We start from the raw sequence: 72,089 nt of genomic DNA on the forward strand, positions 1-72,089 counted from the left end.
CTCAGGCCACCCTCATGAAGTCTGTTTTTGATTGTTTGGTCAGAGACATTCACACCAGTGGCCAGCTGGAGGTGATTTTGTAGGGCTCTGGCAGTGCTCATCCTGTTCCTCCCTTCCCAAAGGAGCAGATACCTGCTGGTGGGTTAAGGATCTTCTACGGCCCTGTCCACCTCTCCTGGAGTAACTGCCTGTCTCCTGGAACCTCCTCCATGCCCTTGAGACTGTGCTGTGAGACACAGTAAATCTTCTGGCAATGGCACCTATTGATGTGCAACCTCTGTAGGGTTCAGGTATCGCTTCACACTACCAGTAGTGACACTGACCAAGAAACTCCAAGAAAACAATGTTACATTCTTTGTCACAGTTATTCATTATTAATACAAGCAGTCTAGCAACACAATGCTAAAATAATAGATTATAAGACATGATCTAAATGAAGAGATTAATGGAAAATCCCTAATATCTAGGATTGAATTATTTTGGAATCATTGTGTACTAAGTGTGTGAGAGAAGCGTTTTTCTCTCACTTCCGGCCACTTGGATTCTACTGCTCACAGTTACACTTACATGACTGTTCCTTTTCTGTTTGACTTCTCCTTGAAGTTTCAGCCCACCACCATATGCAGTATGTAAATTGATAAGTAAAGGTAAAGCCACAATTGGGAAACATGTTTAAATAGGAGGTTTGCTAGAACAGTAAAAACACAAAAGTCTCCATACACAGATGTAAAAACAACTACGGAATTCTATTCAAGCACAGTAATAAAAACTAAACATTTTTGAGCTATAGGGAGAGCCAGCAGTTATGGCAGATTTAAAAAGTGGGGCTCTGGCGTTTCCTTCAGGAACTGGCAAATAGTGACATCCAGTGTTCATATCATGTCATTGTGGAGGCCAAGGCTTTACAATTAAAAAAAAAAAACACACACACACAATGTTACAACTACATGTTGCATGTGTTGTATCCTAAAGAACAAGGAACCACAGAGCCACATTAAAGTCATTTATCCCACTAGTGAGCCACTGTTGATTACAGCACAATTGGTTACACTGGAAATTCGCCAGTGTTAAATGATTTATTCATTTATTGATATACCAAACCTGCTTGTTCCAATAGAGTGTCACCAGAGAACTGAAATTACTTTAGCACCTCCTATACTGTGAAAAAACAAACAGACAAATTCCTCTATCCATCAGTCAATTTACTGATCTTGCCGTTAGATCACAGGAAGCCAGAAATTATTTCAGTAGCATCAGCACAAAAGGAACTTGTCCTGAATGGAATGGCATTCATTCCATTGCAAGACACGGTGTTAAAGTATTAATCCATTTTTGCAACCCTAACTCCATTTCTGATTTGAGGGGAGTTGATCCTGTCAACAGGGGGCACAATACATTTGACAAATGAGAGGAGGCCATTCAGTCCATCATGGTAGTTTGTTTAGTAAAGAACCAACCTTGGATATGGTGCTAGTCCATTTTGAAGCAATGTTTTACACACACACACACACTTTTCCTGGGCCAATTAGTCTACAACCAACATCTCTGAATGTAGGTAATAAACTGAGGTGCCTAGAGGAAAAAGACGAAACTCCCCACTTTGAACTCAGGACAGTGAGATCATCAAGACATCAGCATCACTTTGACAGCCAGATAGTTTGCTTATCACATGTTAATTAAACAAGGAGATTCTTTTGTTTAAGCCCACACCTTGTTGCAGTAGATAGCACAGCTGCCTCCTCACTGAACCCTGCTCAGTCATTGTCTGCATTGAGTCTCCAGTTCTGAATTGCTTCTTAAATTACTCACAATCCGAATTCATAAGTTTGAGATTTTCTTTGGAATGCTAGATGGTTCTGGACATGCAAGTCCACAGACCTGATGCTAAAGGGACTGAATGACCTTTCAGAAAAAAAGCAAAAGCAATTTTTATTATGGAAAATTTGAGTTGCCAGGACAAAGAATAAGTAGTCTGATTACCTCCCTGCCTTATTATCTCTCTTTGTCCTACTGGAAATCGGCTACCAGAGGACTCGCAGCAGGCAGGTGTTGCCCAGCAACAAAGCACACATGGAAATGAAGGCATAAAAGTTATTATTAACACTGCTTAAATAGAAAATGCACACTCAATTCCTCCTGTAGTACACAATATCACTTAATATCATTATTTCATTCTGGGCATCACTAGGTGTCCTCTGATCATTAGGAATGACATAAACATACAGAAATGAAAAATGAAGTGGGCAGTCATGTTAAGTGTAGCATCTACTTACTGGGTCAGCTGATACAGCCTTAGCTACAAAGGAGTCATAGTTTGGTTGTTTCAAGATGTATCCACAAAAGACAAAAAAAATTATATTTAATATAACACTGAAACACAAATAAAAACTTATAGCCAGTATGTCATAGTTATTAAGCATTCATTAGGTTAGTATGTTATGAAATGCAGAATGAAGATATAATGGTAAGGAAAATAGAAGGAACTAAGTTAGAGAAACTACATTAGATTTAAGGTTAAAGTGGTTGTGAAGGGTGGCCATGTGTGATGAAGGAGGGTATGATTAGTCAGTTATTTTATGTTTAGCTGAAAGAGTTTAGCTAATGTAGCTTTTACTTCATGGGTGTCACCGAATACAATAAAAACAGACAGCTTAAATGTGCTGTGGTGGTTTTAGAGAGGTCTTTGATCCCGAGACTGAAAGCTCTGTGGCAGCCACATACAGTATGGGGGAAAAACCTTGTGGAGAGTTTAAAGAACACTGCATGCCACAGAGTCTGTTCATCTCGCATGTGTGCCAGACGTATATTAACCAAGAGACTTCCCTTAATGTACAATACTTCAAAAAGGCGCAGGGATTACTCCTCCCAGGAAGAACAAGAGGGATCACCTCTTCAGGTCTTGCAAAGATAAATATACAAGGAGGACACAATCACAGAATCACGCGTTCCTTCTGAGAACCAAAGGTGCAGGAACTGTATTAGACAGAATGTTCTAGTCACTCCAAGTCAAGAAATGTAGTAGCAACAACCAGACTGTAGACTGAGTCACAACTGAAAGTCGGTTGATGAAAATGTAGACATTAATACATCCAGTGCAGTATACCAAGAAAAGTAATGAGAGTAAACACATAGCTTCATTTATTGGTGTTTTGAAGGTACAAGCCCTAGCAATCACAATATGCATACGTCTCTTTTTACAGTTTTGCAGTGTGTTTTTGTGGAATAAGGCAATATGGTGGCATAGCAGTAAATGTTACCTCAGACATTCAGCTTGTGCACTGGAACCTCATATCAAATTGTTGTCTATGTGAAGTTAGCTGGTTCTTCCCATGTTTGGTCTACGTCCTCATCCCCAAAGACACACGTTTGGTTAACTAGTGTCTGTTAATGTAGGCTTCACATGAGATTGAATGTGTGCCTGAATGTGCCCTGCAATGCACTTTCATCCAGTCCAGGGCTGTTTCCTGTCATTCTCCAGATGTTGTAAGGACAAGCTCTGGCTTCCCACAGAATTGGATCAAGAAGGTTTGAGAAATGTTTTAACTTTGTGTTTCACTGCATTTTTATTGTTGTTTTCTATTTATTTAATTGTATTTGTAAATCTGTAGAAGGCTCTGAGCTTGTAATTGGGAAGAGCAATATTAAAGAAAAAGTTGAAACCAACTGAATACAATAACTGAGAGGGGTTGTGGGATATGCAATGCACACAGGTCTTCACTACAAATGGCTCAACTACACGTGTCTCTTGCTATTGCCTGTGGAAAAAAAAGATCCTTTTTAACTAATGCTACCGTAAAGGATTAATAACTTAAATATTAGATCAAGTAAATTTAATGTTCTGCTGACTGTACAGTTTTCAAACATAGTTTACATCAGTTACAGTATATCAGTGCATTTACATAAAAAGAAACAAATAAATAAAGAGGGACAACACTTTGGTGAGCTCCATTACCAAAGGCATGTTCTCTGTTATTAATACACATAAGGTACAGTATATACACGACGAAATATCTGAGCCCATTTTAAAACTTGTGTCATGGCAATGTTCAGTACATTACTGTGTCTTTAAATATGTGCTTTAAATATACAGAATATACAAAAGAGCAGCAATTTAAGCAATCTATCCAAAACTTTCACACAAAAGCACACTCTCACACAAATTGACATGTATAATTTGTGAAGCTTCTGTATGGTTCTTTTCAACAGGCTCCAGTGACACAATCTGTGGCTAATCACTTCACTCATTGATGTTTTAATCGTCAAAGGCCAAGTCCTCCATTCAAAGACTTAATATTCTCATCATTCAAGTCCATCCATCATGGCCAGCAAGTCATCACCTTTGCTAAGCATACTCTGGCTGGCCTGACCTTCTTCCTTAAATTCTCCCATTATACGAGCCAGCATATCATTTGTTTGTTGGTCCTAACAATAAAAATGAAACAGGCATTGGAAAAAATATAAGAGAAATCCTAATATCATCAGAAACAGTCAGTGCTTTAGTGTGTTTTTAAAAAAAATGCTTACCTGTGTAGCCTGAATATTGACAACTTGATATGAAAGTTCTGGGGGCCTGAGAACTGCTGCTTCTCTGAAAAAAAGAAAAAAATGTAATAAAGAATCTATGTTCTCACAAAACCAAATACTATGTTTCCTTAGATATGGACTTAAAAGAATATGCTTGTTAGCACAAAAAGGGATCTGGATTAGTACTGTAGTTAAACAGTCCTGATCTGGACCAAAATATTCCTACTTATAATACCAATTCATCAATCTCAGTTGGCAGTGTAAACATTCAATTTCCATTATGGCTCACAAACACCCAGAAGCATTCACAGAACTACTGTGTTTCTCCTAACTTGTCAAAGTATAAATGTGCTAATGAGTAAGCAAAGAAACAGAATTTGAGAATGGACTGAATCTACTTGATTTTTAAATTGAACATTTTTTATGAATTATTCAAACATCTGTAACCTCAGATTATTTACATTTTTTAATAATTATGTCTTCTTCATATTTTGAGATTGAGTGTCTGGAGAAACTACCAAAAGTGAGTATCTGTAGACAAATGTCTACACTTGAATCCAATTACACTTTCCACTGCAAAGTGAAAAACAAACAAAAAAAAATGTTAGTGTTCCTTCACTTCCACTTGATGAGAGCTTTCTTTCTGGGCTCCAAGGAGCAGGTAAGCATTGGAATCTGATTCTGGTGGGGAATATCTTAAAGCTGGAGTGTTGTAGTGCCTTGAAAGCATATTTAGCCTCGGGACGTTTTCATAGCCTGTGATTTTCATTTGTTAACACTGGGATATTTTATTTTTCAGGGAAGTGTTCTTCTTTGTAGATAAAGAGAATAGCAAAAGTATAAAAGTGTAAAAAACTCTTTTTTGTCATTATCATTTAGGTATGCATGTTCCTAGGTCAGTGCCTTGCTGAACCATGCGAGTAAGCCGTAACAGCCAGCTGTCTTTATGAATGTGTTTTTATTAACTTGACACATTTTTTTATGAAACCCACCACTATTCATAAAACTGCTTTAGTTGTGTTAAGGTACCTGGAGAAGTTTAAAGGCCAGCAATTTATGGTTTTCTGATGTATTTTCAATAGCATTAAGGTTATGACTCACTTGTGTCTATATAGTTAATTTGAAGTCACTGTAAAGTTGCTCCAACGGTATGCATTAGTTCACTGTCTTGTTGAAGCACAAAGTCTTTCCCTTGTTTCTTTATTCCACAGGAGGGGACCAGACTACTAGACAGAATTTATCTGCACTGCCCCAAATTAATGCTTGCATAAATCTAATAAAGAATCCCTACAACATAAAACCACCACTGCCATAATTTGCAATAAACATGGTGCTACCTGGCTGGTGTACAGTTTTTCATTTGCACCACACATATCACTTTGCATTCCATGTCAAGTTCCACTTTAGTCAGGTCAGAATGCAAGACTGTTAAACATGGAAATCACCTATAGTAAGTAACTTATTCAGAGTCATAACCTATTTTGCAGTAGCATCCTCAATTATTGCTCTTGCTGTCATGTCTCTGTGTTTAGAGAACAATGTGATGATACTTTGGTATTTTTTTACACATCTGTACAACAGATTGCACTAAATTTCAAGGGATGTTTACTACTTTTAAAATGGTTTTGCATTTTCCCTAAAACCAGTCCTCTTTTGCAATCAGGTCAGATGTTTTAGAATGACCTCCCCACTTCATTTTGAAACGTTGCTTCAAATGTCTTTCCAATAATGTGAGGTCTTACAGACAGACGAGAGAAAGGGAGGAAAGGTGTCTCAATAATTTAAGTGCAGATGGTCCACTAAATTCCTACAGAGGTTGAAATCATCAAACATTGTTTGCCTTGTTGAATTAATATATTGTATCTTAGGAACTTTAGGACACCAGTTCATCACAGGCCAAGTGTACAACGCATGATTCTTAAAGCTTTCAAAATAGCTGGCATAGCCTTCTCATCATCAGACTTTTTAAATGCAGTAAATTTGTAAGTACTAAAACATTACACCTTAAGAATGCCTTCTTGCGTTCAACCTGTGCAATTGTGTTTTATGGCAGATATCTATGGTAGGTGTATAATTTTGTTAGTTACTTAAGATATAATGTCAGATTTGTACAACACTACTTTGTTTAAATAAATTTGCTCCAACTTATTATTTGTTCAAATTCTTTGCCTTTGTATAATTAAGTCTATGCACTGTCAAACATGATGATATAGAACAAAAGGTAGAAAATGTACCTAATCTTTGCAAATGCAAATGTACAATGGTGTTTAATAACTAACAGTTCCTAACATTACAAAGAATCTAAGAGTTATTTTTTCAGTATGGTTAAATGACTCACTGCTCTTCTTCATCTGTAGCAAAAAGATTTACTCTGAATCCAGGGTCAACATCAACAGGTTTCTTTATGTCGAGACCTCCAAGCAGACGAGCCAATAGGTTTAATTCTTCTTTTGCCAGCGGGTTAGGTGATGCATTTTCCTAATTATTTGCAAATAACAAGTATTTCACATTGTCAGAAGGACAAAGTTATATTCAGAAATTACATCTTTAATATTAAAAGCAATAAAACATTTTAAATAAAACAAAGAAAAATTTTAAGTTAATATCCCCTAAAAGATATTATATATATATATATATATATATATTTTTTTTTTTTTTTTTTTTTTTTTTACCTTAGTGTGTGAAGCAGAATTCTTAGATGTCCCTGACATGTGTGTTTCAACTGGACGACTGACACTGTACCTGTACAAAGGTAAGCCAAAAAAGGAACAGACAAAGTGTTGTCATACCAGTGAAATGAAACATAGATTCTAGGTTAAAAGACAAATAACTGAAAAAGAAAAAAGCATTACAAAATAACAAGTACTGTATAGGAAACATAAAATAAATACTTACATGTTTGTTCCTAGTTTTATTACTCTGTCTCCATATAAATCAAAAGATCCTTCTCGAAGGGAGCTAGTGTAGTGTCCACCACTTGGAAACTCTGTTCTTTTCAATTCCTCTCCATTGCAGTTAAAAATTCTAATTATTAAAAACAGTTGAAAAAATTATTTCATCAGACCATATCAAATGTTGACATTTTTGGAATATTTACATTTTCTAGGCAGAAGGCTAATTGGATACAAAAATAATTCAATAAACAATAATAGCACAGATTTCGTTTTGACTGTATGATTTTCAGGTTTTCATGGTCCAGATCAATGTTTTTCTGTATCAACATAAGAACTCCATTTAAGTAGCAAACACAGGCAATTCAATGTCAACTTGAAAGTAAGAATTTACACCACATTACTCATTTACTGTAAATAAAAAACAAAGGTTCAATAAAACCATCAACATGTATTCTTATTAGTAAATTTGAAGCTGTCTTGCACGTTTTCCTTTGTAATGCTTATTCACTGACAAACTAACTGTAAGGTGTAATGAAGCAGTTCTTACATTCAACCCTGGGAACTCTGTCTCCAGTTTCTTTTTTATTCTAACAAACTCCTGCTTTAAACTGGACTACTACCATATTTAAGTATTATGCTTCTGTTTCTACTATTTTGGTGTCAGTCCCAAAGTTCTGCTTTTACAGGAATGTGCATTTGTGTGCTACACTGGGTGAATTTATTTTCTTTATCTTTCTATTTAACATGTTGCTAACTTACAGTATATGTCTTTATTTTCTGGTTACTAATGAGCACACTTAAGATAGCTTCTCCCCTTTAGAATTCAGTGTTATTCTGCAACTCTATCTGCTCCTCACTTTAATTGTCAATAAAAAGAAGAAAATCACAAAAGAATTTTTAAGTACAGTAATTAAAACCTTGTAAGAAACAGAAAACTCTTTAAACTCTGTATTAATGTGTTGTGCTTTTCTGAATAAAAATATGAGCATAAAAAGGCCAGTTAATAAAAAATGAAATCAATTTTAAGGAAGAATGACTCACTGACTATGAAAATGATTAAAAGCCTAAAACCACAGGGGGTTCTAAACAGAGCCTGTACTTCTTGACTTGCATCTTGTTGATGTACACCCTGTGCCTGCGTTCAAATCCAGGCCCAACTACTGGATATGGATAATTTAGTTTCCTCCCATATGCTACAGACATGATGGCTAGGTTGAATTGACATCTATAAATTGACCTAGCACGAGTAGTGTTGGGAGAGTGTGTGTGTGAGTGCACCCTACAATTAAATGGCACCCCATCTAGGGTTACATTGCACATTTTGTCACTGTCTAAACGGGTAGTCTCAGGATCCCTGTGATCCCTCAATAGAAAAAGTGTTTTCCATTATTTGACTGCTGGTTGATTTCCTTTTTTATTGAAAATTGTTGACACTGAGTGTTTGCAGGTCTTCAGCTACAACAAGCAAGCAAATAACGACTGGTTATGACACTGTTAGCTTCAATGACTACAACAAAAAATCTCCTATAATTCAATATCAGTCTTTCATATTGCAGTGGATAAATTTCAACCCACCCTTCCTTGGACAGCTACTTTAATTCAGAAATATTTCCAAGTATTCAGCATGAACTGCTTATTTTACATCCTGGTGTAGCATCTCTGTGGTCTGGATATTGACTAGGCCAATCCAAAATTTTAATTTTTTCTCTTCTAGCCATTTTTATGTAAACATGATTTTGTGCTTTGGACCATTTAAAGAGTTGATAAATTCTTCCTAAAAATTTGACGATAAAGACATTTTAAAGCTTTATGTTAACATTTCAAAAATATGATTTAATGTATATTTTCCCCAAACATACAGGAGATCTTGCAATTTTTATTATGCAAACAATGGAAAACCACAATACTGGTTTGTTTAGCTGAGGAAGTTACAGTGGTGTGAAAAACTATTTGCCCCCTTCCTGATTTCTTATTCTTTTGCATGTTTGTCACACAAAATGTTTCTGATCATCAAACACATTTAACCATTGGTCAAATATAACACAAGTAAACACAAAATGCAGTTTTTAAATGATGGTTTTTATTATTTAGGGAGAAAAAAAATCCAAACCTACATGGCCCTGTGTGAAAAAGTAATTGCCCCCTGAACCTAATAACTGGTTGGGCCACCCTTAGCAGCAATAACTGCAATCAAGCGTTTGCGATAACTTGCAATGAGTCTATTACAGCGCTCTGGAGGAATTTTGGCCCACTCATCTTTGCAAAATTGTTGTAATTCAGCTTTATTTGAGGGTTTTCTAGCATGAACCGCCTTTTTAAGGTCATGCCATAGCATCTCAATTGGATTCAGGTCAGGACTTTGACTAGGCCACTCCAAAGTCTTCATTTTGTTTTTCTTCAGCCATTCAGAGGTGGATTTGCTAGTGTGTTTTGGGTCATTGTCCTGTTGCAGCACCCAAGATCGCTTCAGCTTGAGTTGATGAACAGATGGCCGGACATTCTCCTTCAGGATTTTTTGGTAGACAGTAGAATTCATGGTTCCATCTATCACAGCAAGCCTTCCAGGTCCTGAAGCAGCAAAACAACCCCAGACCATCACACTACCACCACCATATTTTACTGTTGGTATGATGTTCTTTTTCTGAAATGCTGTGTTCCTTTTACGCCAGATGTAACGGGACATTTGCCTTCCAAAAAGTTCAACTTTTGTCTCATTAGTCCACAAGGTATTTTCCCAAAAGTCTTGGCAATCATTGAGATGTTTCTTAGCAAAATTGAGATGAGCCCTAATGTTCTTTTTGCTTAACAGTGGATTGTGTCTTGGAAATCTGCCATGCAGGCCGTTTTTGCCCAGTCTCTTTCTTATGGTGAGTCGTGAACACTGACCTTAATTGAGGCAAGTGAGGCCTGCAGTTCTTTAGACGTTGTCCTGGGGTCTTTTGTTAAAAAATAACCTAACTGTGGTGTATCACACCTGAGTTCAATTTCCGTAGCCACCCCCAGGCCTGATTACTGCCACACCTGTTTCAATCAAGAAATCACTTAAATAGGAGCTGCCTGACACAGAGAAGTAGACCAAAAGCACCTCAAAAGCTAGACATCATGCCAAGATCCAAAGAAATTCAGGAACAAATGAGAACAGAAGTAATTGAGATCTATCAGTCTGGTAAAGGTTATAAAGCCATTTCTAAAGCTTTGGGATTCCAGCGAACCACAGTGAGAGCCATTATCCACAAATGGCAAAAACATGGAACAGTGGTGAACCTTCCCAGGAGTGGCCGGCCAACCAAAATTACCCCAAGAGCGCAGAGACGACTCATCCGAGAGGTCACAAAAGACCCCAGGACAACGTCTAAAGAACTGCAGGCCTCACTTGCCTCAATTAAGGTCAGTGTTCACGACTCCACCATAAGAAAGAGACTGGGCAAAAACAGCCTGCATGGCAGATGTCCAAGACGCAAACCACTGTTAAGCAAAAAGAACATTAGGGCTCGTCTCAATTTTGCTAAGAAACATCTCAATGATTGCCAAGACTTTTGGGAAAATACCTTGTGGACTGATGAGACAAAAGTTGAACTTTTTGGAAGGCAAATGTCCCGTTACATCTGGCGTAAAAGGAACACAGCATTTCAGAAAAAGAACATCATACCAACAGTAAAATATGGTGGTGGTAGTGTGATGGTCTGGGGTTGTTTTGCTGCTTCAGGACCTGGAAGACTTGCTGTGATAGATGGAACCATGAATTCTACTGTCTACCAAAAAATCCTGAAGGAGAATGTCCGGCCATCTGTTCGTCAACTCAAGCTGAAGCGATCTTGGGTGCTGCAACAGGACAATGACCCAAAACACACCAGCAAATCCACCTCTGAATGGCTGAAGAAAAACAAAATGAAGACTTTGGAGTGGCCTAGTCAAAGTCCTGACCTGAATCCAATTGAGATGCTATGGCATGACCTTAAAAAGGCGGTTCATGCTAGAAAACCCTCAAATAAAGCTGAATTACAACAATTTTGCAAAGATGAGTGGGCCAAAATTCCTCCAGAGCGCTGTAAAAGACTCATTGCAAGTTATCGCAAACGCTTGATTGCAGTTATTGCTGCTAAGGATGGCCCAATCAGTTATTAGGTTCAGGGGGCAATTACTTTTTCACACAGGGCCATGTAGGTTTGGATTTTTTTTTTCTCCCTAAATAATAAAAACCACCATTTACAAACTGCATTTTGTGTTTACTTGTGTTATATTTGACTAATGGTTAAATGTGTTTGATGATCAGAAACATTTTGTGTGACAAACATGCAAAAGAATAAGAAATCAGGAAGGGGGCAAATAGTTTTTCACACCACTGTAATAGTTTTAAATGCAGGATTTTTTAAAGCAGTCTTAACCAAGTCTAAGAAGTATTGCTTTGTAACTGATTAAAAAATGATGCAAGTTCTTCTTTTTTAATATTTAGGAAATCAAAAAACATTTTTGAACTTCTTATTTCATTAACTTTCTAAATGTGCTCTGTCCAATTTTAAGGCTAAAAAAAAGCTGCAGACTATTCAAGCATTAATAAGCTCCTGGATGGGCTGCCAGTGTATGATAGGGCTCACTCACACATACGCAATTGCACTAGGCAAATTACCACCTAACTCAACTAAATGTCTTTGAGCTGTGTGGAAAATGGAGTCTATAGTACTTTGGACTATGTATGTTAATAAAAATTTTAAATAGGCTACACAATGATTTGGGTTTTATATAATAAAACAAATACCTTTTAAAAATACCTTTTCCATAAATGTATGAAACACTGTTTAAGAAAAATGTACAACAAAATGTGTGTGGACGCTTGGCCATCACACCTAATATGAACTTGTTGGACATCCTGTTCAAAAGCATGGGGATCAATATGGAGATGTTCCTCTTTGCGACTATAACAGCTCCCACTCTTCTAGGAAGGCTTTCCACAAGATGTTTGAGTTTGTCTGTGGGAATTTGTGCCTATTCAGCCAAAAGAATATTTATGAGGTCAGGTACTAATATTGGAAGAGAAGACCTGGCTTTCAATTTGTGTTTCAATTTATCCCAAAGATGTTCAATAGGTTTGAAGCCCTATGCAGGCTGCTTGAGTTCCTTCACAACAAACTCATCAGATTATATCTGTATAGACCTGGCTATGTGCACGGGGACCAGTCATGCTGAAACAGACAAGGCCCTTCCCAAAACTGTTGCTATGAGGTTGGAAGCGCTCCATAGTCTAAAATACGTTTATATGCCGTAGCATTAACAGTAACCTTCACTGGAAACAAAGGGCCTATCCCAAACCCTGAAAAACAGCCCCAGACCAATATCCTTCCTCCACCAAAATTTTTGGTAGGTATTATGCAGTCTGAAGGCTAGCATTCTCCTGGCATCTGCTAAACCCAGACATGTTGATCAGACTGCCAGATAGTAAAGCATGATTTGTCACTACAGGGAACATGTTTCAACTATTCCAAAATCCAATAGCAGCAGGCATTACACTACTCCAGCCAACTTGGCATTACGCATAGTGATCTTAGAATTGTGTGAATCAGCATGGCCATGGATACCCATTTCATGATGTTTTTGTTGCATAGTTCTTGTGCTGATGTTGCTTTCAAAGGTAGTTTGGAACTCTGTTGTGAGTGAGGCAACAAAGACAATTTTTATGCAGTATGTGCTTCAGCACTCCATGACCCTAATCTGTGAGTTTATGTGGTCTACTATTTTGTCACTGAGCTGTTCTTGCTCATTAATGCTTCTACTTCACAATAATATCACTTATAGTTGACAGGTTTAGATCTAGCTGACCAGAAATTTAATGTACTGACTTGTGATGAAAGTGTCATCCTATGACAGTGCATGGTTTAAAGTTACTGAGCTCTTTAGCATGACTCATTCTACTGCCAATGTTTGTCAGTGGAGATTGCATGGCTATGTGCATGATTTTCTGCATCTGTTAACAATGGGCGAGGCTGAAACACACAACTATTCAGAGGAGTGTCAACATACTTTTGGCCATATTTTGTAAATATGTCAGTTAATCACAAAAAATAAGACTTGCTTGTTTTCTGCTGAAAGGAAGGCACTCATGATTAATAATGTCAAAAGCTGATTAACTTTTTTAAGATACAAATACTTTTTTCAACAAACATCTAAAAAATGATGATCATCATCATCACCAGATTAACCTCTAACCCAGGTTAGCCAGTTACCCTTGTCACACACATGCAAGTAGGAGAACATTGTATGGACCAAGCAAAGTTAATTCCACGCCAGGCCAGGGGGTGCTGGGGTGCACTAAACCTTCTCCTGTTATCTCTACAGACCAGCCTCGGGTAAACCTGTCTGATTCAGAGCTGATGACGTCACTTCCAGTTCCGCTGCCCAGAAGAATGTCACTTCTGGTGCACAGACTGACGTCGGAAGAACATCACTTCTGGTCTGATCCCTTAAAGCCGCCATCTTTGCAAACCTTCAGCAGTTCTGTTTTGGACTCAGTATTGTGAACATCTCTGTGATATTCAAAACCCTTTTGCAGCCAGGAATATTATACGGATGGCTGCCCCAAACCTTTTTAAGTGTGTTAAGTCTGTTCATTTTAACACCTTTAAAAAGGCGCTATATATGTGCCCAACCCGACACTGACTGGCACATGTATGAAATAAATACATATTCTTCAGCTGGAGGGCACATCTTCCCCGTGTCCCCCGGCCACAACACAGTCCCAAAGCACCAATACAGCAATATCAAACAGCGCTCTCTCTCTGCACCACCACTCCTCCCAGGCAACTTTGTCCTCCTCCACCCGACTCTGGCCGTTGAGTGGTAGTTGCTGGCCCCTTTTATTGGGCACCCGGGTGTGGTGAAACTAGTGCCCAGAAGAGTCCAGCAGCTCCTGCTGCAGCACCTGCGGAACCCAACAGGGATGCACAGAACTCCAACCCCCATGAAGCCCTGGGGGAGTCCGAGGCACCGCTGCAACCTAGGGAGGCTGCCATCTAGCGTCCAGGGGGAGATACTGGGCCTCCCATCCTTGCTCCCCCGGAAGATATGCTGCAGGGGTGCCTACCACACACCCTATACCACGCACCCTTTTTCACTCTCCATGGTCCTGGGCATACTTTGGCACTTGACCCCAGATTCTTTTCTCTAGCACTTCCTCAGTCACCTACACTACCTGCTCCTAAAGAATGATTGCACAATATGATCCATAAACCAATTAAGCACCCTTTCCTTTGTATACTGGAATTAGCACTCTTTTTCCCAGTCTTCAGGAATCCTCTCTTGACACACAATCATGTTGCATAGGTGTTTCAAATATTCAACTCCAGAACCTTCTAATGCCTTCAACACTACTACTTTACCTATCTTCATCACTTTTGCAACCTCCTATTTAGAAAATTTACAGCCCAGTTATTCCGATTACATACAATAACCATCATTATTCTAACTGTCCACCTTATACAGCAACTTCTCCACACAGTTCTTCCCTAATCCCATTACTATTCATCATGATGTTCTCTTTAGCATTTTTATTGCCATCTGCTTTGCGATCCTGAACACATTTCTGTTTCTTTCCTGCCTCCATCAGCTCATTTTCACACTCTGATTTCTTAGGTTCTTACACTCACTCATTTGCTCTTGATACCAGTCTTTCGGCAAATTTAATTCACATACTCTCTTCCTTCAATGTCCAGACCTTCAGCCTCAGTAAATATTTCCTCTTACTTTTCCCCGTGCTTTCGGACATCAAAGCAGTGTTGTGAGGCACAACATTTTCCAGAAATATAATAAAAATAGTAAAAGAAAAATAATAGGATAATTAGCTAAGCTTGAAATATCACTCCTTCCAACCCTTACTACACAAAACACAAACAAAATCCAACTTTTATGTACTTTGCTCTGTACTTTCAGTACTCTGTACTACAACCATTATGCCGTTTTAACAGACCACAGTCTCATTTAGTTATCATGGCTTAAAACACATTTGACTGCTTTTACAATGATAAACACATCAAAGCATTGTCACATAAAAAACACATTATTGGGTTGACAATCATGAAAATTAATTTATTGTGAGTTTGATTCATTGTGAGTTATTTAAGGTTTGGCAAGATGACCACTGCTGTTTCACAACTCTTGTCTCCTAGGCTGTGCCCACACTAATATGTTTCCATTTAAAAACACAGACATTAGTCTCCATTTTCGCATTTCATCCACACTACCCTGGTGTTTTTATCCCCAAAAAAGGAGGACTTTTGAAAAAGCATTCCAGATTCGCATACTTCTAAAAACACAGGCTTAGATTTTTAATGTGGATGGGTGAAAATGTAGACTTTTAAATATTCTGACTCAGACTTAGTCTGAGACTGAGTTGATTGGATCCTGCTTATTACAACATCTTTCCCTGATTCATTGCCCATCATAGAATAATATCATATTCCAGCATAGGGGACAAAGAGGAATACCTGTATGCACCTAAATTGCATTTAGTACAGTTTTAATGCTGCATACATGAACCAATGGCAAATAATTTGCAGCTAAATACAATTTTCAGATTACAGTAAATCCTGTGGACGATTGCATTACCATCCACTTTTTGGGATTTTTCCGTTGATGCATGCATGCATGCCTGCCCAGTGTAGGTAAACATCAATGTCATATGCATTTTTGGTTGTTTTAGTGTTGATGGAGATACTTTCACAAAGAATGTGAAAACACCAACGTGGAAAGTGACACAGGACATAGCCCTAGATTCAAACCTTATACTAATAAATAAGTGAAGTTTGCATGTTGTCCTCACATTCTCAAGGACTTTCTTCAGGTATGCCATTCCTCTTGCACATTAGTTCCATACTAATGTGCGTGCATATATGTTTACTGGGGTGTATTGGACATCCCACCTAGGGTTGGTTCATGGCATATGACAGATGCTGTACCTCCCTGAAGCCCTGGAATGGAAAATGTGGGTTCTGAAAATGGATAGGTAATTGACTTAGTTTTAAAAAACAACAGGCACCATGATCAGGCAGTGGTTCAATGGACAGTCCCCGGGTAGGGTACATGCTGTGTAGGGTTTAGATTTCTCCGCATATTTGTGTGGGCTTCAACCATTTCCTTCTACACAAACATGGAGGTGACTGGCATCTCTAAACTACCCTCATATGGCAAAGCTGTGCTTAATACTGATGAGCTGGTAGTCCAACCTGGAAAGATTCCCACTATGTTCCAGTACCGCAGAGTTTAGTACTGGCTGCCAGTGATCTAAAGTGGATCTTACTGGCTAAGAAATTGAATCCATGGATTGAGTGACAATAAAAATGCTAAAGGAAAGGAATGTAAAAGTCTGTTATAAAATAAACATTTTTTTCTTTTTCAGAAATTGAGACTTATACAAATAAAGTGTATTGTCATATACTTAAATTCTAAAACACTTAGAGTGCGGAGTAAGTTATGAAATAACAAACACTTTGTGAATTTGAACTAGATAATAAGGGTAGGGAATAGATGGATAGATAATATGAATAAACTGAATGTTGCCTTTAAAACTCTCCACTTGCATTGAACCTACCTCAACAAAAAGTAACAGAATGCAAAAGAAAACTTACTTTCTTCAGATACAGGCAACATGGCCTCATGGTAGTATTCATCACTTTTGTCTCTAAAAACTACAATTAGGAGCCACTTTAAGGAAGAGAATTATGAGACTTTGTGATACCATAGGGATATTGTCTGCTGTGTATTGTTTATGAAATTGGAGGCAGTGTGAAATTATTGTTTGGGGATTTGCTTGTTGTAACACTAGCACTGCGCCATGACTAAAAATAACTAGGCATGTCAAAGAGTTCAAAATGGTTTAATTTCATTTGTCGGTGTTTTTATCTTTTTACTTTTTTTTTCTGGGTGCTGTGGTCATTGGAGTCTATTTCAACATATCATCAATTAGTGAGATAATACAGCACATATTAAACTTTTAACATTTCATAAAGGAACCCAATGACCTCCTGTAAATAAAGATGTGTTTTTTGCCAGTATTAAAATTATTCTTTTACAGCACAGTATCAAACAGAACATTTTCCTAAGCATGCTCTAAGCACTCTGCTCTTACCTGATAAGCCCTGGGATCTCTGTACCACATGGAACTGGACCTGAAGTTGGCAAGACAAAGCGTCCATTTGAATTCTGTACTTTATCCTTAAGAAATATTGATACCTAAGAAAAGATAAAGCATTTGTATCGAATAATATATATTTTAAAACAGTGAAACTTTTATAAGAAAGAATATGTGGCAAATGGCACAAAACTTTTCTTCCTTCCTATATTACAACCTGTGTTGGCTGGGATTGGCTCCAGCAGACCCCTGTGACCCTGTGTTAGGGTATAGCGGGTTGCATAATGAATGACTGACTGACTGACATGACTATATTACAAATTTTATAACTACAATTTCAGGATTTTTAGGAAAAACATTCAATTTCTGAAGAATACTTATGCACAATTAGCTTTAATTACATGGTCATAAAAATGGAAAAGGAGTGTCAGGAAGCATTCTCAGAAATACCTGCTTATTAGTGAAATACAAGATTTTAATAAAGTAATTGTTCATGCTGTGTAACAAACAGCAACTTACTCTTATGTGCATATCCTGAAAAAAGATGAGCAAAGTTTGTCTAATGAGCTGAAACTCTCCCGCTGGCAAACAGCTATAGATCTGTATGCAATAAAAACAAAAATAAATAACAAGAAAATCTGTCAAACTAAAACTGATAAGCAAGTGATGTTCAATGTGAATAAAACAGAACAAAATTTCATGTGCCTAAACTCAATCTAATGGTTATCCAAGGAAGACATGCTTCTCAAGTACAAGTAGTTTTTATTTTATAAAAGTTAGGTTTGTAATATTAATAAATTACACAAAGAAATGACAGGAGCAGACTAAAATATTCCTACCTCGATCAGCTGGCGGAATGTTTCATCCACTTGATTAAGTATGCTTGGAGAATCTCTTATAAACTCTTTAATTGCATCCATGTGATTAAATGAGACCAATAAAATGTCTTTTGGACGAGGGCAGAGGAGCACTTGATACTTAAATGCCATTGTCATCAGATCATATAGCTGTAAATAAAGATTAAAAGTTTCTATCCCATGCAAATGATAGTTAAGAAAAACAAGATGAAATATAGAGACGCTGTTGCCTTGATTGTGGGCCCTATCACTAGTGGTAGGAAGTCTGTCCTTTCTCTCAATCAGTGCATTTACATGCACACATAAAACCGGGATAAACTGAAAACCTGGTTTCTTAAAAACCTCTGTTTACATGTGCAAGTACACTCCTTTGGCAAAATGCTAAGATACCATTAAACTGCACAAAAAAAAGTTAAACGTCATCATCCGAAGACAAGCATGAAGCCTGTGATAATTTTCTTGTGTTTTATAAATAGGTTTAGTCCTTCATGTGCTTTGAAGCAAATAATATCTAACTCCTTTTTATATCCCTTAACCACCGATGATTCATATTTTGAACACTGGCCACTGCATCATCCAATCACACTGTTTCAACATGTCTACAGCAAATAGCTGGATTAAAACTACACTGGCACTATTATTATGCTTCTGTTTCCGGATTGCGCATAGCACCCTCTCTTCTGCTTGGCAGTGCTGTTATATGTGCTTCTTCCCTTACACCCAATGCTGCTGGGATAATAATAACAGAGGTATTTTTACTTCACTAAAATGAGTATTATGTCAGGTTACTCATTATTTTAAAAAGTAATTAAGACTACATAACACTGTGTCCTGAGATTGTGCTACTGAGTTTTGAACTATACGCTCAGCTCATCAACATAAATTTAGTGATTTTTGAAAGACTGAGACAGATTATTTCAACCAGGAGAAGGAACAATGTAATCGCCTCAGTATCTGCCTCAGTAAATTTATCTTGTGGACGCTTCTACCTGTGACTGCAGAAAGGATGTGTGAAGCTAACAAATATACAAGCAAACAGAGTGCAAAGGACATGCACAAACTACAGAATCCTTAACTGTAACCTGATTAAGGGTTTACATGGTCATATATATAACTGGGTTGCTCGCAAAGAAATCTAAGTGTGTTAATCAGTCTTCCCTTACAGGAAAAAAGGGTTTACGTGACATTTTAGAAACAAGGTTTCTGTGTATAAATGGGTTACTGAGGCACACATCAGCACACTCAGTGTCAATGTAGGCTTTATTCTAGTTACTGTGGTTGTTTCCTTACACATTGCAAAAATATACAATTACATTAATTAGCAACTCTAACCTGGCATGGGTTAGAGAGTGAGTGGGATCAAGTGCATTCAAGTACAATCAGTGGATCGGTCTCCCATATAAGTTGGCTTCAGCCTTACACTCTGAACATCTTCTAAAGAACACAGCAGGCTCAAGAATGTACACAGATAAAGGATATAAATAATTGGGTGTTAATTTCCAAATTGCTAAATAAAGACTAAGCAAATTAATTTTGATTGAACCTTCAAAACACTGATTGTAAACAATTGATATTATCTACCAAAAAAGAAAGTGTCAACTGAATTAGGAACGATAATACAAACTTCATTGCAGGTTTTTTAAATAAACATTGTCACAAAAATGCAGCCATCTAAAAGGCGCAGCCCTCATTTTAACTCACATTTAAATCATTCATGAAGAATACAAGGACTACTTCAGTGCTTTTACCTTATCCATGCTGGCTTGATTAAGCCTCATTATAGAGGCATGGGCAAGTCGATCAAATACAGTTCTCAAGGCCTTTTTGGAGTAAAGTTCCTGAGGTTTGAAGAGCTCTTCCATAAACTTCTTATTGAACATTGTTGTAATGATGTCATTCATAACTGAGAAAAGCATAACATGAAGCTCAGTATTGATTTAATTATAGTAATCTAGAAAATTAGATATTCAGATATCTTAGGTCTGAAAAATGAGCTACACAATCGTCTAGAATATTCATGTAAGCTGTGACAAAAATGCAAAATAAATGTCTATATAACTGATCCTTCAATAAATAAATATTTTAACATTATTATGAACTTGATATACTTGTCTACTTTTAGGAATCTTGAGACTTAAACATACATACTATAATAAATAGTGCATCAAAATATTTTAGATTGATAAAGTCATTGGAAATTGGTACCTGCAAATACTGGCTGTCAGAGCTTACAAAAACTTCAACATAAAGCAATCTAACAAATCATACATGAGAAAGAACGGTTCCATTAAACTACAAATCATTCCATCCCAGGTTAAAAAGTGCTGTGTTTTTCATGTAGAATAAATAACAGTGTAACTGATGGAAAATTAGTTCAAAGAAATTAATTTTACTAAACGACACTCTGTGACAAAATAAAATTGCTCCACCCAGAGGCATTGGTCCAATTTGAGTGAAAACCTGCATACACAACAAGTGACCAGGTTGTTTAATATGTAGAAATACAAGTAGCTATGCAATATGGTATGGAGTTACACAGGTATCAGGTAAGTTCCTGTGACACACCCAACCAAGCATTGTTCAGCTGTTTCACCAAGGAGTCAATGGTCCATGGAGGATTTGGAGCAGACTATAGTTGCCTCTTAGAACTTCCCACACATGTTCTGTCAAAGAAGGGTTTGAAAACACAGTCTGTTGGGTCACATAGATATTACCAGAACATGGAGGACGTGTGTTTGGGAAATGTTCTATTGAAAAGTGACACCATACAAAATGCTGTACAATAAGTGATAAGATCTCCTTGATGTATTACCACTGAATCAAATGGTCATAGCACCCCACAGCATGACAACCGCCATTCAAGGTGTAATGTTGCAACTGCACCATTGTCCACACTGTCTCCCTGTGTGAATTTGGTGGCCATCAACCATATGGTTAAACAGAGTTCATCACTAAACATGACCAGACTGTAGTTGAGAGGCTGCACAAGTTCAACACCAGCTATGGCACAGGTTACAAAGATGATCAATCAATGGAAGAAATTGTAAAACACTGTGAGTTGTCAGTCCAGGGCCCAAGGTGTTGCCCAGTGATCTGTGGAGGGCACCACAGCCCCATTTATAATGAAAAACATAGTTATTATATTGCTATTATGGATCCTTCAATAATTGTTCTCCTGAGCCACTAACTGCCTTTCCAACAGATACAAGAGTCATCTTTTAGCCATCAAGTAGTTGTCACATTTACACAGTAAAATTGCCAGTGTTAAATGAACTCTTAGCGCATTAAATAAACCCTTAAAATGTATAAATGGACATGGTGTTATAAATGGTTTATGTGGTTAATTTAACACAGGCTGTTTTGCTGTGCATATATCAAATTTGTGTCAGAGTAAACTGCACTTGCTGACCATCCAGAGTCACAAATACCAAAGATTCATTCTAAATCAAATCTGTTCATTCCCACTGTCAAGGCTTTATTAGTGTGCTGTATTGACAGTACACACTGCCTAAGTTCACAATGACCCATCTCTGTCTCAGTATCACCAATGAGTGTTACACTCTAGTGCTGATTGTGAGTATAATGGACCTTCAAACCTAATCTTTCTTATGCTGGTGTTCATGCAAATTGGATCACAGTCTTGAAAGCACCACTTTTGTGACAGAGTGTACTGTTAGCTTATTTTAATTTTTCTGCTAGAGCAGTCTACTCACATCTTCTGCATATACAGCACAGGTTGTTCCTAAAGTCATTACTGTACCTCTTTTTCTGTCTCCTTCTGTCCAATCAGCTACATGAAGCATTTACAAATGAAACATTTAAGATAAATACTAATATTTAGGTAAAAGTGGTTGTAGATTTCAATGTCATCTCCAAGAATCAGTACTGTCATGTCAGATCTTATCTATCCTTAATAATTCCTTCAATTAATTTACCTGTGATGTACATTAGGCTTACTGGCCAGGAGTTACTTGGATCAACCCGATCACTCTTTTTATAAAACAGAATAACATTTGCTATCTTCTGGTCCTTAGAAATGTGCAGTGACTATCAAAAATTGTGTCAAAGCTTTATAGATTCATTCACTAACCTCCTTAAGCACTTGAGGATAAATGTTATCTGGTCCTGGTAATTTTTCAGATTTCAGCCTATTTAATCAAAGTAGCACTTCTCCCACTACAATTTCCAAATCAATCACTACTTCTTCAGTAGTCCCTGATGCTGCTGGGAAGATATCCACATCCTCACATGTAAAAACTTTAGAAAAATTCAGCTTTAGAGCATTTGCCATTACAGCAATCCCTCTTGTGAGACATATTTTGAGATATCTGAGACTGTCTTTTGCATTATGAACTTTTAAAGGCTGTTTTCTATTTTGAGGCCTAGACAAGCCAGAAGCCTCACAATTTCAGGCTCTCCTAGGGTGAGAAGTATTTTTGGGCAAGCCAGATAAGTATCTGGCATATTTTCTGTGGGCCATTTTGAAGGTCGCATCTATTTTTGCTGTTTCAGTGTCTGAATTATAATGAATTCCACTTTGTTTTTTGGGACAATAGTACAATTAGTACAATTGGACATAGGCATAAATAGATTGAATCAAAATTCTACAAATATCTGTTAATGTATTGAAGGTACAAGGAAAATCTTAAGAGCATATCCTGCCAAATACTGTAGGATGTATTTAGCCGCAGTATTATACTAAAATTTCAATTCTTCACAAACCCCCGTTACTCATTGTACACACACACCTATTAAACAGTTTAGAAGAGCTTGATATTTAATGTGCATTTCTTATAATCAGGCCATGTAATTGCTGAACGCTTTTGGTAATACATCATTTCATTATACACTTTTTCAACTACAATACATAAATGCAAATTTACAATTTCCAGGTCTTTTGAGTTATACCACTCAAAACCAATTATGGAGAATCCACTACATCCATTAAACAGTGTCATCTCCAGACAGAGGAGCAGTTTCAGCGACAGACTGCTGTCACTGTCCTGCTCCACTGACAGACTGAGAAGATCATTCCTCCCCCAAACTATGCGACTCTTCAATTCCACCAGAGGGGGTAAACGTTGAACATTATTCAAGTTATTGTCTGTTTTTTACCTGCATTTTTTATTACTCTTTAATTTAATATTTTTTGCTGCTGGAGTATGTGAATTTCCCCCTGGGATTAATAAAGTATCTATCTATCTATCTATCTATCTATCTATCTATCTATCTATCTATCTATCTATCTATCTATCTATCTATCTATCTATCTATCTATCAAATACATGTAACTGTTAGTCACATGGCACACTTGGCATATTGATGCTAAGTTACTAGTGCCAGCATCTACTGTACTTTTTCATGTACACTTCCATTTGTCCATGACTAAATGCTCTACAAAAACATTCATAAGAAATCTAATGAATGCTACAAAGTATCGACTTTGAGCACCATCACACCTTTTATTTCTTATTTAATAACTAAGAGACTTGCCAATCTGTACACCCAAAACAGTTTACAGTATGTTTTGCACCACAAAATCTTACATGTGATGTATGCGCCAGGACTTGCTCGTATCATATTTCCCTTCATTAGCTCTACTGTTCCAAAACCTTTGTGTAGTTGAACATAGTGACTTCTGGGTACTGTAAAATTTGTGGAATGTGCTTTATGGAATGATCTATTATACAACTAGTTTACATAAAGGATGTATATTATTTAAACTGTACCAAATATGCATATGTTGTTAATCCATCATTCAAATGTTTTACACAATTCATATAGTGTTTTGTTTTTTTTTTACTGATTATAGGCTCAGAGTTCTTATAAAGATTTGCAGGTATAATACCAAAGCAACAGTAAAGTACATACGGATGTTACAAATGCATGTATATGTATCAGAATAAACAGTAAAACAAAAATTTAACATCTTTGGTTCTAACCATGCACCTATAGCTGCTAGGGTATGCTGCAACCCTGAAGAGAATTAAGTAGGTTTGGGAGGGTTATATGTGTTATGTAAATAAGTCATGTTATAGCACCCATTAGACGCTTTACAAAGCAAACTAAATTAGAAAATTATTATCAGAATGAAAATCAATCATTTTTATTCAACTGTACTCATATTTGATTTCCCAAAATCAACCTTCTTCTGGATTGTTTGCTTAATCATCATGAGACTGTTGCTTAACTGATGCCTTGAATGTGAAAAAAAAATCAGTAACAAAGCTGGCCTGCAATGGAAGTTATCTCACCCCAACTGTGCCAACTGAGTCCACCAACTTACAGTGCTAATTAAATTCTCCTCTGGTTCATTCTTAACAAAAATTTGTAAAAGAAATTTGGTGTGTACTGCAGATTCCCTGCCATGGGCTTTATTACGACCCTTTAAGCCAAATCATAGAATTAACCATACAGTAGTAGGTAAAGCACACTTAATTTAAAAGAATTTTGCCAAACACGGCTTTTTATTTACACATATGATCCAAATCTGACTCAGTCAAAGTAATTAGGTTATATGGGGGGTATGGTGGCACACAGGTCAGAACCGCTGTGTGATAAGAGTCAATATCTCAAGTTTGAATTCCATATGGAGTTTGTAAAATATCCGTGTGTCTCTGTGGGTTTTTCTTCCATATCCCAAAGATTTTTAGTTGGGTTTATGTTATTAATTTTTACAATCTGGCTTTGTGTACCTGAGGGTGTGCGCACGAGTGAACGCTGCCTCTTTTGGCAGTGTGTTGGTTCCTGTCTTGCAACAAGATAAGCAACCAAATAAGCTCCAATCCCTTTGATCCTAAAGTGGATTAAGGTGGGGTATGAAATGTTATTTGGGTTTATTGCATAATGTACAGCTGTTGTGATTTCAAATTATTTATGCTGCAATTCTGCTCTTTATAAACTTGTGAACGGCACTTAAAATGAATGCTTACTCAGGATGAATTTCCCTGTTCAAATCTGGTTTCAGCACTTCAGTTGGGCTTTTCTTTTTTATTATACAGTGGCTAGAAAAAGTATGTGAATGCTTTGGAATTACTTGATTTACAGCTATAATTGGTCATAAAATATGAGCTGATCTTCATTAAAGTCACAATTAGAGACAAACATAATATGCTCACCTTACTAACACAAACACAACTATATTTTTTTATTGAAAACACCCATTAAGACATACACAGTGTGCTGTCGAAAAAGTAAGTGAACCCTTGGATTTAATAATTGGTCAAAACTCCTTTGGCAGCAATAACGTCAAACAAGTGCTTCCAGTAGCTGCAGATCAAACTCGCACAACATTCTGGACAAATTTTGGATCATTCTTCATTACAGAATTACTTCACAACATTGGGTTAAGGTCTCGGCTCTGACTGGGCCACTCCAAAAGATGGATTTTCCTTTTATGAAGCTATTCTGTAGTAGATTTACTTTGATGTTTTGACTTGTTGTCCTGCAGCATGAACCAGCTTCTACTGAGCTTCAACTGGTAGATAGCCACACTGACATTACCCTATACCTTGATAAACTTCTGAATTCATTTTCTCCTCAGTTGGCAAGCTGTTCAGGCACCAAGATAGCAAAGCAGCCCCAAATCATAATTCTCCCTCCACTGTACTTCACAGTAGAGGTGATGTTATCATTATGGTAAGCGATATTCCTTTAATACCATACATACTGCTGAAGAGTTTAAACTTAGTTTTATCAGTCCACAAAACACTTTTACAATAGCATTGTGAAGTAGGACAATACTCTTTGCAAACTTCAGTGGTTTCCTCCTTGGTGTCCTGCCATAGACACCATGCCCATTCAATGTTTTATGCATAGTAGACCCATCAACAAAAATGTTAACCTGTTCCAGTGATTCTTTCAAGCCTTTAGCTATTACTCTAGAGTTCTGTTTTATCTCACTGAGAATTCTGCATTGTGCCTATCAAGTCATTTTGGCTGTGTTCCCTCTTCTAGAGTGAGTAGTTACAGTACTAAATCATCTATTTACACACAGTTTGTCTGATATCTAACAAATATCTAAACCAGTGGCATCACTGCGGTTGGTGTCGCCAAAGGCAGGATTATGACCCCACAAGAACCTAGGTGACTTGATGAGTAGAGGTTCTTAACTGAGAATTAATCATGCTTTAAACAATGCAGCATGTGGACACCATTGTATTGAGCAGGGAGGGGGGTGTGTCCCTTGGTGATTTCAGCCCAAAATACAAACATTATTCGGGTGTACCCCCTCTGATGGTGTCTATTAGTATGGTCCACACTTCTGCACCCCCTGGTGCCTCTATTGTCTTTACCCTCTTTGAAATTACTTTGTAACTGTTTCCAGATTTATGCAAATCAACAACTCTTCATCTCAGATCTTCTGAGATATCTTTTTTGGAAGGCATTTTTCACCTCAGCAGATGCTTCTTGTGAATACCAAACTTGTAATGTTTCAGTGTTTTATCATAGGTAAAAGCATCTCTAAATCAAACCTACAATCTCATTTTAATTGATTGGACTCCAGGTTTGCCAACTCCCGACTCCAATCAGCTTTTGTTGAAGTCATCAGCCTAAGGGTTCATCTACTTTTTCCAGCCTACAATTGTGAATGTTTGAAAGATGTATTCAATATGCACAAGAACAATACAATAACTTGTGTGTTATCAGTTAAACCATACCATTCATTTTTGTAACTTAGATGAAGATCAGACCATACTTTAAGACATATTTATGAATACATGTGAACGTAATTCCAAATGTTTCACATACTTTTTCTTGCCACCGGATAATCCCAGATGTGGACACTTAATAGACAACTCTTATACAGTCTGGTTGCCATTCCATCTTTGAATGGTAACAGTGGTACGTCCATTATTCTCCCTGACATGCAGAACCGAATAAAGAGGATTATGAAAATACCAATCATAAATGCACATTATAATCCAGAAACAATTTTTTTTCGATGAACTGGTCACAACAGACGTTGCTGCAGCCTCTCTGTCTGTTCCTCGTACCACGTGGCTCTCTTTTTCTCCAGACGTTACTTTCACTCACTAAAACGTCAGTTACTCTTTCCTGATTTACAACGCACTTCCTGATCACATAGAACGCGAACCGCTTCCTTCCGCACAGCGAGTGGCCAAGCAAACACGTCTAATGAGTCGAGCCGCCTGCTAAACTGCCACTGGCTTGTGTAGCCTTTTGGCAAAAGTCACACACCCACATATCACATGACATCTTTTACCTTTCTTAGCTTTATCGCCTGGAATGTTTTGCGCTCTCAGACGCTGGTCAAGGATATAAAGCATTTCCCCACCAAGATTAATAAAAAGCAATGGTAGCGTCCGCATCGACATTCTGTTCAGGTTGTATATCCAATTTTAAGTAATAAATCCTTTTTGAAGGTATTTCAAAATACTTGATGTGTTCTTTTTATTTTTGCGATGTACCTTCCCTCGTTGCCAACCAAAAGACGAAGGCGTCGTTAAGCCTCTGCTCGGTTGCCAGGTCACGAGGCAAATCCACCAATCAGCGTCCTCCTTACTGAAGTGTCGATTCCTTAGTAGCGCATCTTTGGAGCGTTGAGAAAACTCAGGCACCTGAGAAAAAGAAGAGGCGGGCTATCTGTTGTTGCTAGTGGCGGTTACGCACAGTGGCGCGGAAGTTATTTAAGGTGTCACGGCCGCTGGCCGTATATGCAGTTTCTGTGTGTTGTCAGTATGTGCTTGTGGTCTTGTGGCACGTCCTTGAAGACGTTTGTATTTATTTCACTTGTGAATTAAAACTGACACTGTGTGAGCGTCATGGTGTCCCTGAGTTGCGGCAAGGCAGCCAGGATAGGCTCTGGTCCAGCACAACCTTGAATTGGATTAGGTGGGTTTGAGAATGTTGCGTTATAGCAATACAAATGGCAGAAAGGCTGCACAAAAGGCAGACAGCGTGTAATGATTTTTCTTTTCGGAACAAAAAATAAAAGCGTTTTGAATCACGGTATGTTCACAGTCGACTAGAAATTAGCTTCCGCTTTTGCCAAACCATGTACCAAAGAAACTGATTTTCTATTAATGTTTCTTTGTATTTAAACAGCTGAACAGTATGATTGTGGGTGCAGAATGACCAGGCTGAAGTGGGGGAATTTAGCTAGGACATCAGAAAACACCTTACTCTTTTTTCAAAGATGACCACAGAGATCTTGGACCTTGGTTTTATGTTCCATGAAATGTTTAGACGTTCTAATATTATACTTGAAAATAAACAGACCTCCGGCCATCCCACAATCAAGGTTCCAGCCCTGGAAGTTTGTGAGTTCCATCAGGTTCCATACAGTGGGTGCCAGGCTGTCATTCATCTTCTTCTTCCTTATCACACAACTGGAATATCTTGCTCAGCAGATACCATTGGTCTTCGTTGTCTGTCTGACATGTCACCTTCTCCATCAGTTTGCCTATTCAGTTAACCTTAAGAAAGACATGAACCCCAATAACTTTGTGAGGGTACCTGCCAGCCACTTATCATCTCAAAAGCTTTTGATTAAACCAATATCCTAGTGGTTTGTGGGTAACTGTGTGACAATAGCGTGGCAGACAGACACAACACTTAGCATTTTATATGTATAGATATGGCATTATATACAGTATGTTATTTTTCCCAAAAAAATTGTAACATGCCCTGTAAGAAACTAATCAAGCAAATGCTATGGAGATGTGGGGCACAGTGGGCAGACGAGTGCTGAATTAGTCTAAGTGCAGAAAGTTGTTTTTTTTTTCTAAATTTGGAGATGACATCGGTGGGGTCATTGCGCTTACAGTTTTGTCCAAATCCACCTGTTCTGTCATGGAGATGCATTAGTATGTTTTGGCCACAAAGTAGGTAGCAACCCTGGATGGGATCAAACTTAACAGGTGAAATACTGACTTTCTCAAGACAACATGCATGTCTTTGGCAAGTGGGTGGAAACTGGAGTGCCAGCAAAAAAGCAAACATATACTGGATGAGAGTCCCTGTTTCACACAGAGAGTGACTGAGCTAGAAATCAAATCAATGACTCTGGAGTTGGCACCATGCTGTTATTTTGGAAATTATAAAACATAAAAACAAATGAGATTGTTATGTTTGTTGACAGTTTTTTAACGAGGCAGATGGTGTGGAGGCATCTATATTTTTACAAAGTTCAATTCAAGACCCATATAGGGCAAGTAAAGTTTAATGTAACAACATGTGAAGTGCAAGATATAGGAAGTATGAGTATTATGTGTTTGTGAAGAACCATGGAATAAGATCTCCTTAAAAGTGTAATTGTGTACAAGTTTAAATGATAAATGTTGCTTCCTTTACCAGATGTAAATAGAGCAACTTTCTTTCTTTCCCTCCACTCCTCCCAAGCGAGCTTTGTACTTTTCCACCTGACTCCAACTTCCCTCTCTTTTCTACCGGACCCAAGAGCACTCCCAGTGCCACCACGCTGCATCCAGAAAGCACTTCCGGGTCAGGCAGAACCTCCATAAACTGAGGACATCTTCTCCCAAGAGATCCCCCTGGCGGCACCCGCACAACTGCCCATTGGGACTACAGCTCCAATACAGCCCTGTAGATGTGGACATGGAAGACCCGCCAGAGAGTCGTTGCCACCTGTTTTGCTGGGGAAACACATTACCCCAGGGGTAAAACTCGTCCCACCTTTCCATTATCAAATCCTCTAGGCCAGATAATATACTTTTCATTTCCGTCGAGATGCCTGCCAACCTGTGTATATGACATATTACTATATTTTTACTTTCAATGTAATGTAGAGCTATAATGTAGAACAATAAAGTAGCATTAATGAGGAATACTTGGCAGTCCATCACTCAATATCAATGATAAAGATAGCAGATATAATGAAATTTTATGCAACATGAAGCTAAGAAATCAAGAGATGCTCTAGTTAAGATTTATTGGACACTAGTGTGGCAACATCTGGAATGTTGTGTACTGTTTGGAACACCAACATATCAGCATTAGACAAAATCCAGAGGGGAGTCCTTATATGGAAAGTTCAGAGGAATAAAGGATAGAGACGTGACTGAAGTATTTGCAATTATGATGAAAAAGATGAAGGTAGGTACTTAGAATTACATTTAGATTATTTTTTCATTATGAAGATGGGGTGGCAGATGGAAGTTGATAATAAGTAAATTCCAAACAAATGATAGACATTATAACACAGAGAAGTAACGACGTGGTGAACATTACTAAACAATGTACTTTAAAGTGGCACATTGTGGACTTTCACATCATGTTTCAGCATTACTTTGGACGTATCAGGGGAAAAGAAACCAAGGGTTGTGTTAGGAAGAAAAGCCCATCTTTGTGCCGTTATGACTGTAGACACATATGAATAAAAATTTTATTACATGTTGCTGATCACTTGTACGATTTTTTGCTTTCCTACAACTCCTTAAATGCAGGCATGGGTGTATAAGACATCGGCTTTTAAACCACAATGTTGCAGGTTCATTTCCTGCTTGCGTCTGTGTGACACTGAGTGAGTCACTTAACCTTTGTACACAGTTGCAATGTACCCTAAACATGTATTTCACCTTGGACAAAGATTTTAACCAAATATAAAAAAACAGTCTTCATCTTCTTTCATAGCTATTCCCTTTTTCATATGGGATCTCCATTTTTTGTGCCTAAACTTCTTCAATTGAGGTTTCAGCCTGATTTTTTTTTACAGCAGAGTGCCTTTAGTAAAAGAACAAAAAGGAAACCAGTAGAAAAATAATTGGTCATTACAAATGGAATCTTCATAAGCGTTCCCAAACATAAACAACAACATGTTCACCAAAGAGTTGCAAATTATTATATGAAACTTTATTGCATAACAAAGGGATGGCTATTTAAAGGTAGTTATTTTGTTTTTTGTAAGCTACACAAACACACTAGTTTTGTACAAACAGAGAAAAGAAATCAATGGTTAATTTATGTTTGTCTTGTCAAGTCTGATGGTTCTTCATGCCGAATCTAATAGCTGATGAGTTAACTATTCACAAGGATGTGATTTTCACTCTGAAAGAAAACAAAATTTTTCAAAAATAAAAATACACAAATTGGCAAGTGACAAAAAACAGATTCACATAAATGTGTACCAATCAATATGAAAAAAGCATTGAATGCTAATAGGTGACATGACACTGTAATAGGTGCTGCTGCCATCTTCCAGGGTTGTGATCCCATGCTAAGAATGAGTTTAGAATGACATTATCTTAAAGTTAGCTTATTTTACATTTTTTTCCACCTTGTTTTTCTGCACTTTTCAAATTTCTCCCATATTGCATGGATAGTGACCTACGGTTAATGCCCAAATGTGTGTTCTTTGTGAGGTACCACCAAGGCCTTCTTAAGTCAAACCTTGGACAAGCTTGCATTCCACTGACTCCAGATGGTATAATGTGATAGGGAGAAATGAATGAATGGATCACGACTGACCTTTCTAAATAAATACCATTATTATACTGATATATGCCATATAATAGGTAAAATTTGGCAAAGTTTATTGAATTTATGCAAATCAGTGAGCAATGAACAGCCCCAGTATTAGGACCTAGAGTTATTAAATTTCAGGTTTTGCAAAAAAATAAATTATCAGTTTATTCATTCAAGGTGTAAGTCTGTAGCTGATCCAGCTTACATTTCAGATAGCAGAAAAGGCTACCACAGACATTATATAGTTGGTGTGTTGCTATGGTGTCTGTGTAGTGGCAATGCAATGTAAAGTTAGTGAAAAACTCTAAGGATGTACCACACTCCTCCATCTTCTTTCAATCAGTGCCATAGTAAGCTGGAGCTAATTCTGGAGTCTTCAGACAAAAAGCAAGAATATGTGAACACTGCCACACACCCTCACTGTATGAGGCCTTGACTTTTTGTCTTGGAAATGAGATGTCATCTTGATATAGAATACTAGAGACCACCGAGCCGAGGCTGCCATACGTGGAGCCATTATTCAGCAAGGCAGTCAAGCTTTGAATTAAGGCAGTTTTACAAGTGATATGAGGTTACAATGAATATCCTGTATGACCCTAGATATAACTCATATTAATAATAAAATTGGTTTCCATTATTAATTATTGTTAAACTGAAACATGAGATAATGCTAATGTGTACTACTTCTACTGCTACAAATAGAAGATATACTGGTACTGTTTAAACTATTTAAGTGGTTACAAAGTGGAATTATGTTATTTCATAAAGGAAACAATTCATCCATTTTCCAACATGAGACTGTAGAAGATTGTGGGTTCGCTTCCCGGTTCCTCCCTGTGTGGATAGCGCTTTGAGTACTGAGAAAAGCGCCATATAAATGTAATGAATTATTATTATTATTGAGCTTAGAGCCTCATAGGACAGAGGATATACAAGTAACAATAAGTCCAAAGTGGGAGCAAACCCATAAGCTGACAATTCATCGTAGGACACATTAATGCACAGATCTACATGAGTCAATTTAGGATCTCCAATCAACTCAACGTGCACATCTTTGGGATGTGGGAGGTAATCCCACACAGACACGGGCAGAACATGCAAACTTCACATTGGTAGGGCCCAGACTCAGGGTTCTGTGAGGCAGCAGCACTATGGTCAACATTTTTTTTTTTTTTAATTAAGTTTGTTCTCAGAAATTGCTAAGGTTAAAAACAGCTCACATATACTGTATAACCATTTTGCTGACTATTAATTGTATTCCTTCTCATTTCAACTCTTTAAAAAGTATTATGCGATTAATAAGGATGTGGGTAAACCAAACAGATCCAACTTAAAGGCCGTCAAACTAAGCATCAGTTCAAATGTACGATCTGCTACTGTTAGTCCTACTGCTCTACTCTAGCAGACTCTGCTACTTTCATCAATACTTGCACACATGTCCTCCCCAGACGGTGGTTTGGGATTTTCACTCAACATCTTTGTTACAAAACTCATTATAATGTAAACTCAGATGCTACTTCCCTAACCTTGGATTTAACTGATTGTACATATTTTTAGTTTATGTGCAAGATACAGTGTCTTCAGAAATGTTTCAGGCCCCTTCACTTTTTTCACATTCTTTATTTTGCAGCACAGGGCTAAAATATTTTTTTATCTCATCAAACTATACTCAGTATGCCAGAATGATAACACAATAACAGGATTTTAGAAATTTTAGCAAATTTATTAAAAATAAAAAAATGCAACATCACAGTGACACAAATAGTCAGATCGTTTGCTATGGCATTTGAAATCTGACTCGGGTGCATCCTAGCTTATTGATCACCACAGAGTTTGAATCTGTGGTCATTTCAATTTATTGGACATAATTAGTAAAGGCAAACAACCTGTCTATAGAAGGTCCCACAGCCGAGCAAAAACCAAATCATGGCGTCAAAGGAATTACCTGCAGAGCTTAGCAACTGCTTTGATTCAAAGTCACTGTCCGTTTCCATATTCTCTTATCTATGTCAGTTTCCTCCAACATCAGAAAGTCAGATCTGAAAGGGTAGCTGGGAACTCAAAATTAGTCTGATACAGGTTGCACATGCAGATCCTGCTCAGTGCTCCTGGAACAGTGTGCATGTGGCAACTTCACTGCTGTTTTCTTGTCCGGACAGATATCAACCCTGCACATGAGTCTCATTTTGTCCACATTATTGCGATTTGGGGAAGTCTACAGAAACAACACTGCAGCATTGAAGATTCTCAAGAGCACAGCAGCCTATAAAATTCTTAAATGGAATTAGTTTGAAGGAGCCAAGACTCTTCCTAGAGCTAGCTGCCTGGCTAAAATGAACAATTGTGGAAGATGAGCAATGATAACAGAGGTGACTAAGAAATCCAATGATTTGACTTAAAATATAATCATCGTGTCTGGAGTAAATCAGGAACCACTTATCACCTGGGCAATACCATACCAACAGTAAAGCATGGTGGTGGCAGCACCATGCTGTGGATTTGTTTTTCAGCGACAGGGACTTGAAGACTAGACAGGGTTGAGGGAAAGCTGAATGGAGCAAAGTACACAGGTATTCCTAATAAAAACCCTGGTCCAGAGCTCTCTGGACATCAGACTGGGCTGAAGGTTCACTTTCCAACAGGCCTATGACCCTAAACACATGAATGGTTTAGCAGCAACTCTGAATGTCCTTGAGTGGCCCAGACTTTACAGACATGTAAACAGATATTCACTGTTGGTCTCTTTCCAACTCGACTGAGCTTGAGAGTATCTGCAGAAAAATCCTCAAATTCAGGTGCATGAAGCTTGCCAGGTCATACCCAGGAAGACTCCAAGCTGGAATCATTGCCAAAGGTGCTTCAACTGAGTACTGAGTAAAAGGTCTGAATATTTGTGTCAATGGGATAGTGCAGTTTTTTTTATTTTTAATAAATTTGCAAAAATGTGTAATATCTTTTTTTTTCACTTTAGCATTCTGGAGTACTGAGTGTTGCTTGATGAGGAAAAAATGAATTTATATGATTTTGTTATATAACAAAATGTACAAAAAAATAAAGGGATCTGAATACTTTCTGAAGGCCCTTGAAAGTAAGAAAGCAGTGCAGGGGTATCAGTAACAATTACCTGTTTTAAAAATCACACATCTCCTTTACGAATCCGAACTTCTCGAGCCATTCTGCAGTTCTCAAAGAAACCACAACAGCAAGTCATCAAGGCATCATTGCATATTGTCCCCTGTAATTGACAAAAGAGAACATTTAATGAAAATGTGCAGAGACTATTTATACTTTATTAACAAAATTTTGAATAGAGCAATAAAAAAATTGCAAAGCAGTGGGCGCCAGTTGCTAGTTTGATCTAAGGCCTAGCTCTTATTGTACAAAACATGCGCTTCGGCAAAACTACACATTACTAGTTAGGATAATTTACTGATGTACTCATTATTGATCTATTTGATCACCGACTCTGTATGTAGATGGAGAGTGGTCTTGTGCTATAAGCACTGGACATACTCAGGACAGTGTTTTAGATACTATTCTATTCTGTCTGTTTCCATACTCTCTTATCTATGTCAGTTTCCTCCAACATCAGAAAGTCAGATCTGAAAGGGTAGCTGGGAACTCAAAATTAGTCTGATACAGGTTGCACATGCAGATCCTGCTCAGTGCTCCTGGAACAGTGTGCATGTGGCAACTTCACTGCTGTTTTCTTGTCTAGACAGATATCAACCCTGCACATGAGTCTCATTTTGTCCACATTATTCATGATCTCATTGTTTTGGTCACTACTAAAAGTTCATTACAGAAGGTGAGGTTGGCGATGCAAAGTGAGCAGTAAGTTGCGAGCTTTGTCACTGGAGTCAGCTTCTGCTTTTACAACCACTTTCATGAAATTGCTGTACCAGTTCATTCATCAATCCTCCTGTTGAACTCTCACTCATGAGCAAAGACCCTGAAGTATCTGAATTCCTCCACTTGGGGAAGCCACCCACTCCATAACTGTGGAGAACATGACATTCTTTTTTTGGGAGAGTCCAATGACCTTGGATTTAGAAGTTTTCATTCTCATTCCAACTGCATTAGACGTAGCTATGAAATGTTCCCCTGGATATGAGAGTCTGATGAAGCTAATAGGATAACATCCTCTCAAAGTGGCAGAAATATAACCCCTAGGACCTTGAACTGGATACCCTCCAAACCTTAGCTGTTCCTTGATGTTCTGTACACAAAAATCAAAAAAGGGAAGAGGAGACAAGGTGCACATTTGGAGTAGTCTAACATTCATGCCAAATTTACTAACCTAAGTCTGTCTCCAAAAATAAAAAAAAGCCAAAAGGCGCAAAACAATAACTCCAGAAGTCCATCATCTTGTAGAAACTTCAACAAGGAAACATGGATGCACATACTTTTTCCTAGTCCAAAAAGAACATTTAAGCATGATTGGCAAACCCTCATGATCCCTCAAGTACTCAAGAAAGGAGGAAGAGTTTGTCCAGTGTTCTGTAAATAGGATAGAATCCACATTTTGGCATTTGAATCAGAGGTTTCACGATAATGTGGAGTCTCTCTTTCAGTTCTACAGCCTCATCTTTCCAGGAAAAATGTAGTCCTTCTGTGTCTGAGTCATACTCTCTTGCCCCCCTTTTAATAATGGAATTCATCAATCTTGTCTGTCTGTTCCAGTCAGCTGCTACACCTTTTACACAACCTTTGAAGGGGCAAGTTAGCCAAAAACCTCCACTATATTCACTTTTTGAGCACCACTGCAGTTGTACTGCTATGGAGTTTTTTAATCACCCCAGCAAGCTCAGCCACAGAGAAGGGCCCAACCCCAATCAATGCGTATGGCACTGTCTCCTCAAAGAATGCATACCTCTAGGTTTAGGAGTTCCTCAAAGTGCTCTTTCCAAATCTTCTTGCAGCTGAGGCTGTTGGTTTACCTCACTCCTTTCCACACTTTCACAATTTCCTTCTTACAAAACTTTCAGCTCTGTTTCCTCACTAAGCAATATTGTCCCACTTGTTCTTCTTACTCAACAGCTTCTACATGTTCTTCTTCCACGCTTTCCTACTTATACTGCACTCACACACAATGTTTTTCAAAGAAATTACACCCACTACATTGAGTTTTCTTTTTCTACCTGCTTTGCGATTTCAGACTTTTTTCAGTTTCCTCCATCAGTGTTTACCTTTCTTGAGTTCTCTAGTCTTCTTCTGCCTTTACAACTGCTATCTAGCATATTATGTATTACAACACCAAATTGTTAAGCATATGCCCGGACTGTATCCTCCATGGGGCTGATACCACTCTCAAGACTGGTCTTCTACTGTATACTAATAGTGCATTTTATTCTGTGCTATTGCTCTCTGCAATCAAGCAAAACATTTAAAGAGTACAAATGAACTTGTGTAAAATGTGGTCCAAGGAAATTAACATAAAGTGACTAATTCAGTTAAACCCTTCTCAGATCCAGAGTTAAAATAGTTAGCATACAGTGAACAAAGTCCTTAGCAAGTCCACATGCCAACCTAAGTAAATGAGTTAAATCAGTAGCTCTATGAAGAGCCCACAAGGACTTACTGCACTGAGCAATCAGTGAGCATCCAGAATTAGTAATCAGAAATGTACAGAATTAAAATTTAAAAAACACAATAAAAGATGTAAAATGTTGGAATAAACAGGTTGGTTTCTTCATGAAAGGTCCAAATAACTGACATTTATGCTATAGTCCATGTCTGCTTAGCGTGGTTCGAAAGGCTACTGGTGTTATGATCTGAGCTGTCATTAAGTGATCAGCAGAAGAAAAGTACTAATGGGAGAATGCAGAAGCAAAGTCAGCAGCAGGTTAGGTTCAGAGCACTGGCTGAAGTCAAAATATTGTTTGCCAAGTGCAACAGCAAGAATAGTGTTCTAAAAAGAAAACGAAAAGGTCCTGAAACTAATAAGTTTTAATTACCCTTAATTATCTAAGAATGAAATGTGTATTTTGAAGCGAATCCACTGTTTTATACAGACGGGACAAAATTACCTAATATGTGAGTTTCACATCATGTGACTGCCAATGGGGATAGCAATAATTAAGAATATGGCTGTGACTTGAACGCAAAACTGTAAGAAACAAAAAACTGGCAATATATTTTTAATCCCTTTTGTTAAAAATGTACAAACATAAAATGCACAAAAAAGATGTCCTAAGAGTTCATCAACCCAGATTAGAACCACTGGGACCATAACCATGTCTGTATGATAGGCTATGCAACCTGTACAATTAGTCGTCATTAGATCATTAGAAAAATTTTGACAAGGACATGCCATTTAGCCCAACAAAGCTCATCAATTCTATCCACCTAGTTTCTCCATAACAAGATAAGTCAAGCTTTGAAGGTCCCTAAAGTTCTACTGTCTACCACACTACTTGGTAACTTATTCCATGTGTCTGTGGTTCTCTGTGTGAAGAAAAACTTCCTAATGTTTGTGCGAAGTTTACCCATAACAAGTTTACAGCTGTGTCCCCGTGTTCTTGTTGAACTCATTTTAAAGAAACAAACTCAATCCACTGTACTAACTCCTTACATAATTTTATAAACTTCAAGATCACCTTTTAATCTGGAATCAGCCTAGTCAATCTTCTCTGTATTTTTCTAGTGCTGTTGTGTCTTTTCTGTAGCCCAGAGACCAAAACTGCACAGAGTAGTCCAGGTGCAGCCTCACCAGTGCGTTATAAAGCTTGAAAATAACATCCTTGGACTTGTTCTTTACACATCATGATATATAAACTAACATTCTGTTAGCCTTCTTAATGGCTTCTGAACACTGTCTGGAAGTTGATAGTGACAAGTCCTAAGTCCTTCTTGTAAGCAATACTTTCAAGTTTCAGACCTCCCATTATACTTTCAAATGTACCATTTTTACTTCTTATGTGTAATACTTAATGTTTACTTATATTAAATTTCATTGGCCACAAATCTGCCCAAGCCTCTATGCTGTCCAAGTCCCTCTGTAATGATTCAGCAGATGCTAGATTATCTGCCAATCCATCTAGCCTGGTATCATCTGCAAACGTATCCAGCATATTATTTATATTCCTGTCCAAATCATTTATATACAGTATATTAAAAATAGCAGCGGCCCTAGCACTAACTCCAGTGGCACACCACTCTTGACACCACCTAATTTTGATAAGGTTCCTTGCACCATAACCCTTTGCTTCCTGTGTTTTAGCTAATTCTGCACATTTCTACATGCTACGCCCTGAAATCCCACTTCTTTTAGTCTGACACCCAACCTCTCATGTGGGACCTTATCAAATGCTTTCTAAAAATCAAAATAACAACAACAACAACAACAACATTTATTTATATAGCACATTTTCATACAAAAAGTAGCTCAAAGTGCTTTACATAATGAAGAAAAGAAGAATAAAAGACAAATAAGAAATTAAAATAAGACAACCTTAGTTAACATAAAAAGGAGTAAGGTCCGATGGCCAGGGTGGACAGAAAAAACAAAAAAAAACTCCAGCAGGCTGGAGAAAAAAATAAAATCTGTAGGGGTTCCAGGCCACGAGACCGCCCAGTCCCCTTTGGGCATTCTACCTAACATAAATGAAATAGTCCTCTTTGTAGTTAGGGTTCTCACGGAGTCACTTGATGCTGATGGTTATACAGACTTCTGGCTTTTAATCCATCCATCATTGTTGGAACATCATGGTGCTTTGGGTAGATGGTGGTGGCACAAGCCACAATAAATAATATCATAAGCTCCTCTCTGATTGTATCATTTTGTTGCTTTCTCATAGAATGGAAGCATGTAGAACATGACCTCCCTCATCTGAACCCCTGCTGACTGTTCTCTAAAACTCCTGTTCTTGCCATGTTCTTCTGCTTCATAATTCCTTTCATTAGTTTACCCATGATGCATGTTAAGCTTATTGGCCTATAGTAACTTGGATTTGCCTGATGACCCTTTTTATATAATCGGATAATATTTGGCATTTTCCAATCCATCAGAATCTCACATTATGGTGGCTAACAACAGTCAAGCAATGCCAAAATAAAAAAAAGGATATAAATAAAAGAAAATAAGTAAATTGCATATCAAAAGCAAGAACTGTACCCTGTTGGCTGACCTATTTAGCACCTAAAGGACATGTGAAGTAGGAAAGAGGCAAAAACTTTACTTTCACAGCAATTTAATTTTCACAGCGTGAAAAAAAAAATTGGAAAAAAAGACTGTTGAAAATAATTTATCATTATTGACCACATTGGTGGAAGTTAGTGTGAAGAGCACATTATCTGAAATTTCAAGTTACTGGTATGGATATATAATGAAAAATTCTTTAAGCTACCTATTCCGGGTCACAGAGTATCCCATCCTGACAGTGTCCAGTGCAAGACAAATCACCAGTCCATTGCAGGGCCCACCACACAAACTCATGCTAGCACAGGGCCAGTTTAAAATCACCAATTAAAGTGACTTAATTAACATTGGGGGACTTGGGAGGAAAACTGGAGCTTACGGAGAAAATCCCACACAGACACAGGGAGAGTGTGCACGTTCCACATGGCACTAACCACTGTGCCACCCTTTAATATTGCTTGTTTGGATGTTTAAGATTTTAAATTGCACAGATTACTTATTCTTATGTTTTATACCTGTAAACAAGATTTTTACTTATTTATTTATTTTTTATTAGTGGACAGGTTTGTAGCAAATAGAGAAATCAAAGCAGGGGGAACTGAGAGTGCTGGAAGAAAAAGAGAACTGAAAGCATCGTGAAGTGAAGGTAGGCTTGGAGTGCATTGCTCCTCATTTAAATCCTCAAAACTCCTATCTTACCCTCACAGCAGCACACGCCTGTTTATAATGTGGATATTCTTGCCTCCAGACTGATCTGTGTTATGTTCTCTCTGTAACAAGTGACCCCACATCTTGACCTCTTACAAGAATTCTTGAGACAAGTGAGATGCTAAGGGATTAGCGATGTTTTTACAAGGCTGGTATGACAGGTGCCGTTGGTCAAAGCAGTTTTACTTACTGTAGTTCATCTCGCAGTTGAAGTAAGGGGGATTCAGAAGTAAGGTGGGGAGTTATATTTTGAAGATCTTTTTCATTACCATCTTTAAATGATTAGAATGAATTATATTTGTTAAGTACTACCATGACTGAACTTTCATCGTGATAACAAAAACCACAGGGTGTTTTTGTACATACTGTATTCTACGCTTTCATGCAAAGCTGCTGGGGCTGAGCTAATTATAATGGTATTGTGGTGTGAACCATCAAAGTAAAACATTTAGACTGACATGATGCAATGGGGTAGAGCATAATCATAAACTGATCTTGGAAACAAAAACAGGTTTCTACAGTATTTTGTTAATGTCCTAACAGTATCAATTGCATGGAATTTGATTTTGGTAGAAATAACCATCATTTCCTAGCAGCTCTCAAAAACATGCAGTTTAACAAAACAATTAGACATTAATCAAGATATTAAGTTTGTGTTTGTGACTAAGTACCATTGTGAAATATTTCTTCATGAAAGTATACAGCATTTAATTGTTTGTTATGGTCTAACACAGCGGTTCTCAGCCTTTAAGTATTTGCAACCCGAGTTTTCGTAACAAGTTTTAATCGCGCCCCCCTAACGTTTTTTTTGAAAGGAGCTCACTAATACCAATTTGTTCTTTTTTAATTAATGATATAGATGCATATTTTATTATACCTACTTAACTTTTATCGACATTTATCAAACTCTATATTTATTCTTCTAGTATCAGAGTGTAGTTTAAGTTAATTTGTTTTGGTTTCAATAGATGTATTTTTCATATTTTCGATTCTTGTTTTCTTTTTTTCCACATCTTCGCGCCCCCCCCAGGGGGAACCGCCCCACAGTTTGAGAACCACTGGTCTAACAATTAAGGTGGCATGGCAAGGCGGTGGTACTGCTGCTGCCTCACAACAAGGAGGCCAGCATTCACATCTCAGGTGCCCCATGTGTGGAGTTTGCATTTTCTCCCTGTGTCCATATGAGTTTTCTGAGGTAACTGGTTTCCTCCAACAGTCTAAAGACATGCAGGTAGGTGACTTTATGCTTTTAAATGGGCTGTAGTGTTTGTGTGTGTGTTTTCACCCTGTGATGGACTCTGCCCAGGGTTGGTTCTGCCTTGCGACCCTGCTAAAGAAATGGATGTTCTACCATTTAAGAGAAAATAAAACATATTGATGTCATTTCAGAATGAAAAATAGCTAAAAATCAAAAATTTCAGTAACGTGTTTTAGTCTTAAAATGAAGCATATTAATCTGAGAGCAGTGCTTGTATTGTGAATGGTGAGTGGTTTGTTTCACTTGACATAAAGTTCAAGCAGAAAACAACCTAAGCCTCACTTGCAAAGCGCATTGGCCAGTTTTAGCTCAAAGATATTGCGGAGTTAAAGCAATGTTCATTTTTAGTTTGTGAAGATGAAAGTATGTCTGTAGCCATGCAACACAAGATAGAAAGTGCAACCAACCAATTTTGAACACAGCATTGCCTGCTATTATAATGACCTTTAAATCCTATAAAGTACATGAAATAAATACAGTACATCCGGAAAGTATTCACAGCGCATCACTTTTTCCACATTTTGTTATGTTACAGCCTTATTCCAAAATGGATTAAATTCATTTTTTTCCCTCAGAATTCTACACACCACACCCCATAATGAAATCTGAAAAAAGTTTACTTGAGATTTTTGCAAATTTATTAAAAATAAAAAAATTGAGAAAGCACATGTACACAAGTCTTCAGAGCCTTTGCCATGAAGGGTGAAACTGAGCTCAGGTGCATCCTGTTTTCCTGATCATCCTTGAGATGTTTCTGCAGCTTAATTGGAGTCCACCTGTGGTAAATTCAGTTGATTGGACATGATTTGAAAAGGCACACACCTGTCTATATAAGGTCCCACAGTTGACAGTTCATGTCAGAGCACAAACCAAGCATGAAGTCAAAGGAACTGTCTGTAGACCTCCGAGACAGGATTGTCTTGAGGCACAAATCTGGGGAAGGTTACAGAACAATTTCTGCTGCTTTGAAGGTCCCAATGAGCACAGTGGCCTCCATCATCCGTAAGTGGAAGAAGTTCGAAACCACCAGGACTCTTCCTACAGCTGGCCGGCCATCTAAACTGAGCGATCAGGGGAGAAGGGCCTTAGTCAGGGAGGTGACCAAGAACCCGATGGTCACTCTGTCAGAGCTCCAGAGGTCCTCTGTGGAGAGAGGAGAACCTTCCAGATGGACAACCAACTCTGCAGCAAACCACCAATCAGGCCTGTATAGTAGAGTGGCCAGACGGAAGCCACTCCTTAGTAAAAGGCACATGGCAGCCCGCCTGGAGTTTGCCAAAAGGCACCTGAAGGACTCTCAGACCATGAGAAAGAAAATTCTCTGGTCTGATGAGACAAAGATTGAACTCTTTGGTGTGAATGCCAGGCGTCACGTTTGGAGGAAACCTGGCACCATCCCTACAGTGAAGCATGGTGGTGGCAGCATCATTTTCAGCGGCAGGAACTGGGAGACTAGTCAGGATAAAGGGAAAGATGACTGCAGCAATGTACAGAGACATCCTGGATGAAAACCTACTCCAGAGTGCTCTTGACCTCAGACTGGGGTGACAGTTTATCTTTCAGCAGGACAACGACCCTAAGCACACAGCCAAGATATCAAAGGAGTGGCTTCAGGACAACTCTGTGAATGTCCTTGAGTGGCCCAGCCAGAGCCCAGACTTGAATCCGATTGAACATCTCTGGAGAGATCTTAAAATGGCTGTTCACCGACGCTTCCCATCCAACCTGATGGAGCTTGAGAGGTGCTGCAAAGAGGAATGGGCGAAACTGGCCAAGGATAGGTGTGCCAAACTTGTGGCATCATATTCAAAAAGACTTGAGGCTGTAATTGCTGCCAAAGGTGCATCGACAAAGTTTTGAGCAAAGGCTGTGAATACTTATGTACATGTGATTTCTCAGTTTTTTTATTTTTAATAAATTTGCAAAAACCTCAAGTAAACTTTTTTCACGTTGTCATTATGGGGTGTTGTGTGTAGAATTCTAGGAAAAAAATGAATTTAATCCATTTTGGAATAAGGCTGTAACATAACAAAATATGGAAAAAGTGGTGCGCTGTGAATACTTTCCGGATGCACTGTATATATATATATATATATATATATATATATTAATATCAAGTATTAAAGGAATATAATGTGCATAAAGTGTAAACATTCTATCAACAATAGATATGTTACAATATACAAATAAAGTCCTATAAAGGCCAACAAATATGCAAATAGTAATTCCTTGTTTTGCAGTTTCATGATTGATCGTCTAGCAGCATGAATGAACAGACCTGTATCCCATAGGTCAGCCTCATATGGGTCCTCAAAGCTGCCATGCCTCCCGGCATGAATCCCAGGCAGCAGTTTTCTCCATAAAGGTTTGCAGTATAGCAAGAGAGTGCTATTGGGCAGCATAATCCACACAAACCTATTACAAAAAAACACATACATACACCAATTAAAGCATATACTTTGTTTTTGCCGATTTCTCCAACACACTTAAATATTACATACGTACACTAAACAAATACATCATGACCCTCTACTTAAATGGCATGTTATTCATCTTGCTTTTTTCCTCCCAATGTTTTTCGGACTTAAATTTTAGAATCTGACAAGTTTTAAATATACATTTTTAGGTCCTACTTGTGTCTTAGGAATGCAGCATAAGCTCCAGTCATGAGTTTCAGCCAGCACAATGCATTACATGGTGCAGAGTTAAAAACTGAGAACATCTAAGCAGGTTCTCATAACATTATCCAGATTTTTTTAAGCAACAATAAATGTGCTAGTGAGGGTCAGTTTCACTACAGGGCATATCTGATAGAGTGGCAAAAATTTTACATATATTGTTAAGTTCACACAACTTACTTTCAAGAATGCAATGCTAATTGTAATTCAAATTAAGTTAACTAGAGTACATTTATAAATGTAAAACCACAACATTACGAAACCAATTACTAATGTCAAGACACAAAAATGCATTTATTGATGCATATACAAGCCCTGCTTAATATAATACAAAGTGACAGGGAGCCGGAGTCTACCCTGACCTACATTATACCAAGGCAGGAACCTCCTCTCCCACGCATGGGCCACGTTCACAAACATCCACCTTCACTAATATTGAGTCAGCAAGGAATCTAATGTGTTCGTCTTTGGGGTGTGGGAGGAAACCAACATACCCTGAAAAGAACTTTAAGAAGATTGTGCAAAGTACACACAGATAGATAGTGGCTGGCCATGAATATCAACCCCGGGTCCTTGGAGCTGTGAGACAGCAGTGTTCACCACCATACTGCCCATCACAGTTACATGTCAACATGAAGTGAGCTTGTAGTAAATCTGTGCCTGTAGTCAGCTATGGATTACAGCATAAAAAAAGAAGTTTGTTTTTGGAAATTCTAAAACTGTGAAAGTACCCGGTCACATTTTTATTAATCTCAAAAATGAATGTATTCCAAGCCAAAAAGCTCAAAATGCTTGCAAATGGCTGCATTGACTTGACTTGGCCAATCCACTTTGCCATAGGTAATTAGCACATTCTTTACATTTTTCTAAAAGTAAAGTTAAAAATGTGTTAGGGTTATTTGCCTGTTTCTATAATAGCTGTTTTTTTTTTCCTTCCGTAGAAGCCATAAAAATCTACGTACTATCTGATTAACAGCAAGAGTACTCTACCATGACTATTTAGGATGACAGTTTAATACTTACAGACAAAAATATCACTGAAGCAAGAACAAAGCCCCGTACTCCATTGTTCAGTCTGGACATTTGTACCATAGGGTCCTGTAATTGGCTGCTGAGTAACAACAGGGTTCGACATGCCTGAAACTTTAAAAGGCGACCTGTAAAAACAGTGGTGCAACACAGCAGAGCAACAGATGAGCCGAATGAGCAAAGCTGAAACTGTTAAAGACCACGTCTCTTGAAGCCAGGAGTTTGCGGAACTTGCAGTTAGGTCTTCAGAAGGAAATTCACAATTCACTTCTGCGTGTTAGATACGTTATTTTTGCTGAAATCTAAAGGTGTTATAAAAGAGTGCATCTGAAGAGTACTGTGACAGTGTTCGCTTCCAAACTGAGAGACACTTGTCTTTGAATCAGAAAGTAAAAAGGAAATAACGCTGCAAAAAAAAAAAAAAAAAAAAAAAAAATCAGCCCCCACAATATTTAGCAATCCGCTGACTGCAATGCACTTCCTCTGAGTTTGGATCAAAAAGTAGCTGTTAATCTCTCTCTTTCTGCTCTACTTTGACTTTATTAAATTAGATATGTAACACTGCGGTGGGCTGGCACCCTGCCCGGGGTTCGTTTCCTGCCTTGCGCCCTGTGTTGGCTGGGATTGGCTCCAGCAGACCCCCGTGACCCTGTAGTTAGGATATAGTGGGTTGGATAATGGATGGATGGATATTTAACAATCGACATGGTAACACAGCGATTACTTTGCCATATCTTGTCAGTCTTCACATTCGCTTCCAAGTTCAAGCTGAAGCTCAGATGTATTTATGTGCGCAGAGCACTTCTCACTTGCAAGTCCCACACAGAAATGCCAACAGAAGACATTGATTACAAACATAGGGAGTGCAGCCCCATGCATTGAATGCAACTTCAGAAGATAACACAGTCGTCTTTGTGTCTGCATGTGGACTTCAAAGACATTCAGTTAAGCTGATCACAGTGTCTAAATTGAATTGCTTTCTGGTGGGCTGGTGCCACCTCCTTGCACCCATTCATGCCAAGACGTACTGTGCCTGTTTGTGACACTATAGTGGTAGATAGTTTTCTAACTGAACTGAATGGTCTCCTTAATGTTTGAACACAAATGAAAAGATTTCACTTGAAGAAACTCCATTCATCTGTTTTATGAATCTGTCTATCCTGACAGGTAACCCTAGACGAGATGCCAGTCCAGCACTCTTGTATAACATCCTCACTGCATCAGTTAAAAGTCTCAGATTGGCTCGACAGGAATGTCTGTAGCCTGGGGAAGAAAAATGGAACGATCTCATGAAAACTCAAGTAGGACATACAAAATCGACTAGACAGTGACCCGGGTGGCACCCAGCTTGCCGTACCACTTAAGGAAACTGCACTTTCAAATACATAAATAATTCTACTCCACTGAATCATCTTGGATGGGCAGATCTTATCACCTCTGCTATCCGTTTGTACAATTAATGCGCACAACCACGTTTTAAGAGAATAAAATAAGCAGGAAGAACATGAGTGACGCCATATCTGTTACTCAGACACTATCTCTGCTGTGTGAACTAAAAATGAAAATAATGGCATAAGCATAACTGCTGTGGTTATTATCATATGCTGCTGAAACCTGTGGTTTTTGACTGATGGTAAAAACATCAGTACAAGATTAAACACAATTTCTCTTCTCAAAGAGCTTAATAAAGATGTTCTACTCATTTTAGTAGCAACTAGTAGCCAGCACTTTGTTCAAAGCATGGAATCTAGAAACATTTAATTTGTTATACTGAAGTACTCCCAAAAAAGCACAGTTTTGCATATTTATATATATATATATATATATATATATATATATATAATACATAGTTGGCACAGTGATCATGCGGTGGATGCTGATGCTTCACAGCTCCTGGAACCGAAGTCCAACTGCTGTCCTTAGTCAGGGGACCATGTAGGTTTTATGTTGGTGTCCTTCCACACTTCAAATATGTACGTGTTATAATAACTGGCATCTCTAAACTGGCATGGTGTGACTCAGTGGAGGTCTGTGTGTGTGAGTGAGTGTACTTTGTGATGAAATGATAGCCCATCCACAGCTTTGCTCCCATTCCTCCCAGGACTGGCTTCAGATCCCTGCAGCTCTAACTGGGGGAAAGAAAAGATGCAGAAAATTGCTTTATGGATGGATTCATGGGTGTATGCGAGTGTGGAAATATAAACTACACCACTACATATAGCCTCTATGGGACAAAGTAAAAAAAAAAAAAAAAATGAATGGTTATATGAACACTCACAATATAAAAACAAATCTAAATTCTGAAGGATTCTAAACACGTGTTTTCAGCAGGAAGTACTGTGTAGCAAACATGACGTGGCTCTAGCAGAGTCTCACAGCAGTCAGCTAATGAGGAAGAGAGCCCTACTATGGTGGACTGTTACACCACAGGGAGTGAAGCCAAGAAGAATTAAAAGTCTTGCGTCTTTAAAGATTCATAAGGCAGCATCCACTTAACTTTACTTAATTCACATTCTGCATTATTGGAGTAGGAATAAACAACTGCAGGACCCTGATAACGGACTCTTAGGGCTTTAAACTATTGAAGCCAATAACAAATGGGGTCATACAGTATCACAAAGTAATAGTAAGAAGTATTAACAATAAAATGTACTTACCTGACAAATTTAAACACTTCTGTAAACATGCAGACTGCTATTATAATGTCTTTTTTTTTATATAAGATATTACAATTTGTGCACTAACATTGATTCAGAGAAGAGCAACTAATGAAAGGGTTTAGATGGGCCTAAGAGCACTTGTGGATAATTTATTATTGTACAATGGAGTGTTTTGCAACCTGCTCATCTATGTGGAGGTTGTGGAATCTGGTGCCTATCCTGACAGCATGGAATATAGGGTAGGAAGCAGCCCTGGATGCGGTGCCAATCGCACAGTTTAAAGTAACCGATCTAGCAGGCAACGCTTTGCAAAAGCTGAGACTATTGTTTGTGATCTTTACTGTAAAACAAGAAGCTGTTTATAGTGTGTAAAGTTTTTAGATTTTTGAATCCACAAAGGCAGCTGCCGTACAAATACCGTACATCATAATAGGGAAATGACAACTGCACAGCATAATATACAGCATTTGGTGTGTGGGTGTGTTTGTCCTGCGATGGACTGGCATCCTGTCCAGGTTTTGTTCCTGCCTTGCACTATATGCAAGCTGGGATAAGCTCCACCCCCACGACCTTGGACTGGATTAAGCTGGTTAGAAATGACGTGACAATATACAGAAGAACAAAGAAAGTCCACTTTCCGCAAGCAGTCGCTACAGAACTTCACTGTGGATGCTACAGGAATCTGAACAACTTATAATGTAGTTCATATTTCAGAATTTGTACTTTTATAAATTGGTATAAGGCCAGGTTTATACTTCACGCGATGCATGCTCCAGCCACGCATGCGGTTTACTGTTTATACTTGTGTGTGTACTTTACGTAAACCTGGAAGAATCCACCAGGTGGCAGTATGAGATATTATCACGGTGAGAACAGGTTCGGCTTCTCTGTGTTGTGAATTGCCTGGAACACCCATTAAATTCTGATGACCTTACCACAATATCTCTGAAAAGGATGTTTAATGATTAAATCCATCAATCCAGGGATGTGTCCATTCCAGCAAGCATTGGGCACGAGGCAAAAACAATCCCTGAATGGGGCATCAGCTCATCACAAGGTGAATACAAGCACTCACATACACTGGCGTGACTCCCTGCAAGACGGCGGTGCTACCACTATGCCACCGTGTCACCCCCATGTGTGTAATTATTAACAGTATTCATTATTTAAATAAAATTAACGATTTATCTGAAAAATGTAACATACATACTTTAATGCATTTCATCATGAAAGTGATATCAAGTATAAATCTAAGGATCCTAAATGTGCAGAGAGTTGGAATATCATATATTTAATGTGTTCTGTGTGGTAAACTATTATTGTTTGCCGCTGCGGTCAGGTCAGGAGGAAGCCCCAGGAAGAAAAAGATGGCACAGAAGGCAGTATGTGAGACTTTTAAAATGTATCGTGTCATTACGATCGAGAATATGCGACGCTTGAATTTAAAAGCACCACGAATGCATTTGTATGTCGGCATTTTGCTTCACCACATTGAACCATTCATCAAACATCGAAGCACGCACATTGATCCTGTAGGATCCGCATAGCGGCTTTCTGACACATGTAGATAGTAAACAGAGAATCTGACGTCACATTCCAACTTTTGGCACACTGCGCCCCCAACTTTTTGCTGGTACTGCAACTCGCGCACGCGTAACGTTAATTTCTGAGGACCTGCTCAGAGGACGCGTCAAATGAACGCTGGGAACGCGTGGCAGCCATGATACGGACGTGTCCACATTCTGAGCATGAAGTATAATCAAGCCCTAAAGATGCAAGCTTTGCATTAACTTGCATTAACTGTGCACTTAAGGTCACGGATTAGTGATATGTTGAGGACCTTGTACTTCTGAATGGCTGCTGTAGTTATGGATCAAGTGCTCAGCAATTGCATGACTTACAGTATTGAATCCCATCTTTTTTTATTATCTTGTATTAGCATTTTTCTATTGAATTTGAATATTCCAGTGAAATAGCATCAATCAATATTTTAGTGCTGTGTGGTGCATGCCAGATTCTCTGCTTTTTACAAATCAATCTTTGGATTCATTTGTGACTTTGCAGGCTTGCCATTTTTATAGGCTCCCCTGCAGTTAGCTCTTCTTCTGACTTGGAGTTTGAACACTAAAAAGGGTCTTGGAATTCTCCAGAAACTTCTTCCAGAAATGCAGTCTAGGGGGTGGGAGGGTATATGGACAAACCTTTATAAAAACACAGAGTCTTTATCAAAATAAAAAGATTTATTTCCACAAAAATGCTAGTAACAAAAATGAAGGTCTGTGGAGCACAAAAGGCAAACAGGAGTTGCCAAAACAATAAGGTAATGCAAAGCAAATACAGTCTGATGTCCAAAACATCGAAAAAAGCAGAGAGACTGGGTCAAAAGCAGTAAGCATCAAGTCCTTCCGTGAGAACCCTAGACACAAGAGGACTATTTCATTTATGTTAGGTAGAATGCCCAGAGGGGACTGGGCGGTCTCGTGGTCTGGAACCCCTGCAGATTTTATTTTTTTCTAAAGCCATCTGGAGTTTTTTTTTGTTTTTTCTGTCCACCCTGGCCATCGGACCTTACTCTTTTTTTTTTTCTTCATTTTGTTTATGTTAACTAATATTGTCTTATTTTAATTTCTTATGTTGTTATATTTTTTTATTTACTGTTCTTCATTATGTAAAGCACTTTGAGCTACTTTTTTGTATGAAAATGTGCTATACAAATAAATATTATTATTATTATTATTAAGCACAACAAAAGAGGCAAAAACTCACCGATTCCAGAGCTCAATAACAATTAGCCACCACGAACTGCAAGAGACCCTCCGGTTTTATAGGGTGGAGGGCAATCCCTGGTAGTGACTGGCAGGTGCCCTCATTTCTTGAAGGAACCACTCACAAAATCTGTGTAATCTAAGACATGCAGCATACATACCATAGAGAAAATCAAAAATAAATAATGATGCACATAATGAAAATAAATAAAATAATCAGGAATGAACAAAAGAATGAACCTCAGTCAGGGGAAGAATCCCAGCAGACACACAATATCATTTAAGCTTCTTGTTCAAATGATGGAATGCTAGCCCATAGTAGTGGGAACTTATTCCCGACCTGATGCAACTTCTCAGCACCATTACAATATGAAAGTTAAAAGGTAATAAAGTTTCCTGGATGCTCAGATCTGAAGACCCCTGCTAAAGGATTACAAGAGTCCACACCAATTTTATATCTCTATGACATGCAGCAGCTACAGACTAAAAATATCAGTAGTCAGAGCTGTGACTGACTGGGGGTATCAACTAAATGGGCAGAGCTGAGGCCTGTTGACCTAACCCAGATATGCTTCCAGATACAAGTGATGAAGTAAGCCATACCCATGGAAATCATCCAATTTGATGAGACACAGAATTTCACCCTAACAACTGGTTCAGCATCCATCCATCCATCCATTATCCAACCCGCTGAATCCGAACACAGGGTCACGGGGGTCTGCTGGAGCCAATCCCAGCCAACACAGGGCACAAGGCAGGAACCAATCCCAGGCGGGGTGCCAACCCACCGCAGCTGGTTCAGCATTCTGGTGTTAAAGTCAGGAAAACAAAGCAAAATTCCATGCATATGGAGAGAATAGTAGTAGTAGTTGCTGAAGAAGAAGAACAACAACAACCCTACTTTGCCTAAATTCACCACTTAGGCCCTGCATTTTTTCAAAGGTATGGTAAAACTAAAGTGAGAAATAATTGCTTTGCTTCCTAATTGTAAAAATGTAACTGAGATCTGCATACAGAACTTTTCTGTTCATCTGTCCCATTAGAGCCTATCTAAAAGATACACAAGATAAACATTTAGGAAACTGTGGCACATCAAGTTCCTCTGAGTCAAATGATGAGTTGGTGTAATGGACTCAACTGAGATGCCTGTTATAAGGTCATGTAATTTCAGTTTATTTGTGTGTAGTGCAATAAAACGGGGGCTCATATGAATATTGACAGGCAAAGTAACACAAAAGGAGCCACCCTGAGCAAGAACAGAGAAAAAAAAAGCAAATTACACACAATAATAGGAGTTAATATCATACAGTAAATTAGTGACAGCATAATTGTGTTGAACAGCACAGATCACGACAACTTCTAAATGAACAGACAGTGTCTAAGAAGCCAGACAGAGCCGCCTGATCTTTAGGAGTTGAACATCAGGCCATACTGAATCTCATGAGCTGGAAAGAAAGAAGGCACAACGCTGAATGAGCGATTGCCAAGAACTGCTAAGCAGGATTTTGGAAAAATGAGGAGTCCAGCATCAGAAGATCTCAAACGCCCGAACAGTCAATGAGCAACAGGTAGCATAAAAAAATGAAGAGAGGATCAAATCAGGTTTTGACTGCAGCACAGATTTGAGATTCAGAGGCCAGTCTATTGTCAAAATCAACATTTAATGTAAAACAGTTAAGCTTATATCATTGCACAGGTTATCCAAGAAGATAGACATCAGTTTCAGTTGCGTGTTGGGTTGCAGCTCTTATGATCAGGCCCTGAGGTCATTAAAGCAGGCAGTCAGCTACTGGTGGTGGATGCACATCTAGGAGAGATCTTCTGTTAGAGATTGGTGCTGTCAGGTGAAGAGTGAAGCATGAAGCCATACTGGAAAATCAAGTAAGCCACTGGTACTCAGGGAGCATTTAGGAATCTGCTGGAATTTTAGACAACATTCAGTTTTTGACTTTGGTTCACTTGTGCTTTTTTTGTTTTTTCTGTCTTCGTCGCCTTTGATTTATTCAGAAAGTATTCAGACCCCTTCACTTTTTCACATTTTGCTGTATTGCGGCCTTGTGCTCAAATTGTTACAATTTGCTTATCCCATGCAACACTCAATACCCCAAATGATAAAAATAAAAACAAGACTTTAGAATTTTTTGCAAATTTGTTAAAAGTAAAAAAAAAACTGAAATATTCCATTGACAGATGTATTCAGATCCTTTACTCAGAAGACCCTATGGCAGCGATTACAGCATGGAGTCTTCCTGAGTATGACACAACAAAGTTTGCACACCTGGAAGTGGGGATCTTCTGACATTCTTCTCTGCAGATCCTCTCAGGCCCCCTCATGTTGGATAGATTGTTGGGCATTTTACAAGTTCAGGTTCATATTTAGCATAGCATAATGAAACTCTTACACTGACTTCTCTCACAGAGTAGTGAGAGGAGTACAATGACATCGACAGGCTAAAAATACAACGTGATACGTTAAATAAAATATCAGATTCTAGATACATAAACTGCTCATATAGTTTGAATGGCAGAGTAGCCTTATGTGGTCCTAATGCCAACTAACAGAGAGGCATAAAGCTCTTTTTTCTTTTGAAACATTTCTTACATGTTTAATTATTTAGGAGTCCCTTTTTGTATGTGAGCTTCTTATCACAGTGGTACAACCTCTTCAGACAGTGTCCATGTAATGTGCAAGTTTAAGTAAAAACAAAGTTCAGGTGAAAAACAACATTATGGGGGGGGGGGGGGGGCTTACTCTTTAACACTTTTTTTTGTCCAATGCGATGTGTCAGAGAACACAGGCCTAAACTAGACAGAAAGACACAGAGTGGGTGGGAGGTGTGAGTGTAGTGAGATGTGCTCAGCTCCTGTTATTCATTTCTAATTTTTTCCTGTCTTTTTTAAGAGTCTGTCTGTTCTGTTTTGGTTTCTCATTTAAGTCTTAGATGATTATTATTTAATATGATTTTCTAAGAATAACTAAAAGCATGTATCTTTAACTACAAACTGTAAAGAAAAGAATATTTCAAGCCATTTAATGAACTTTATCAGCTACGCTGTCCCAGGAATGAACTGTGACATGAAGTACTGACTCATACCAACACATTTAAAATGATATTGCTTCTTTACTGGAGATCTATTAGCATCTTAGGGATTTATTTTATAACTAGCCGACGTCTGCCGCAGCATACGGCAGTGTAAGCATGGGAATGGAAAATGGTGAGAAAGGAATTCAGAAATCAAGAAGAAATAAATCTCGCAGCCGACACAGCATTTCTCAATTCCTATTCCTGCTCATCTAAACCCTTCTCCACGCTGCCTGAGGCCTCCCATACACCCCCATGCCGCTTTTCTCGATTCCTATTCCTCCTTCGGACTACTGCGTTCCCCGCTCCTCTCTAATGACCCCATTGGTGTGACATCACCACCCTATATCTAGCCTGACCGCGTGACCTTTCACTTCAGCCATGTGTGCGCCTGGGAGTCTTTTCCATAGCCTGCTACAGGAAGGTACTCTGTCGACCGTTGGCATTGGTTACGCTCCTTACTATTTGTTTCGCTCCTTCCTATTTTCGTTATACTGCTGCCGTGTCGGCTGCGTGTGGGCGGGACCAGTTTTGAAGAGGAGCCGCAGGCAGTGTGGGGAAGGGTTTGGAAGAGGACGAATAGCAATCGAGAAATGCCGTGTCGGCTGTGTGTGGGCGGGACTGCTTTTGAAGAGGGAGCAGGATGAACCAGAAGAGAAATATATATAAGAGATGAAGAGTGATGAGTGGGACAGATGTTCCATTTTAATTTACACACCAGGGCTCTGGCAGTAAGAGTAATAATACATACAGTGCATCCGGAAAGTATTCACAGCGCATCACTTTTTCCACATTTTGTTATGTTACAGCCTTATTCCAAAATGGATTAAATTCATTTTTTTCCTCAGAATTCTACACACAACACCCCATAATGGCAACGTGAAAAAAGTTTACTTGAGATTTTTGCAAATTTATTAAAAATAAAAAAATTGAGAAATCACATGTACATAAGTATTCACAGCCTTTGCCATAAAGCTCAAAATTGAGCTCAGGTGCATCCTGTTTCCTCTGATCATCCTTGAGATGTTTCTGCAGCTTAATTGGAGTCCACCTGTGGTAAATTCAGTTGACAGGACATGATTTGGAAAGGCACACACCTGTCTATATAAGGTACCACAGTTGACAGTTCATGTCAGAGCACAAACCAAGCATGAAGTCAAAGGAATTGTCTGTAGACCTCAGAGACAGAACTATCTCGAGGCACAAATCTGGGGAAGGTTACAGAAAAATTTCTGCTGCTTTGAAGGTCCCAATGAGCACATTGGCCTCCATCATCCGTAAGTGAAAGAAGTTCAAAACCACCGGGACTCTTCCTAGAGCTGGCTGGCCATCTAAACTGAGCAATCAGGGGAGAAGGGCCTTAGTCAGGGAGGTGACCAAGAACCCGATGGTCACTCTGTCAGAGCTCCAGAGGTCCTCTGTGGAGAGAGGAGAGCCTTCCAGAAGGACAACCATCTCTGCAGCAATCCACCAATCAGGCCTGTATGGTAGAGTGGCCAGACGGAAGCCACTCCATAGTAAAAGGCACATGGCAGCCCGCCTGGAGTTTGCCAAAAAGCACCTGAAGGACTCTCAGACAATGAGAAAGAAAATTCTCTGGTCTGATGAGACAAAGATTGAACTCTTTGGTGTGAATGCCAGGCATCACGTTTGGAGAAAACCAGGCACCACTCATCACCAGGCCAATACCATCCCTACAGTGAAGCATGGTGGTGGAAGCATCATGCTGTGGGGATGTTTTTCAGCAGCAGGAACTGGGAGATTAGTCAGGATAAAGGGAAAGATGACTGCAGCAATGTACAGAGATATCCTGGATGAAAACCTGCTCCACAGCGCTCTTGAGCTCATACTGGGGCGACGGTTCATCTTTCAGCAGGACAACGACCCTAAGCACACAGCCAAGATATCAAAGGAGTGGCTTCAGGACAACTCTGTGAATGTCCTTGAGTGGCCCAGCCAGAGCCCAGACTTGAATCTCTGGAGAGATCTGAAAATGGCTGTGCACCGACGCTTCCCATCCAACCTGATGGAGCTTGAGAGATGCTGCAAAGAGGAATGGGCAAAACTGGCCAAGGATAGGTGTGCCAAGCTTGTGGCATCATATTCAAAAAGACTTGAGGCTGTAATTGCTGCCAATGGTGCATCAACAAAGTTTTGAGCAAAGGCCGTGAATACTTATGTACATGTGATTTCTCAGTTTTTTTATTTTTAATAAATTTGCAAAAACCTCAAGTAAACTTTTTCATGTTGTCATTATGGGGTGTTGTGTGTAGAATTCTGAGGGAAAAAAAAATTTAATCCATTTTGGAATAAGGCTGTAACATAACAAAATGTGGAAAAAGTGATGCGCTGTGAATACTTTCTGGATGCACTGTATACTTACTGTAATATCTTGTGTAACTGCTAATCTAGCAAAGTACTACATGATAGTACTTAGAAGATTACATCCAGCTCAGCTAATTCTGGCTAATTTATATGCACCCAGTTAGGTCAACAATAATGTTCTTCAGTGGTGGACCTACATTTTTAGTGTTCTGAAGCTTGAGCTGTTATGGGGGCCACTTTGAAACCAGCAACAAGGTCTGGATAACCACTGTTATCTTCTTCAGTGGGGTTGTTCTAAGACAGATTACTAAAATCTTTTAGAAATGTAACTACTACATCTCAGATTTTGATTCAAGTTGCTGTACTGGATTATTTCACATGTCAAAGTCACTAGTGTAAATACAAAATTTCCAGTGCCTTCTAGTTTTCAAGGTAAAGGAGGATGAAAATGAAAGTAATTTCTATGGCCCCTCTGGGATTCGAGGCCCTGAAGCTTAAGCTTCATTAGTTTCAGAGTAGATGTACTCCTGATGCGGTGTCTGTTTTTACCCTTCTCTCCTTAAAAATAGTAGTAACACAGTTCTGTTATTCCATGACTTTTAATTGCTTTCTTAAACCCAGTAATGCATTCCAACTGACTACTCTTTCCTGCATTGTAATTTCAGGGGCATTCATGTCCATACTCCCTTAACACTGGACTGGTTAACCCAGTATGCATGTCTTTGGCGTATGGGAGGAAGACCTGTTCCTACAGAGAAAAGCCCACACAAACAAAGAACGTGCCTGAGATAGCAGCTCTAACCTCTGCACCACCATGCCACCCTGTAGGTTACTAACCTCATTATGAAAATAATGACTGATCAAGAACTATTATGTAAGAATGAAATTAACAAATAAGATATTTGAGAATGATTATGCAATATCATACTCTCCAAAATCTATTACAAGCCATAAAACAGATCCATCAACAGAGCGGATATCACAGCTCTCCATCTGACAACAAATATTTTGGATCTCCACTAACTCTGATGTTGCTGATGGCATGCAGACTTGGATATCTCCAGGTACAAACAGCTAGTCAGCTGAAATTTACAAAAGTCATCAATTTTAAATTATCGCCAGTGATGTTATCAATGTTCCAAGAAGCCTTTGAAAGTGAGATATATAAGTGAAATATATATTTTATGCTGTATTCCATGTACAATATGTATATTGTCACACACATACACTTGGGAGGCAGTCAAAAGGCTTAAATCACAGTAATGATAAGAACCACCAGGGGTTGGCGATAGCACTAATGTCCCTTCTTCTCTTACCACAGACCTCCAGAAGGAAAGTCTACCTAACCATATCACACGTCCACCTCTTTTCCTGACCTCACTTCCAGCTCCTGCTGATGACCTCATTTCATTTCCCATCCTGAAACCATGCCCTTCCTGCCTTCCCGCTATAAAAAGCAACCTGCATCCCAATTCAGTTCAGTCTGTGCATTTCAATGTGTTGGCTCAGTCCTTAGTGATTACTCTTTCAAAAGAAAACTAATTATTACAATATATGGGGTGGATCCCCAACTCTTATTTTGTATTCTTGTCTTTCTACAGTGGCGTAGTCGGCAGTATTGCTTCCAAAGATGACGGAGGAGCAGGACCTGAAAACCCGACCTGAAAAGTTTGCTACCCAGACACCGACAGGGATGTGTCATCCAGCCTGAGACCACACGGCGCAACACGAAGCCTGTTGCCAGGCCTAGCGACAAGCAATTGAACCCCTGGTGCGGTTTCAAGTGCAGGGAGGTGGACCATAGCATCCCAGCCTGTCCTGTACTCAGCAAGCGTATGGACTGCACCTGGGCCAAAGGAGAAAGGTACTGTGCTCTCACTGACCTTTTGTCTTTTCCCTATAAAGAAGTGGACTTAATAAACAGGCATAAGATGACAGCACCGTTTGATTCCAGGAATAACATTTCTATTATTGCTCACTGTTTTGTACTACAGTGACAATGGCTGAAAGGCAAGACCAGTCTAACCTGCATTCACAGCAAAACCTGCTAGTACAGATCTGCCTCATGTGTGATCCACTTCAAAGCCTCTTTAAGGAAGCTCAGTCGTCATCCTGCCTAATCCTCCTTATCTGGTCTGATAGTAAAAGTGGTATGTCAAAATCCAGTCCTAACTCTAGACTGGGCCTAGTAAGGATGGGACTAACATATCTCTGACTGCCTCGATGCCATGTTTACTTCCAGCATCAAGGAGCCATGTGGCCATTCAGTGTGACATGGTTGCTTCTGTGGCATTGTTGCCGGAAACAAGCTCCAAGGACGGAGCGACTGTGAGCATTGAGGTCAGCCCGGATACTCTTTCTACCTTATGCTTTCAATTTAGGCAAATGGCGACCTCTTTTAAACAGGAGCAATGGAACGAAGATTCCTTTAAGTTTGCCAAAAGGAAATTAAGGTAAGGAAGGGGGCTCGTTGACTATTTGGTTAAACACCCCAATTTTTGGCAGAGCAAATGGGTTTATCATGTGAATCTGCTGAAACCGTAAAAGGATATGGAACCAGAACCCTCCTCTGGTCAGCCCCGTTCTCTCTTCATTCAAAAAAACTCTCATAATCTCTGTCCCCAATGTGCTATGTGATAATTGAAAAACTTGGATAGACCTGTCTGATCGAGTATGACATTGTGACAGAGCCAGGGGTAATCATTAGAGTGGGCATCCTTCCTAAAGAGTAGGATGTATCCCGATATCCTGTCTAAATTGTTCACCATCTGGCCCCCTAATCATCCCGTCTCTAATTGGCTCTCTGTCACCCCTTCATCACCTAATAGTTAACGTGTGGAGAGCGTACTGCACAGTAATGGCTGCTGTCGCATCAGTCAGGTGGAAGCTGCACATTAGTGGTGGTTGAAGTGGCTCCCCACTTATTGTGTAAAGCACTTTAAGTAATGAGAAAAGCACATAAATACTCTAAATGTAAAGAATTATCATCACTAGTTAAACAAATGAACCTGTTGGGACTGAATGGTTTCCCCTCGTTTGTCAAATTTCTTATGTTCTAATTCACTCATCCATACTGGGTCTTTCAGACCCATCAATCAACTTAACATGCATTATCACTGGGATATGGGAGGAAAATGAAATTACTGGGAGAAAACCCTGTGCAAACATGAGCAAGAACATGGAAACTGTACAGGAACCCAGAAGTGAACCGTCTCTTAAAACTGTGATGCAAACACATTGATCAATGCACAGCAGTGCCTCTCTATGCAAAAAATAGTTTGTAAAAAGTCTGGCCTTTGCATACTGGTTTTGCTCTGTGGGGACCCCACTTTACTTCTTTTGGTCCTGCCAACCCTGTACTCCTTATGAATAAGTGGAATGCGGTAGTTTTCATTTATTGTTGTCTTTTCTGTAAAACAGTTGAAGAACAACTTTATTTGGTTAGGCTAAACATTTCTAATACTTAGAATATAGTAACACAACAGAAACAAGATGTCACAACAGATCACAACAGTCATCACTAATGTTGATGCCTTTTAAAAGTCTACAGTGTCCTAAAAGTGATGCAGGTTATTCTTTTGAATTTCAAGCCACTGCAAGTTGCTAAACTCCTGGTGATGTTGGTGAAGCTCAGTACAACCGCTGACATGAGAGCGAGTATCCCACTTACATTAGCTCAGTAACGTGTGTGAATATTAGCTCAGAGTCACTTCCCACTTTATGACTTAGTCACAGTTCCTCACTGCCAGTTAGTTTTTCCTACTTCTAATGCAAAATGTCACCCCAAAATTTGAATTACAGTAAAGGCTGCGTGTGAATGTGCGAGTGTATTTGTGTGATAGCAGAAAAAAATGGCATTGAACAGCCACAACAGGAAGCTGTCTGACATTTTCGCTGCATTGCAATTCATTTGCAAAACACAGAACAAGTGCTGAAGAACATGGTAGATAAAACCTGACTGAGCATCTTAATTAAATAATTTAATTGACAAAATGATTGTATTGTATTTAGACTTCATTTATTTTGGCAGTGCTACACAGTCCACCAGTGGATTATGTTTACATTTTAATTGATGGCCTCTCTTGCAATGTAGTTATTTTGCACCTGAAGAAAGAACATCTTCTTATATAATACACTATTGTGGCTGTTTGTTTGTCTGGCCAGGATTGTAAATCAACTGTAGCTCACAAACCGTTTCACCTATTGACCTGAAATTTGGTACACATATACTACGTGATACTTACTATCTGCTTTCGGGGTGATGATTGACCTCCAAGGTTATTCCTTTTATTTTATTGTAGAATGAGCTCTCAGCAGCGGCCAGCAGGGTGGCCGTGCAGCGCATGCATACGGGTGCCGTTCTCATTCCTACCACCTTCGCCATCACTTCCCCTACCTCTTCATATTTTTAATCACTCTTGACGTAGATTGAAAGCTTAAGTGCCGGCTTAATGAAAAATTAAGCAAAAAACGTACTAAGTAATTGCAATACAAACACTGACTTAATCACTTTTAACGCAAAAAAAGTGCCGACGAAAGAGAAGAAGCGGGCCACTAGGGTGGAGAAAAGAAGAGCTGCTCAGGAAGCAGCAAGTGCATCAACCTCTGAGCAAACGAATGCTAAACGTACAAAGAGGATGAAAACTAGGAATGCTCAAGTCAAGTGTATTCACTGCACGATACGTGCAGTGCGCCATTACTGGTTTTCAATATCTTCTGTCTTCTTATATTTTTACAATTTTACAGTGGCAAAAAAAAAAATATGTGAACCCTTTGGAATAACCTCGTATTCTGCAATAATCGGACATGAATGAAAATGAAATTTGATCTTCATCTGAGCCACAAGTATAGACAAATGCAATATTAAGCTAATAATGCAAAAACGTTTAGAAGCTTTCGATGTCTTTGTTGAATACCCCCATCAAACATTCATAGTGTGTTGTAAAACATGAGTGAACCCTCCTTGTGTTTAATAACTGGTCCACCCTTCTTTGGCTGCAGTAACCTCTAACAAGAGCTTCTGGCAGCTGCAAATCAGACCAGCACAATGATCAGGGGGAATTCTGGACCATTCATTACAGAAGCAGAGGGTTATGGTGCGAGGAATCCTATTAGAATTGGATAAAGAGTGGTGTCCCTCAGGGGTTAGTCCTAGGGCAACTGCTATTGTTAATATATATACAGTAAATTATATGGATAGGAATTTAAGTCACAATCTGGTTAAGTTTACAGATGATACCAAGATAGGTGGAGTGGCAGACAATCTTGAATCATCACAGAGGGACTTGGGCAGCATAGAGGCTTGGGCAGACTTGTGACAGATGAAATTCAAAGTCAGAAAATGTGAAGTATTAGACATAGGATTTAGAAATGTTAGGTATGAATACAAAATAGGAGGTCTGAAAATTGAAAGCATGGGAAGAAGTCATATTGGACTTGACACTATACATTGCCAGACAGTGATCGGAAGCCATTACAAAGGCTAACAGGTTATATATTGCCCAGATAGGTAGAGTACAAGTCCAGTGTTAATGTCTGTGATGTACCACCTGTTGGAATGACAAATGCAGTGTATTTTTTATTACTACAAATGTTTGTGAGCGGGTGGCACAATGGTAGTGCTGCTGCCTTGCAGTAAGAAGGCCAAAGGTTGTGTTCTAGGTTCTCCCTTGTGTGGGTTTCTTCAGGGTGCTCCAATTTCCTCCCTCTGCATGTTAGATAAATTGGTGACACTAAACTGGCCCTAGTGTGTAGACGTGTGTGTCTTTGCCCTACGATGGACTGGCACCCTTTCTAGGGTTTCTTCCTGCCTTGTGCCCTAAGCTGGCTGGGATAGGCTCAAACCAACTCCAAAATGACCCTGGTCTGGATTAAGTGAGTTGGAGAATAATAAGACATGTCTGTGACGCACCATCTGTTAAAATGACAGAAAAACAGCAACCAGACAGACACACAGGCACCTTACCCTTTTATTAAAGTGGATACGCTTGCTTTTCACTCTTCTCTTTTGGTAATACTCATTTGAGAAGTATGCTTGAATGGAGACAAAAACATTTACATATTTTTTTTTTATGATATGGCCATTGTTATTTGTCTACTAATAATCATCTTCCTGGGTTCAAGTATGGCACAGATTGTCCTGTTTGGGCCCTCAGATTAAAAAGTTTAAGAACCCCTGGCATGCAAGAATAATAAAATGCTAAAATCAGACTTGAGTGAGTATTCAACAATAGCACGACTTGAACCAACTAAGAACAGGCCGGACAGTCCAGCCGAATTCTCCAGCCTGTGGATCACAATCCAGTGGCCAACAGCATCACAGGTTGGTGTAGAGGCCTTGCAACATGCAGATATCTGCTTTGGTGGATGTTAGATATGGTTTACAGCATGTTCCTGTGCTGCAACTGGGGTAAAAGTGATTGTTTTCATAAAGGTTGTGTTTTTTAAGATAAGACCATTAGGGATTATCAAGTTCTCTAAAATATTTTATAACTGGTCTGTAAAGAACATGATTGGTTTTAAGCATCCTTAGAGCATCATTACAAAATAAAACCTAGTTAGTTCAGGATAAATAACCACAGGAGTCTTAATGCCCACCCTGTAAATGCTCTGTAGCATGTACTCAGTTATACATATTAATACTACAGTATACTGATAACTTCTGAGGAGCTTTAGTCTAAGGATATATAGAAAGCCATCTTACTACCTGCATATTATCTATTTCAGTGCAGGGTTCCTCATAGTCCTAGCTTTCAGTCAATTATTTCCAATGGAAGTCCCAACCAGGATCCCAAGCCTATTCGTCATGTGGTGGGTACAGCAACGAGCTGTACCAATGCAAACTCCCAAACCTGACCTGAAATCTGTTTTACTTAGCATATACTCATTTCATACACAGTATTTTACTTGTAAGATCACAATTTAAAAGATTAAAAAAACACTATCTACAGAATGGATTTACTTGCAACTGTACTGCTGTTTTATCAAGGGGCAGAAAAGTTCAATGACAACCTCTAACCACAAAACTGCGCTAAACAAGAAAAATTCTCAGATCACAGCTACTTTATAAAACACAAAGTGGTTTTCTTTCCTATTTTAAATTGTTGTTACTATGAAAATAAATGTGTAAAAACATGTTGAGAAAAACTAATTCAACACAATTAGCATGTTTGAGCATTACTAGCAATATTTGAATATATGCTGATATAGGAACAGGCCAAAGATTTCAGGAAGCAGTAGTCGGACCACACAGACATCTGCGTTGAAGGGGATGCTGTCAAAAGGGTGAGCAGCTTACAATTTCGAGGAGTGTCTATCATGGATGTGCTGATGTGGACACAACACATTTCAGGTCTTGTCAAATAGACTCACCTGCACCTCTGTTTCCTAAGACAACCGAAGGTGGCTCTCATTTCTCTATCTGTTCTCACACACATCTACAGGTGCACAGTGAAGACCATTGTTATGGCAGTATAACATCCTGGTACAGCATCTGCTCAGCTCACGAATGTAAAGCACTGCAGAGGGTAGTGAACATGCCATGGGATAGTGACAGATTCCCAGCTGCCTTCTGTTCCGGGGATGTGCAGCACTCACTGCCTTAGAAAGGTAAACAGGACAATTAAAAACTTCAGCTATCACACAGTTTCTTTTCTCACTCAGACATTCTAAATATAACATAGTATATCTCCCCAACACTAAGGATCCTCCTAAACCCCAGTACTCCGTTATAAACAAATTAAACTCTTTCACCAGGATAGATTTACCTGATTTGCATAAAATAATTTCTCTGCTGAAGCCCTCCACCTGCACCCTTGACCCAATACCAACAAATTTTTTCAAAGAAGTATCGGACGTGCTAATTGATAATATTCTTGATAGTAAATTCGTCATTAGATACGGGGGTGTTCCCAGACTGTCTCAAGACTGCTGTAGTTAAACCCCTACTTAAGAAAAATAATCTTGAACCCTCTGCTCTTGAAAATTTTAGACCCATCTCTAACCTACCTTTTTTAAGTAAAATTTTAGAGAAGGCAGTCATTATGCAGTTAAATGAGCACCTCAATAAATCTGCTATTCTTGATAAATTTCAGTCAGGTTTTAGAACAAATCACAGTACAGAAACTGCACTCGTTAAAGAAGTAAATGACTTGTGGGTAAATGCAGACAAAGGCCATTTATCTGTTCTCATCCTCTTAGATCTGAGTGCCGCATTTGACACCAATGATCATAATATTCTTAGAAATCGCCTTAGTCAATGGGTGGGCCTCTCTGGCAGTGTCTTAAATTGGTTTGAATCCTACCTGGCAGGGAGAAAATTCTTTGTTAGTTGTGGTAATTACAACTCAAAGACACGATATCCTATATGGTGTTCCACAAGGCTCTATCCTGGGTCCGCTGCTCTTCTCAATCTACATGCTTCCGTTAGGTCAGATTATCTCAGGGCACAACGTGAGCTACCACAGTTATGCTGATGACACACAGCTGTATTTATCAATAGCACCTGATGACCCCGATTCTCTTGATTCACTAACACAATGTCTGACCTGTATTTCTGAATGGATGAATAGTAACTTTCTCAAGCTAAATAAAGAGAAAACTGAAATCTTAGTGATTGGCAATAATGGATACAATGAGGCTATTAGAAATAAACTGGATATATTAGGATTAAAAGTAAAGATGGAGGTAAAAAGCTTAGGGGTAACTGTTGACTGTAATCTGAATTTTAAATCGCATATTAATCAGATCACTAGGACAGCATTTTTTCACTTAAGAAACATAGCAAAAGTTAGACCTCTTATATTATTGAAAGATGCTGAGAAATTAGTTCACGCTTTTGTTTTCAGTAGACTAGATTACTGTAACGCACTCCTCTCAGGAATACCCAAAAAAGACATAAATCGTTTGCAACTAGTGCAGAATGCAGCTGCTAGAATCCTAACCAGGAAAAGAAAATCCGAGCACATTTCTCCAGTTTTGATGTCACTACACTGGTTACCTGTGTCATTCAGGATTGACTTTAAAATTCTGCTTATGGTTTATAAAGCCTTAAATAATCTCGCCCCATCTTATATATCGGAATGTCTGACATCTTATATTCCAAATCGCAACCTCAGATCCTCAAATGAGTGTCTCCTTAGAATTCCAAGAGCAAAACTTAAAAGAAGTGGTGAGGCGGCCTTCTGCTGTTATGCACCTAAAATCTGGAATAGCCTACCAATAGGAATTCGCCAGGCTAATACAGTGGAGCACTTAAAAAAACTGCTGAAAACACATTATTTTAACATGGCCTTCTCATAACTTCACTGTAATTTAATCCTGATACTCTGTATATCCAATTCATTATAATAACTATCCATGGTAGCTCAAAAATCTGTACTAACCCCTATTCTCTCTTCTGTTTCTTTTTCCGGTGTCCTTTTGGTGGTGGCTTTCGCCACCACCATCTACTCAAAGCACCATGATGTTCCAACAGTGAAGAATTAAAAGCCAGAAGTCTGCATGTCCATCATCATCAAGTCCTTTCGTGAGAACCCTAGACACAAGAGGGCTATTTCATTTATGTTAGGTGGAATGCCCAGAGGGGACTGGGCGGTCTCGTGACCTGGAACACCTGCAGATTTTATTTTTTTCTCCAGCCGTCTGGAGTTTTTTTTTTTGTTTTTTCTGTCCACCCTGGCTATCGGACCTTACTCTTTTTTTTGTTAACTAATATTGTCTTATTTTAATTTCTTATGTTGTTATATATATATATATATATATATTTTTTATTTACTGTTCTTCATTATGTAAGGCACTTTGACCTACTTTTTTGTATGAAAATGTGCTATACAAATAAATATTATTATTATTAAATATGATCCACTGTATCAAAGGGAGGGCTGCTGGTGGGATGATGAAGTGTAGGGGAGATATCATGAGTCTTTAAGGAGTGGAAAGTGAGGGATTTAATGGGAGCAGACCAAAGGTACAGAAAGGAGAAGACATGAACACATTTAGACATACTGTATCACCAGAGAGGTAGCAGGAGGAAAACAGCAGGAGGTATCGGGGTGGGTGATGATAAAAGGATGGCAAGCAAATTAGACTCATCAAGACAGCTGACCCTTACCAAAGGGATAGTGCTGTGGAAGAAAAAGCATCAGTGACAACAGAAGCTGTTTGTTCATTATCCACTCCCAGCAACCATTACCATGTCATATTCATTCATGTGAAGAATTCTTATAGTTTCACTGTCTGGGGATTTCACAGTTAAAATGTTTTTATTTCCAATGTTTTTTTGCAAAAAACTAAGGAATAAAAGAAGCACATACACACTGGGACTGACATTTTAAATGTGGCATTTGCCAACAGAACATATAAGTAATAACAGAAAACAAAGATATTCCAAAATATGTTAACACCATACAAACAAAATAAATATAAAGAATTAGATATTTTGTTTATATAGTGAAAAAAAATCAGTTTTACTGTTTTATTTCAGAGCTGTAATATTAAATAAAGTTTTCCTTATCATCCCAGAAATTACCAAAATAAAATCAAGCTATTATTAGAGACTATTCAACGTCTTTTAGAAAATTATTTTGTGAGACAGAGAAAATGCTAGTATATTAAAGTAATTCAGACCATTAACACTATTCATCCTTATCAAGTTGCATTTCCAATTATGTTCCAACTTCATTACACTCACATGCTGCATTATGAAATAAATCAACCTTAGTGGCTGGGGAGAATTCATTAAATGTAGGTGTTGTATTACAACTTACTTCTTTTAAGAAGACTTATTCTTCATTTGCTGTTTATTCAAGATGGTAATCAATCACATTGCCTTGTTGAACTCTTAATATATTTCATGCCATTTTCTCCCAGAGGCTGTTTTACATGAGATGTGTGAAACAGCAGTTGTTTTTTGAATCTCTGCACATTACCCATACAAGTCTGAAATGAAAGTGAATTAATTAAGCCATAACACATGTCAGGTAATAGTAAAAATGGGTTTATTTAATAAGTTACAGGTAAATCAGACTAGTTAGATGGGAGTCCCTTCTTTTAAGACAGAGTTCTCTTTTGGAGAGGATTCATCTAATAGTTTTCGCTTTTCTGCCAGTCTTTTCTGTTTCACCTCATTGAACACCTATGTAAAAACAAAGAAATATATGCATTCAAAATGTAATATATCCACATTTTTGTTTAAAGCAATTCACATTAACACCAAATTGAAAATACACTGAAAACAAATTGGTTGGTAGGTTATCTTCCCTTTCCTATAAAAACTTTCTTTGCCTGTCCATAGCAAAGTAGAAAGATACACAACTGAACCCAATCAGCTACAGAAAAAATTAAAATGAATACAACAGAGGCTGCCTTTAAAAAATGTGGCATTAGAGCATTTGATAAAGTATGACACTTCAAAAACAGGCACACAGTAATGTATTCACTATTCGGGTTTAATAAATTGTTCAAAACTACAATTATTACAAAAAAGTTAATGACCATCTTAATAGTCCAGCTGTCAGAACTCTCCATGGTAAAATGCTGGCTTCAACAGAGGAAAAATTATTCTTCCAGAAATAAATGCAAATGAAGCATTATTAAAAGTCCGAGTATGACACAACCTGCAGACCACCTGACCTATATATAATCAGAAATTTTACCATATAATACCAACTACTGAAAACAGGTCACTAAATAGCAAACTAATTTTACATTAGGTCCAGTGCTGCACTCAGACATGTTATTTCTACACTGAAAACTTACAAACCACTGTATATGGTTCCATGACAAAATCAGATTGGAACACATTATTTATTAATCACCGTAATGCAACTTTACTTCCAGAAACAGTTCTAAGGTTTATAAGAAACCAAAATACATAAAATTGTTTTCAAACATGGAAGATAAGAGTGAATGCAAACCTAAAATGGAATATGCAATCAGGATTGAACTAAAAAAAAAGGACAACAAAGCAATATAATCCTAGCCAAAGGAGGTTGTAGTCTGCCAGTACTAACACACTGCAGAATAACAAGAAAAACACCGGTCTCATGGATTCTGATCACAACTGATCTGACAATGCACACTGGCTCATAGCACTGGTAGAATTAGACCACATGATTACGGGATATCCAGTCTTCAGAAGGAAACTACAATGCTCACGTCACCGCTCTAAAGATATTACTAGTTTTTCAAAAATGAAAGTAATTTTCAATGATTACATTCATTTGATGTGGTTAAGCATGGCAATTGCATAAAGCAAAAAAGACGACAGCACAGACCATGCTACCGAATGAATTGAGGGTATTCCTGTTCAGTTACAATTATTTTATTTCATTTGAAATATAGTAATTTACAGCTTATTTAATGAACTCCGACTAAAGCTCCATTTCATACAAGCAAGCTATGCAAGGCAAATAATGATAAATTACTGGTTTGAAGCCATTAGCAACTGAAAGCTAGAGGTGATGTCTTGGCAAACACAATCCATCAACTTATCAGGCCCACATTTAGTATGTTTCTTGGTAATCTACCTCCTCAAATTATGTGTAAGCTAAGTCAAGAAAACTAAACATTGTTAACTGTTTTATGTAGTTTGCTTATGTCAGTGTGGTTTAGCTACATTCAGGTAAGAGTTTTTACAAGTAAGTGCAGAATTTTACTTTTTATATGCAAGCAAAAAATATTTGTAAATTGGAGACTCCGACATAAGATAACTTATCTAAATCAATGCTGAGGAGAAAACTGTAACAATATTTAAAACAGTAAAAGATGCAACAGTATACAACCAAATTCCATAAGATTTTAAATACATGTGATACAGTAACAAAAGATATGGTCATAAAGTAAAAACTACTGGAATGTCTGTGGGTGCTTGACAAACAAAACAGTATATAAACAACTGAGGGCAAAACAGTAAAAAGAAAGATATGCAAAGTATTAAGTAAATGCAAGACCCAAAATTATACACATAATACAATAATAAGAACAACAACTGGCTAGGGTGAAGATTAACATAATAGGAGGAAACACTATAGAGTCTATTGGCTTCTAGCAAAAATAGTGGTGCCATGGTGGAACAAGATAGAGGCTAAATATGCTCCAGGATAACAAATTATGGAGTGGTTCAGTAAGAGTAATAAGTATGAACTTAACTTGTTGGCAAAGAAATAAGCATTCCCACTTAACTGCCACCACTTACTTTAATACATAGAGCCTTCTTGGCAGCCCAGCGACGAGTCACTCTTCTGTAATACTCAGGTGGAAACGTATAAACAATTCCCAGCTGCTGACAGACATTTTCAAAAGTTTCATAGGAAGTAAGCCGAAGATTCTTTAGCATCTTTTTCCTCCTGTCAACTGCCATAAGCATTCGTCTCTTATTGGACTTGTCCTGCAAAAGGGTTCCCCATATATTCTATAACTAAAGTAGCCTGTGTATTATCATACAGATGTTCACAAGTTTCAAATCTTGTGTACGTATATAGTAAAATCTGTTTATTGCTACCTTTGGGTATTTATGGAGATGCTCCTGAAGATTGCGAATCTTCACAGTTAGAACAGCAACTAAAATTAAATAAACAGAAAAGTTTGTTAGAATAGCTCTTTACACTATTTTTTCTTTTTTGTTTATTACTATACTCCGATTATAACATTTATAATTGCCATAACTACACTATAGAAAAACTGAATATTTCCTATGTATTTTCCCTTTAAGCTCAACATCAGTACACTTGAGTTAGATTTAGACTTATTGAATCAAACCAAACTGTTCAGAATAAATAGTAATGTAAAAAGGAGAATTCTTACTTCTAAAACACAAGGCTGAATGATGACTGATTTTTTTATTAAGAGAATTTACCATGTACATACAGTATATAGCACTGCAATGATGGGCTCACACAAAGCATTAACAGGCTTAAAAAGTGTCCCTGGTCTGTCAGGGCTGGAGCAGCTGACAAAACTAACACAGCAAATCATTGACTTAAGCAGGACTAGCTCTTCATTAGCTTCCATCTTGAATGCTGTCCTTTTCTCCACTCTTGACTGCACTGTATAGATCAGACACAATTATTGGGTACAATGCACTCAAGTAATTAGGACATTCAGTATTTCATGGAAACTGGAACTCTAATCAAAACAAAATCAAAAATTCATAAACTACCAATAGGCCATGCCATGAATAGATATCTGTTCCACGTGATTTTCTATATATCTTTCACAATTGTTTTGTCAGTCAGCCAGCCATAAGTATTAGGTAAAAGGTAGTCTATGAGGACAGATATCTTAGAAAGATATGCAACATCTGTGTGCACTAGTTAAAAGTAATGGCCAACTTGAATGTCACCATCAGCAGTAACAATTCAAAACAGAGGATATTAATCACTCTCCCACATATCACTTTTGCAGTTAACAGCAAGAGTACCAGAAATGAAGTCTTTAAAAGCAATTAACGTATACCTACCAGGAGTGATGCATAAGTGAGCTACACATTTTCCAGTAGCAAAAATAGTAATCTTGCAGTCTCTCTCAGCATACATTTATATGTGTTCATCCCCATCTACTCGGAGAGTCTGACTGCCCACCAGCTCAAAACTTCAGTACTACAAATGCTTTTCTCCTCCTGACTCTCCCTCACTCTCTCTTTATACTATGACTTCTCCTACTCCCTCTAGTTAGTCCTTGCTCCAGCTCATGTTGAGACTCAGAACCTGAAAGAGCCACTCGCTGAAGGAAACTTTAAACCTCTTCCAATGGACCTTCAGTTAAGTCTGTGTATATTCAGGAATGAGATGGGTTTATAGTCTCAAAGTCAACAAGCTTATGTTCTCTGCTAGCCAAAGACCACCGCCTCTATTCGCTTTTTGTCATCTTTAAAAATCAGAATCAGAAATAAAATTACTAACTGGTAAATTTCAAAAATGTATAGATATCTATGCATTTTTTCTATAAAAATATTAGTAAAAGCATTTTCATAATAGTGCAGTACATAAGAACAAATGATACATACTTTGCACTTCACTGGAACTCCGATCATATGGGCTTTTCCTGACTTTGTCTATTAGCTCTTCTCTTTTTACTTCCAGCTTTTCTTTCTAAGAAATCAATGAAAAAAACAAATGCAGCAATTAATTTATTTTTTTTTTTTTTTACAAAATTACTGACCCGATGAATTTGCACAGGTGAGCATATTCCATACTACTAAAAGCCAATTCAAACATTCAAAGAAACAATAACACATTTTTCATCTGTGCAGAGGTTGCACTGGAAAATATAATCACTGAATACAGTCAACATTTTGAAGTGTTGAAGAAATCTGGACCTATACTTTCACATGTTATATATCAGAATTTCACTGTTTTGAAGGAAATAAAAGCTTTTGTGAAAGATACTACTCCAGAATATTTCAACAAGGTAAGTCATGTTGTCCTTGCATTCCATAAGCCATCAGTTAAAAATGTTTAAGGTTAATAATTATTTTGAGACAGTAAAATTTATCACTATGCATGAATTATGTATTCCAATTGAATGGATAGACTATACTTATGAAAAAATGTTTAAGTTGTTTATGGAACTAGAAGCTGGAATATTAAAATCAATTATCTGTTTAA

General features: G+C 38.3%; 3 protein-coding genes across 4 annotated transcripts in view; all 3 read right to left on the reverse strand.

Moving 5' to 3' along the window:
• Positions 1-3,815: 3,815 nt before the first annotated feature.
• On the reverse strand, positions 3,816-27,879 carry oscp1b (organic solute carrier partner 1b). 2 transcript variants are annotated; one of them, XM_051919096.1, is made up of 11 exons: positions 27,619-27,879; positions 22,153-22,182; positions 20,141-20,295; positions 18,375-18,542; positions 18,055-18,135; positions 17,533-17,636; positions 7,420-7,548; positions 7,197-7,266; positions 6,863-7,002; positions 4,525-4,588; positions 3,816-4,422 (listed from the first exon to the last, which is right to left on the reverse strand). In XM_051919096.1, exons 1-11 carry the CDS (start codon positions 27,728-27,730, stop codon positions 4,300-4,302), a joined length of 1,176 nt encoding a protein of 391 aa, XP_051775056.1. In that variant the 5' UTR covers positions 27,731-27,879; the 3' UTR covers positions 3,816-4,299. The 2 variants fall into 2 exon arrangements, with proteins under 2 accessions (XP_051775056.1, XP_028675070.1); XM_028819237.2 differs by lacking the exon at positions 22,153-22,182 and having other exon boundaries at positions 27,619-27,878.
• A 3,325-nt stretch (positions 27,880-31,204) lies between these two features.
• Positions 31,205-46,036, reverse strand: LOC114664922 (cornifelin-like). The gene is made up of 4 exons (XM_028819240.2): positions 45,646-46,036; positions 44,223-44,359; positions 34,963-35,073; positions 31,205-31,421 (listed from the first exon to the last, which is right to left on the reverse strand). Exons 1-3 carry the CDS (start codon positions 45,755-45,757, stop codon positions 34,975-34,977), a joined length of 348 nt encoding a protein of 115 aa, XP_028675073.1. The 5' UTR covers positions 45,758-46,036; the 3' UTR covers positions 31,205-31,421; positions 34,963-34,974.
• Positions 46,037-67,464: 21,428 nt separating this feature from the next.
• mrps15 (mitochondrial ribosomal protein S15) overlaps positions 67,465-72,089 on the reverse strand; it is a 14,994-nt gene continuing 10,369 nt past the window's right edge. Inside the window, exons 5-8 of the mRNA XM_028819239.2 lie at positions 71,489-71,573; positions 69,986-70,044; positions 69,680-69,871; positions 67,465-67,618 (exon numbers count right to left, since the gene is read on the reverse strand). Of these exons, the coding sequence (XP_028675072.1) occupies positions 67,514-67,618; positions 69,680-69,871; positions 69,986-70,044; positions 71,489-71,573 (441 nt within the window). The 3' untranslated portion in view covers positions 67,465-67,513. The remainder of the gene's footprint in view (positions 67,619-69,679; positions 69,872-69,985; positions 70,045-71,488; positions 71,574-72,089) is intronic.

The sequence above is a fragment of the Erpetoichthys calabaricus genome, chromosome 14 (genome assembly GCF_900747795.2).
Source record: "Erpetoichthys calabaricus chromosome 14, fErpCal1.3, whole genome shotgun sequence".
Taxonomy (NCBI): Eukaryota; Metazoa; Chordata; class Cladistia; order Polypteriformes; family Polypteridae; genus Erpetoichthys; species Erpetoichthys calabaricus.

What these genes read in the sequence shown, in the direction of transcription:
- oscp1b (XM_051919096.1), bottom strand. Translation starts at nt 27,730, where the DNA reads ATGTCGATGCGGACGCTACCATTGCTTTTTATTAATCTTGGTGGGGAA. An exon ending in TTCAGGATATGCACATAAGA is followed by an intron (nt 17,637 to 18,054) that starts GTAAGTTGCTGT and finishes ATCTTTTCTTAG; the next exon opens with GTATCAATATTTCTTAAGGA. An exon ending in ATAAAACTAGGAACAAACAT is followed by an intron (nt 7,267 to 7,419) that starts GTAAGTATTTAT and finishes ACCTTTGTACAG; the next exon opens with GTACAGTGTCAGTCGTCCAG.
- LOC114664922 (XM_028819240.2), bottom strand. Translation starts at nt 45,757, where the DNA reads ATGTCGAACCCTGTTGTTACTCAGCAGCCAATTACAGGACCCTATGGT. An exon ending in CTTCAGTGATATTTTTGTCT is followed by an intron (nt 44,360 to 45,645) that starts GTAAGTATTAAA and finishes TTTTTGTAATAG; the next exon opens with GTTTGTGTGGATTATGCTGC. An exon ending in GGCTGACCTATGGGATACAG is followed by an intron (nt 35,074 to 44,222) that starts GTCTGTTCATTC and finishes TGTCAATTACAG; the next exon opens with GGGACAATATGCAATGATGC.